Raw genomic sequence first — 72089 nt, 5'->3', positions numbered from 1 at the left:
ATATCACAAAAAATTCTGGAAAACAGTCAACCAAATTCTTCACCCCAGAAACCTCTTTACAGCTAATCTCTGCCCTAATAACTCACCCAAGAAACTGCTTCCATCTTCAATACCTACTTTATCAATACCATATGCAAAATTATACCTACTTCCAACCCTACCAATCCCTTACTTCCCTTTACACACCTACTACATAACTCCCCATTCTCACTAAATCTCATCCTTACTAGCTACATTAGAAAGCTTCTTTCCAAACTTAAACCATGTTCCCTAACAGCTGACAACCTGCCTTCGCTTTTAAATAGCTGCCAACTCCATAGCATACCTTGTTTCCTTCCTCATTAACTACTCTATCCGTAAATCCTCTGCCCCAACTATCTGGAAGAAATTTCACACCATACCTATCCACAAAGGTGGTAACTCTGTAGAACCCTCAAATTACCACTTTATTGCCATAATCTCTTCCCTTTCCAAAATCCTTGAGCACTGTGTCCATAAACAAATCCTGTCATACCTCATACTAGAAAACCTCATCATCTCCACCCAGCATGGCTTCCACGCCCACAACAGCACCACTACTGCTCTCATCTCCTTTACTAACTCCATCACCCTAGCCAAAGACAATAATAAATTAGTGTCCTGCCTCTTCTTAGATCCCTCCAAAGCCTTTGACACTGTCTCCCACTCCATCCTTGTTAATAAACTAACTAAACTAAACCTTTCCTCCACAACTATTTCCTGGGTTACCAGCTACCTCACTAACAAACAACAATCCGTCAAATGGCTTTCTGCTATATCTCCATTTCTTCACATAAAAATGAGCGGTTCCACTTCATATCATCGAATTATCATTTCATAGAATTTCAAATCATCGAGACCAAATCGTCAAAAACTAATTTCGTCGAAAACTCATATCAACGAATCTCAAATCATTGAAAACTATAAAGCAACTGGAAATAACATTCCAGACACTGTTTACTATGTTTATACAGGGGGGCAAGCCCCCCTGTACCCCCCATAATTAAATATATCAACTACAAGGTCACACTACAGTGGGGTTAGGAAATTACCTTTTTCCCCCACTGTAGTGCAACCTTGGAGTTGGTATATTTATTAATGGGGGTGTGGGGGGTGGAGGCCCCCACATGGGGGTGCATAAATGTAGTAAAAACTTTGTGGAATGTTATTTCTAGTTGCTTTATAGTTTTCAATGATTTGAGATTCGATTATATGAGTTTTCGATGAAATGAGTTTTTGACGATTTGGTCTCGGTGATTTGAAATTCAATGAAATGATAATTCGATGATATGAAGTGGAACCAAATGAGCATATCACAAGGCTCTATCCTAGGCTCCCTTCTTTTTAACATTTTCACTAACCAACTTTGCATATCCTGTCACCCACAACATTCTAAATAAGCCCTCCTCTTGCCCTAGCATATCCTCTCTTGTCTCCCTCTATAACCCACCATGCTCCCTCAGAAGCTCAGACCAAACCCGCTTACAGATATATAAACTGAAATAATCACTAGGACAAAACCTATATTCCTATCTTCCTGCTCTCTCATGGAATAAGCTTCCACTGGCCCTTAGACACATCACCCATGCACAAGAATTCAAGACATCTCTCAGACATTATCTGCATTGCACCAGAAGATGTTATTGTAACCATCCCACCTAAAATCCTCCCCTTACTCATTCATGCCTTCCTCCCTCCCATCCCTGTCTTCCTTCCTCACTATTACCCCTTCCCTCACTTTCCTCTCTATTACATTCTTACCCACAATTATTGCTACTACTCCTTTCTACACCTCTTCAAATTCCTTTTTCATCCTCTGCCTTTCTTCTGTATTTCACTTCTTACTACTACTTGACAAACTAACTTCTAGTCTCTCTTGCTCACTGCCATTAACAAGTTCTACTGCATCTCTGCCACCTTGGTCTGACCTAAATGCTCCTCTATACCTACTTCTAACTTGTAACCCCATTTTCAACTGATATTTCCTAAAATACAATTGGTCATCAATTAAACTTTGTGTATTTACATTTTATTGTATCTATATTTAAATTTGTTTGCCTGTACTTTGAATATTCTACCCACACAACCTGTCCTAGGAAGTTCATTTTAGTATAATTTGTTTTGTGAACCCATGTATTTCTTTATTCCGTACCGTGAATATTTGACTTGTATTACTTGTCCTCCATATCTAATTCTGTAGTGTGAGTATTTGAATTGTATTATTTGTCTTCCATATTTATTTTTTGTATAATCTTTACTCTGGAACTTTTCTCATCAGGCTTCAAGTGAAAAAGAGCACAAACTCAGATGGACTACCCTGGTCAACAAATGTCAAATAAATAAATAAATTATATCCATTCCATATATTTATAACACTATGAAAATTCTGAGAAGGGAGAGCGTGAACCGCAGTTAGACAGTGTAATATGACATGTGAGAGCTTGATAACTACACAGTTATCAGTGTCCAGCAATTGCCTATTGGCTTTGTGCCTAACTGCTGCTAAAAGAGCTATTTTTATAATATAGCATGAACATTATAATTTCTTTCTCCTTAGACGACAAAATCTGGGATGCTGGTAAATTGATAAACTGCTTTGATTGTACATGACTTATGTTATTGTGATTTCACATGCTGTGTAACTTATCAAATAAGAAAATAAAAGACAGCCTGCTTGATTTCTACCTGGGCGGCCAGCCACTTGTATTTAATATCATAAAGTGAAAAAGTGACTACAAGAAGGAAAATGTCCTGATATCCATTGCAGTTAAATACTCGTGCATTATAGATACTATAGTCATTGAAAAGTAACTTTAATCTCATTAAAGCTTCAACAATTAGTATCATATTTACACAAACAGTAAATCAGTTATTTAATAAAAGGAACATTTTATTTTCAAATAAATCAATGTCAAAAAAGTTGTGCATGGCAAATGGATTATAGTTAAAAGCATGCTGTTCACATTTTCTAGGTTTCATTTATGGAACATGATGCAGTGCAAGGGGATCTGCAATGTTGATGATCAGAAAAAGCAGAAAAAACAATATTAGCAGAGAGCAGTATTCTTCCATCCAAATTACATTACTTGTCAATCAAATTCATGATTATGCACATTTGGTGGAATATCAGTTTGTGGTAGTATCTGCTTGGATTTCAAAAAGGATTCTTACTAATTCATAGTCTAACTAACTTCTCACTCATACTCAATATGCGCAATACTGGTGTCTTTTCTAGAAATAAAAACAGCACTCATATTGGAGATCAGTAGATTGATTTCTTTGTATTTCAGGAGACTAATGAGGGTTTTTACAGTCTGGGTAAAGAGGGTGGGAGTTAACAGATGAAGGAATAGAGATGATTAAAAAACAAGCCGTCCAATATTTGATTTTAACATAATAAAAATCTGTAATAGAAGAGTTACAAGGGTCAAACAGCTACTGAAAATGCCAGTAGAACAAGCAATCTCACTAAACTGAAATAAACTGATTTAATTATATATGATTTAGCTTATATATTCTTAGCTTAAGTCTATACAGCAGCTCATTAGTGTTCATATTACTTAGTCAGGAAGCTGCTCTGGGCGATTTAACCAAAGCCTCCAGTTGCTAAAAATTGGTGGTATGAGATTTTGCTGATTTTCTGACAAGACAAGTTCACAGTGTTTTTCAAAAGATGATGCAAATCCAACTTAATGGGTGATACATATGACTTCGATCAACATAATATTTTTTGGAGAACAGCAAGACAAGTAATTTTTGTTTTTTTTTTTGTCTTTTTACATACATTTGTACCCATGGTAACAGGAAGTAAAAGTGCAATGTTAGTGTTATTGCATTATGTCATAAGTCATTAAATAATCATTCTGGAGCAGACATAAAGTACATGATGTAAAAGTTGATCTCCTAGAGTCAGCTGTATTGGCTGTCGCTAATAAGTAATGCTAGGCTATTTCTAAATGAGAGTTAGCTAATTAGGTGTGTTTCAATTTCTGAGTACACATTTGAAACTAAACAATCTCAAAATCATTATTTGGTGGTTAAGTATGCTAGGAGAAAATACATTTTATCAATTGCTTATTTTGATATTTAGTTTTTTCTCACTTCTGCTCCAATGCTTAGTAGTAATTGGCCTTATTTTACTCAATTGGCATGAAGTATAATATACTTTTAAACCAGTATCAGGTATTTATCAAGAACATGATATAAATTACCATTCACAATATGGTTAATAAATGTAAGCGTTTCTGAAACAAGTAAGATGAACTGTGATAAGAAGAACAGAGGCATTACCAACAACGACTTAAAGAGTTGCAGTTTTCTTTTTGTGATTCTAGTATGAGTTTTAAGCAGCTTTACAGCCTCAGAACTTTTAATCAATAATTATTTAGGGAAATCTAAATGTATATATGGTCAGAATAGAAAAAAAGAACAACTGTGCCTTTCTACTGTTCCATAAGCACTCAAACTTACTTGAAAATTATATTAATGTGACCTAGACAATGCTCGAAGGAAGGTGAGTGAGCATGATGTAAATGTATCTCTTTGGAATCAACATGCATCTGTTTAAAATGGGGAGTCCACCTCTACAGCTGGGGAATCTACTTCAGTCACCAAAGGAGTCCCTTAGGGACTGGTCCTGGTGCTCATCTTTGGCATCTACTTGTCTGAAGTCAAGGCCAATTAAGGGTCTCTGGCTTACCAGATGTGTAGACAATTGCAAATTAGGAGCAGTCAATACCTACTTATTTCTGGAAAACGCACTACCTGTTTACCACCATTAGTCTTTTACACCAAAGTATCTTGTGGAAGAGATCGCCTGATCTTCTTTCCAGCTACTGGAATAATAAACAGGCTGCCACATGGGAAATAAATAAATAAACAAAGTTTGCAAGATAGGGATTTCTTTATTGAACAAACACCATTCACAGTTTACTGATTGTATTAAATAATTTGTTAGGAACAGAACACTTCATTATGGACCTGATTATGAATCCTCATGGATTAGGCCCAAGTAATCGAATGGCCTATTTGTCAAATACTGTTCATTAACTGCAAATCTCAGTCATTCAGTAGAACCAGTGCATGCTGAATTTATTGAACTGGAGATCATGTAAGTATGAACAAGAGGAGACCATTGGAATTATATTGTATCAGCTGTTTCCACTTATGGGGTGAACAACCCCCAACATGAGGTATAGAGGACTTGCACACTTGTAATTCGCTTATCTCTGTTTTTTTTTTCCTTTTTCATTTTGACATATTTTTTGGCTGGCCCTTGTGGTCAATCTATTGGGGGTTGCTTCAGTGTGCATGATTGTTTCCTGGTGATGCAATCACTAGAGTTTTAATCAAAGTGGTATTTTGGTAATTGGGAAGTTGGGAAGTGATGTTATAGCTACCAGCTTTAAGTTAAGTGATAGGTCATCCTGTGTACCTCTGATTCACAAGGATCCATTTCAGATGATATTTGGAAAAACAATGAAAAGCAAGTCAAAGGTAGCTAGAAATTGAAAGTAATATGGCATACATGCTCCTGGGTAAAAAAACAGTAGTGTTATCTGCTATGTGTACATGACTTACAGTTGCTTTTACAAAATGGTGTAGGAGCTGCAGAGATGTTTTGAAATATGATGTGGGTAGGAAAAAGTAAAACAGACTCACAATGCCAGTTAACAGGAAACATGCACCTCGTGGAGTAGAACAGGAACTGAAGTTTGCGGTGGAAATATCCTTGTTTCTATGTTTATAGTATAGTTATATACTAGGCTTAAACCAGCAGGGCCTTTGTAAGCCTAGCCATGCATTCCAATTCAATTGTGTCCCTATTTATCACAGGTGTTTATTAGGAGGGGGCATGTTAGTTATGAATTTTCTAGCGATTATGTGGGGGGATAAATAGGATGAAAAGAAAACAAAAATTGTGTTTGTTTACTCGCCAACTTTGTATAAATTTTGAGTATTCTGCAATATGGAGCTTCTACAATAGGGAGCTTCATTAACTGAACTTTGGAAAAGTTACTGTGTTTTATTTTATGTTATTCCTCAATTTGTATTTTTCTTATAAATAAACCTCCATTTATAAAATTAAAATATGGTCCGCAACATTGTTCTTATGACTGCCAGTACTGTTCAGTGTTATAGTGTACATCAAATACAATGCACAGAAAAAACATGCATTAACTTTAGTAAACAATTTGTTAAAGAGCAGCATATTATTAAGATTTATAAGTACCATTTGTTTAATGATACCAGCATCACTTAGATACCAACAGTGTTAGATAATAGAAGAGTATTTGAAACATATGTATGTTGTCAAGTTACACTTAGCTTTAAGTATCTACAGAGTCTCTAATTTCTGGCGAAAATGGTCCATACATTTTTCAAGCAAGAACAGAGAAAGCATCCTTGGTAGTATTTAACACACGGAGTTGTGAATGGAGTCCATATTCTCACAAACTGCAGTGACACTGCTTTGCCAGAATTGTATCTAAAGTGCTTTAATTACAATAATTTTCTGTTTTCTGTGAAATCCAGTAGAACACAACTCTTTATGCATCCTTTTACCTGCTTTAACTTCTTTTCCAGCAGTATTCTTATATTTCCTTCAAAATGAGGTGAATACCTACATTTTCAGCTGGTTCTACACTTCTCCAAATTACCTGTTTCTTCCTTTTTTAATTTCTCCAAATATGTTGGGTTTCTAATAGTCAAAGTATGATTAAAGTTCATAAAATTAGTATTGCTTTACTCTTTGATGTCAGCCAAAAGTGCTCTTTGTAGCACCCCCAATATGCCTAGTAATGGAGTTACATGTATTGGTAGCATATTTAAATAAGATTGTAGACTCCTTTTTATAAGACCCATTGCTCCTACTACTATTGGAGCTATATGGGTATCTTTCTTCCACATTGCTCTAATGTCTGCTTGCAAATCCTGATATTTTATGACTTTGTGTCTCTCTGTACACAGGACATTGTAGTCACTGGGTGTGGCAATTTCAATGACTGATGCTACTTTTGTCTCCTTTTCCTGGACCACTATATCTGGTTTTCTAGCTTCTATCTTTTGAAATGTTGGTAATGGGGGATCCCATGTGATGTAGACTTCATCATTTTCTATGATGCTTATTGGCTCATATTTCCAGTGTTTTTCAGCCACTTCGATACAATAGTGTTTGCACAATCCCCAGTGTAACAGCCTTGCCATATTATTATGCCTTTGAGTATACAGCCCTTCTGCCATTAGTATGTCCTAACCAGCAACAAGGTGTGCAACTGTTTCCAATTATTTTTTATCAAACATACATTTGTCTGTTTCTTCCACATGTTCAATGGCCTTTGTAAACCAACATGTACGTAGCCCACTATCTTGTGCCACCAATATTAACCTTTCATCTCTTGGTTTAAATTCACCTCTTCTTAACCATTCCTGCATTCGTTCCTGATCAACATGAGGTTCTTCCAGACATTTTCTATACTTGCAACTATATTTATGTTTTTTCCACATTTCTTGCCTTCTCATCTGGTCCTATACCTTATATTCTTTCTTTAGTTTTTTTTGGCACATTCAGTTGCTGCTGGATTTTTATCTACTTGTGGTTTAATTTTCATTCCTGCTTGACGCCAATATGCTTCTGCTAGTGTAAGCAGGGAAGTTATCTTAGATTTATTCTCCTCATGTTTCAAAACTTTTGCTACGTTTGGGTCTTGTGAGGTCAGCAGATATGTCTGGAGTCCCAAGATTGCAGATCTATACATGTAATCAATTTCTAGGAGGCCCATACCTCCTTCAGAACAGGGAATATATAATCTTGGTATGCACTGATTTTTATAAATCATTTGGTGAGCAGGAAGCATCCTTCTTGTTTTCTTATCTAAACTTTCATAGCTTGTTGTCTTAGGCTATTGTATAAACTGAAACATTTACTCTGTGTAATTATCTCTTGGCTAGTGGGGGCTGGTTCTTTTGTGTTCTTGTAAAAAAAAAAAAGTTGTTGTTCTGGTCTTTGGTGCAGGCTGGAGAAGTTGTTTGACCGCAACTGAGCTACAAAATATAAGTATCTTTTGATTATTTTAACAGATTACTGTTTTTATAATTTAATATATATAAAGCACTTTGTCGATTCAGAATCTTCAGAAATCTTTTTCTGTTTAAAAACTTTCATAGCTTGTTGTCTTAGGCTATTGTATAAACTGAAACATTTACTCTGTGTAATTATCTCTTGGCTAGTGGGGGCTGGTTCTTTTGTGTTCTTGTAAAAAAAAAAAAAGTTGTTGTTCTGGTCTTTGGTGCAGGCTGGAGAAGTTGTTTGACCGCAACTGAGCTACAAAATATAAGTATCTTTTGATTATTTTAACAGATGACTGTTTTTATAATTTAATATATATAAAGCACTTTGTCTATTCAGAATCTTCAGAAATCTTTTTCTGTTTAAAAACTTTCATAGCTTGTTGTCTTAGGCTATTTTGTCCCACCCTCCCTCCCTGTTGGTGTCTTGCTCTTATACTTGGTGGCTTTGCAGTTGCCCCTACTGTGACACACCTCCCAGTCTAGTGTCATTAGCTCATTCTTCTTAATACAGAGAGAACATTTGATAAGGCCTTCTGTTCCTCCTTTTTACCTTTTCAAAAAGTAAAACAAAACTTTTTTTTTTCTTTTTCGCCTGAACCTTCTTGTGTTCTGACTGTCCTTCTCAAACATATTGGAAATATACAGTATATTTCAGAGCATTTGTTATAACTGTATTTGCTATAACTGATTTAAGTATTTTTTTCTGGCTTTTTGAATATTTACTGCTTAGCGACTGCATCTTAGCCTGTTTATACAGCTCTGCATTCTATTTAAACTGTTTTTGTGTTGATTAACTGTTTTGCACTCTTAAAAATTTATTTGTTGCTTAATTTTACCTGTAGGCTAACACACTCAAGTGTGCTAGCCACTTAAAAGCATTTATAGCATTTACTGTCTGTTTTTTTTTTCCTTGTCTCTGTAAAAAAAAAAAAAAAAAAATCTCTTGTTTTCCCACCTTACTGAACTAGAGTAGTCCAGTTTCAGAGTTGCTGATCCCTGGGCTTTGTTTTTAGTTCCTGTTACTGATCCATTGCCTTATTAGGAAGGAGGGAAGTTTCTTTGCTTACCAGTGGGAGTGGGAAGCACTGAGCAGCCTTTTTGTCCGAATTGGTGACGTTTCAGCCAGAAACTAGTAGTCTATTGGTCGTTTTGGGCCAATTCCTAGCTCCTTTCAGCCCCCTGCTATAAAACACGCTAAACATGTGTTTTCCAGCTTGTACCAACTCTGCACAGATCCTCGTGGTGGCCTGCAGAGTGATCCAAGCAGCAGAGAGCTAAAAGAGTGACTTTCTACCAGATATAAGTATTTTTTGTGGCTTTCCCACTGTTATTAAGCTAGCGACTGCATTTCGCCTGTTTTACTGCTACTTTAAGTGATTTCTGCATTTTACACTGTTTATTGCACTTTAAGTTACTAATTGTTGCAAATTGTTTCTGTAGGCTACACACTAAAGTACGCTAGTCGATTTACAGCATTTATAGCATTTACTGTCTGTTTTTTTCCTTATCTCTGTAATAAAACAAAAAAATCTCTTGTTTTCCCACTTAACTGAACTAGAGTAGTCCAGTTTCAGAGTTGCTGATCCCTGGGCTTTGTTTTTAGTTCCTGTTACTGATCCATTGCCTTATTAGGAAGGAGGGAAGTTTCTTTGCTTACCAGTGGGAGTGGGAAGCACTGAGCAGCCTTTTTGTCCGAATTGGTGAAGTTTCAGCCAGAAACTAGTAGTCTATTGGTCGTTTTGGGCCAATTCCTAGCTCCTTTCAGCCCCCTGCTATAAAACACGCTAAACACGTGTTTTCCAGCTTGTACCAACTCTGCACAGATCCTCGTGGTGGCCTGCAGAGTGATCCAAGCAGCAGAGAGCTAAAAGAGTGACTTTCTACCAGATATAAGTATTTTTGTGGCTTTCCCACTGTTATTAAGCTAGTGACTGCATTTCGCCTGTTTTACTGCTACTTTAAGTGATTTCTGCATTTTACACTGTTTATTGCACTTTAAGTTACTAATTGTTGCAAATTGTTTCTGTAGGCTACACACTAAAGTGCGCTAGCCGATTTACAGCATTTATAGCATTTACTGTCTGTTTTTTCCTTATCTCTGTAATAAAACAAAAAAATCTCTTGTTTTCCCACTTAACTGAACTAGAGTAGTCCAGTTTCAGAGTTGCTGATCCCTGGGCTTTGTTTTTAGTTCCTGTTACTGATCCATTGCCTTATTAGGAAGGAGGGAAGTTTCTTTGCTTACCAGTGGGAGTGGGAAGCACTGAGCAGCCTTTTTGTCCGATTTGGTGAAGTTTCAGCCAGAAACTAGTAGTCTATTGGTCGTTTTGGGCCAATTCCTAGCTCCTTTCAGCCCCCTGCTATAAAACACGCTAAACACGTGTTTTCCAGCTTGTACCAACTCTGCACAGATCCTCGTGGTGGCCTGCAGAGTGATCCAAGCAGCAGAGAGCTAAAAGAGTGACTTTCTACCAGATATAAGTATTTTTGTGGCTTTCCCAATGTTATTAAGCTAGCGACTGCATTTCGCCTGTTTTACTGCTACTTTAAGTGATTTCTGCATTTTACACTGTTTATTGCACTTTAAGTTACTAATTGTTGCAAATTGTTTCTGTAGGCTACACACTAAAGTGCGCTAGCCGATTTACAGCATTTATAGCATTTACTGTCTGTTTTTTTCCTTATCTCTGTAATAAAACAAAAAAATCTCTTGTTTCCCACTTAACTGAACTAGAGTAGTCCAGTTTCAGAGTTGCTGATCCCTGGGCTTTGTTTTTAGTTCCTGTTACTGATCCATTGCCTTATTAGGAAGGAGGGAAGTTTCTTTGCTTACCAGTGGGAGTGGGAAGCACTGAGCGGCCTTTTTGTCCGATTTGGTGAAGTTTCAGCCAGAAACTAGTAGTCCATTGGTCGTTTTGGGCCAATTCCTAGCCCCCTTCAGCCCCCTGCTATAAAACACGCTAAACTGTACTGCTGATCTAACCAGCATATCCTATAACTGAAAAGTTCATCTCTACTTGATTCCCAAGTAGACTATTCTCTATCTGTAAAGCCTAGCACTTACTCCTACAGTACTTGCACCTTGATAAAGCACTCTTATTATAGATAGTACCCCACCAGCCTAAAACCCACTTCCCGAGTCCTTTGAAAGTTCTTTATCTACTACTTCTAGTATGTAGAGGATCAGTTGCTAGTGTCCTCTCCAGCTCAACTGGTGAACCTGGGAATATTGAGGCAATGTTACAATTGCCTCATGTACACAGACAATCCTCTCCTTCTCCCACAAAACACAAATACATGCGAGAGATGCAACTATACGGCCAAACTGGAGGCTGAGCTCTCTCAACATAGGACTGGCAAGACCAGACAGGAGGAGAAGGCAACCACACACAATACATACCCAGTCACACATGGTACCATCACAACTTCAAATCATACACATACTCACACAAAGACATACTCGGAGGCTCTGATCAAAAATTTACCAAAACAGCAGAGGCCACCAAAGCAGACACCCAAACAACTACCACCTCACGACCCAACACATGCAACACATAGACCACACAGTCAGAGTGTCAAACAGTCACAGCCCTTGAGGCCAAACAAAATGCCAGACACACTTGTCATTGGTGATTCCATAGTCAGACACACTGACGTCCCGCTCACCAGACTGAGTAAGGAGAAGGTCACAGTAAGCTGCCTGTCGGGCGCTAGAATCCGCCACATAACGCAAGCACTCAGGTCTCTCAACAGCAGGTACAAGTACGACTCAGTCATTGTCCACGCTGGTGTCAACGACCTGAGACGCACCTCCTTGGACTACATGAAAAGGGACGCCGAGGAGCTCTCTGATTATGTAGCCCAGGCAGGTATGACCCTGACCTTGAGCAGTATCCTACCTTCACCTAGAATGATGCCACAATACAGTGATAAGATGATCAGCTTTAATAATTGGCTTAAATTCTGGTGTCATTCAAAGGGGATCCAATGTCTGTCTGCCTGGGATGACATGCTGGACAAGCCACGCTGCTTCGCAAGGGACGGCTTGCACCTGTCACCCCTGGGCTTCCGGATATTGGCAAAGGCTCTTGCCACCCCCATAGTGCCTTTTTAGGCAAGGCTCAAATTCTAAACCTACCACCCTAGAACACCAAAAAGGAAAAACTAAGGGTAATGCTGCTCAATGCCAGAAGTCTCAATCTCAAGATGCACGCACTCGAGGCCCTTCTCAATATGGAGAACATCGATGTCTGTGCTGTGACAGAAACCTGGTTCAAGGCTCCTGAGAGCACCCCAGCACTAACAGGTTTCACCTCATATCATACGTTCCGGCCCCAAAATCCGGACAACACCAAGAAAGGAGGGGGGGTGTCCATATTCATAAAGGACACCCACACCTCAAGGTTGGTGGCAACGCACGATGCATCGGAGACCATCCAGGTGCAGTTAACCATAGGCAAGACTGCTCTGCAATTTGTAGCAGGTTACAGGCCACCCTCTCAAACTCAGGAACCTCACATGGCCTTCCTGAAAACATTGGAGGGGATAAATGTATCTCCAAACACCATCATACTAGGTGACTTCAACTACCCTAATATAGACTGGGAACACTACTCAAGCCCGAACACTCTAACCCAAAGATTCCTGGAGTTCATAAACTCAAATGCCATGGAACAACTAGTCACCATCCCCACAAGAGGTGAAAACATACTTGATCTCATCATCACGAACATGGGATCAAAATGTTCAACACCGAAGTATACCCTCACTGGTGAGATCAGATCATAAACTAATCTCGCTGGAGGTCCTCATCCCCCCACCTGAAACAAAAAAGACCACAGTGAAAAACTTCACAAAAGCCGATTTCACACTTCTAAAACTAGTGTGGTCTCCTTTAAGGCCCCTGAGCCAGTGGTAAACATTACTCAAACCGCTGAATCACTTACAAATGCCTTCTACCAGCACCTACAGGACTGCATGGATCAGGCAATCCCAAACAAAACTAAGACTCTCTGTACCAAAGGCAAGCGTCCAGTCTGGTGGACCCCAGCCATAAACAAGCTCTACAACAAAAGGAGGAAGCTACTACAAGATAGAGCAAAATCCTTGAAAGGTAAGACACCTTTGATCATTATAAGTAAAAACTAAGAGCTCTCATAAAATCATCCAAGGCAAATTTTGAGAGAAAAATCGCCAAGGACTCTAAAGACAATCATAAGGCCTTCTTTAGCTATGTTAGAAACCTAGGAGGAAACTCCCAGATATGCTCAGAATTAGTTCAAAATGATGTGAAAATTACTGAACCTACACACATTGCTAACATACTGGCTGACAGGTTCAGTGCAAACTCCCCAAAAGGAGAGATATCTATTCCAGAGGATTGTAGCCCCCAAACATCTCCAACGCCCAGGTGAGAACTGCCCTCACTAAGGCAAAAACACAGCATCCATGGGACCGGATGGTGTCCCCGGCTGTGTGCTTCATGAACTCAACGAGGAATTAAACCCACAGTTAGGACAGCTGTTTAATCTTAGCCTCACCTCAGGATACATACCCAAGGAGTGGCGCCGGCGACTGTGGTCCCACTTCATAAGGGCGGTGCCTCCACAGACCCTGGAAATTACCGCCCCATTAGCTTGACAAGCCTTATCTGCAAAGCCATGGAGAGGATCATAATGGAACTCATAAATAAAGACATAGGGAACTTGCAGACTTTGGATCCAACCCAGTTTGGCTTTGTCAAAGGCAGATCCTGCCTCTTAAACTTGGTTGACTTTTTCGAGACAGTCACCAAGGCCATTGATGAGGAAAGGCAGTCCATACAGCCTACCTCGACCTGGCAAAGGCCTTCGACACAATACCCCACTCAGGTATCATCGAAAAACTCATCAGCTTGAATGTAAACCCATACATCACAAGATGGGTTGCAAACTGGCTAAGCGACAGAACCCACAGGGTCAGAGTTGCTGGAGCCATGTCAGACTCAAAGCCTGTCACAAGTGGTGTCCCACAGGGCTCAGTCCTGGGTCCACTCTTGTTCGGCATCTACTTTTCTGAAGTACAAGCAAACACAGGAGGGTTATGGCTGACAAAGTTTGCAGATGACTGCAAACTGGGCCATAGTCGAAAACACATCTGACACAGATATCCTCCAGAAGGGCCTCACAGAAACGGATAACTGGTGCCAGAGCCATGGCCTGAAGTTAAACGCCAAAAATGCATAGTCATACCCTTCGGGAAAAACAAGGTTACCCCTAGCTGCCATATAGGTGACAATCCACTGAGCACAGAAAAGTCATCAGGGATCTGGGGACCCAAGTTGACAGTAGTCTTCGCTTGACACTCATGTTGCTAAAGTAGTTAGGAAAACCTTCTATATCGCCCACCTGATCATGAAGGGATTCACATCTAGATCAAGGGAGGTCATCGTCCCCTGTACTCATCACTCATTAGACCTATGATTGAGTACAATGCCCGTTCGAATGTATCTGACCAGACACCTGATGCAGCTTGAAAGGCCCCAAAAGTTCCTCACCAAAAGGATAAAGGGTCTCAAAAATATGTCTTATGCTGCCCGACTGAAAGAACTCCAGCTTTATTCAGTCTCATACCGCTTGCTCAGAGGTGACCTGTGCCTGACATATAAGGCCATGTCAAACCCAGATTTGATGAATATGCTTCACCTCAAAAATCTACATCCCCCAGCACCACAAGGGCGCCAGACTTAAACCTTGACACGGTTATAAATAGAACGTGCTGGAGGGACAGATTCATCACCCAGAGACTCCCTATGCTGTGGAACAAAATCCCGGTACATGTGAGGCAGAGCACCTCGCTGGCCTTGTTCAAGAGGAATCTTGACCAATGGATGGGAGATCGCAGATATACCCCAGGGATTACTTCAGTGTCACTGCTTGACAGAGGCACAGAAAAATGATAGGCATAGTTTTTATTCAAACCAAAGGGGTGGTGAAAGCCACATAACTATGGGCTAGGCTTATAAATGCCCTTGGGCAGATAGCCTAGTATGAACCTATGAACCTATGAACCTATGTCTTGGGGTCAGTGAATCACTCCAAAACTATAAGGACAGGAAGAGCAAATTAGTTTATAGCTTGGATTTTGTCCCTAGATGTCAATGCTATTTTCAGGATTAATTTCAGTCTTCTAAAGTACTCCTTACTAAGTTTTATTCACATTTGTTCATGATTTATTGTTGATCCTTCATAAATTACCAAATATTTATACACTCCCTCTTGCTCAGGTTCTTTTATATCACATTATTGTCCCAAACTGATGTTTTCTTGGTGCTGCAGTTTTCCTGCTTTAAAGGTTGCTTTTGCACATTTATCAAGACCAAATGACATTCTTATATCATCTGAAAAAGTTTTGACAACTTGCAGTTGTACTTTCAGTTCCTCATCTAATGAGCTATGCAGTTTGAAGTTGTCGACAAAGAGAAGATGAGAAGTCTTTGCACTTTGTTGTTTTCTAGGAGCCAAATTATAGCCATGGCCTAAGCTGTTAAGTAGACAGCTTAATGAATTAAGGGCAAAACAGAATAGCAGCGGTGATAGAGAGTCACCCTGGAATATCCCCCTTTGGATTTATATCCCTGAAATAATAAGTTGTCCTTTTGCATGGCTTAATTGCAAAGTGGTCTACCACTGTTTCATGGTCACTATAATGTAATCAGTCAGTGTAGAGTATATCTTATAAAATTTTAAGCACTCTTTTATCCATGAATGTGGGATACTATCAAATGTTTTTTTTGTAGTCAATCCAGGACATACTTAAATTCTTCCCCTTTTTACAGTTCTCCACTATGACTTTATTTAACAAGTGATCATTTGTTCTGTACGACTTTCTTTTATTGCCTTTTTGTTCTGTTGCCATAATTTGGTTTTCTTCTAAATGACTATAATATAAACTCTGTCTGCATCAATTTCAGTGTATAGTTTATACGTTGTCAGAAGGCAAGTTATTGGTCTATAATTTGCATATAAACCCTTAAGTAGGAGCATTGTTTTTCCTGTTGTTAGCCAGGTTGGTGCCTGGTTGGGATGCACATATAAATAGTTGTACTTGCAGCTAAATCTTCGTGCAAAGATGTTAATACTTTTAACCAGAAGTTAGGTACTGCATCTGGGCCTGGGGTTTTCCAATTAGAAGCTTTTCTTAACTTTGTTTCAATCTCTCTGACTGTTACTTCATCATATTTCATATCCTGTACCTTTAAACTTCATATTCTTTCTTTTACTTCTTCCATCTATTCAGCATCTTTATTATGTTCCACAGGATCTTCAAAGATACTTCTTCAAAATGTATCTGTTTCTTTTTTTTGGTGGTCTTTCAATTCCTTTTACATTATTTCCCAGCTCTCTATAAAACATTTTGGATCAGCAATAAATTGCTTATTTTGTACTTTACCTTTATATTTGTCTCTGCATCTTCTATGTTTTTCTGTCTATGCTGCGATTTTTAGTTTGTTATTTGCGATATTGCTTGATAGATCGCGTTCGTTTTTAATACTGCACATTACCTTTATCATGTCTATGTTTCTAAGTAATTTTGTTGATCTGTTCCCTATTCTATACTCTTCTAAAACTGATACTTCTTGTCTTAATTGCTTTATAGTATTCCCTAGTTGATATGTCCATGATGGTATTCAGTTTCTCCCCTTCCTTTCCCTCACTACCCCGTGTTCTTGTGGTAGAATTTTATCAGTTATTAAATTAGCTGCACAGTAATATATCCTGTTTACTTATATTGCGTGGGACTCTATAGATAGTCCTAATTATTGTGTTCATTTGTTTTACCAAACTTCTGACTTTTTGGATTTTATTGACCTTCTGCAGTCTATTAATTTCATTGATCTTAATATGTCTGTATATCTCTATTAAATCAAGGAACTCTTCTCTTAGCTCATTTTCTTCTAAATAGAGGACACATTTTTTTGTTTTCCATTTCCTGTGGGCATTCTATAGAAAGTTCTATAGCATCTTCCTATGATCCATTGCTCTGTCATATGGGAACTCAATGGCCTATCACTCCTCAACATTAACTGCGTCATTGTCCACAGTTTACTTTTCCTTCCCTTTGCTGTCCAGCTTCAAGTGAACATTTAAACTGGCTTCTGGTGGAAGGCTCCAAAATATCTTCATATGGCACCTGAACAATTGCTTTCCATTCTGCTGGTTTCTCCTTAATTTGGATGTCCATCGCTCTATCCTGTTGTAGTGCTTTCTGAATTAGACTTTCTATACTGAATCCTTCACTTCACATGTGCTCTATAACCTCTATTTCTATTTCTATGACTTCCTCCATTACTAATCTCCTTTTCTACTTTTCCTCTTTGTCTTCTTGTTTTTTTGTATTGTAAAGTGTTCCATGTCTGGATTCCTTTGTCTGTATGTCTCTTCAAATATCTTTGGTGCTGTTCTTTTTGTATTGATTAATTTTGTTTTCTCCTTTGCATAGATATTGCACCATATTAAATCTCTTTTTCTTTCCCATGTCCATAGTTTTTCTTCAGATGTCTCCTGATCTTCCTGTTTCTCCTTACTCTGGGGACTCGTTCCATCATGCTGTGATGTAATATGTGTTAGACCTTCTACACCCAATCCTTCACTTCTCAGGCATTCTATATCTTCAACTTCTATTTTTTTAACTTCTACTTTACTAATCTTCTTTTCTACATTCCGTCTTTGTGATATTATTTTTTTTATTGTGAAATGTTCCATATCTAGATGCTTTTGCCTATATTTCTCTTTGAATATATTTGGGGCTATCTTCTTTATATTGATTAATTTGTCTTTCACCTTTGCATAAATATTGCACCATATCAAATCTATCTTTCTTTCCCATATCCATATTTCTTTTTTATACTCTCCAAAATTCTAGAAAAAAACATCCACTCCCAGCTCATGCCCTACCTAACCCAGCACAAACTCCTCTCTCCCACCCAGCACGGCTTCCGGCCTGGCCACAGCACCATGACAGCCCTCCTCTCCTTCCTTGAAACAGTCAACCTAGCATGTGATAGTGGCAAATATGTATCTTCCCTATTTCTTGACCTCCCAAAAGCATTCGACACAATCTCCCATCCTCTACTCCTGTCCCAGCTCTCTCACTTGCACCTGTCTCCCTCAACCTTAGCCTGGTTCTCCAGCTACCTTTCCATGTGCCAACAGGCTGTGCAATGGAAAGAATCAACCTCCCCTTTCTTACCTACACCCACAGGAGTCCCTCAAGGATCAGTACTGGGCCCACTCCTCTTTAAGATATTCATCAATAACTTCCACCACTCCATCCCAAATGCCTCAGTCATCCAATACGCTGATGACTTCACCATCATCTGTTCTGCCTCCTGCCCCCCCAGACTTCTTCTCAACACTCAAATTGCCTTCTCCAAAACCGAATCATGGATGCAATCCCATCACCTAGCCCTAAATGCAACCAAAACAAAACTAATGATTTTCACTCCTACCAAAACCTCGCAATTCAAGCAAGACCAATTTTTCATCAAACGCCACAATAACACTCCTCTAGAAATCATTCCCAGTACCAAGCTACTTGGCATTACCATTGATGATAACCTAAAATTCAAGTCCCACATCCTCTCAGCAATCAAAAAAACCCACCAGAAAATCGGTCTCCTCTACAGACATAACTGCTACCTTACTCCCTCCTCTCGGCAAACTCTCGCATCTACCTTCCTTCTCTCCCTCTCTTGTATGGTGCTCCCCTATTCTCCAATCTACAACTCGGCCTCCACTCCAAACTCGAATCTTGTTACAACAAAATCTGCAAATTTACTACCAACTCCAGGAACTCTTCCCATCACTGCCACTCCCTACACACCCTTAACTGGCTAGATCTTCACAGCCACCTAAAATACATACAACTTACAACAGCCCACAAACTCATCTTCAAACCAAGAGAATGCCCCTCTCTTGCCAAATCTCTTAACACCCTACACACCTAGCTGCACCCTGAGATCGAAAGGCCAAAACCTCCTACATGTACACAAACCCCTACACCCACCTGGCAAACTATTACTGTCTCACACCATAGCCAAACAGTGGAACACTCTCCCCCCACCACTATGTAAAATACCAAACCACAACAACTTCAAATCCATGCTTCTCTCCCATCTGGCCTCCAAATGGGAATGTCCTTCATATGCTCCCACCTAAAAATCACCCACACCACTAACTCCAGACCTAAATCATCGTTACTTTGCCAAACTTAACACAATATCATAGATCTTTCTCTGTACATCTCTTTACACTTTTTGCATGCGAGCCTCTGGCCTATCTTACTCATATTCCCAACTGACATCCTCTCCATTGCAAAACAGTGTATATACTATTGTAAAACGGTTATTCCTGTACTAATTATGACATATATAACTCACATCATCTACCAGTAATATGTCAACTTCTATAATCCAGTCTTTTACAAGTTTACAAGTTTGTAAGTTTTTGCAAATTTCTGTACTTTTTTATATTTTGTAATGTTAAAAATGTCTGCATTTTATACTAAGTACCAGAGCTTTTTGTATGTTTGTAATTTTTCAAATCTCTGTACTTTATATTGTAATGTTGCAAATTTCTGCATTTTATACTATGTACCGGAGCTTTTCTCCTCGGGTCTCCACTGAAAATGGGCCACAAGCCCAGCTGGACTAACCAGGTTAACAAACAATAATAAATAAATAAATAAATAAATAAATAATACTTTTCAAAAATCTCTAGTTTTTGTTGTTTATATTTTCACACTTCCTCAGATGCTTTTTTTCCAAACAGATCAGAGTTTCTTGGTCTATATGATGTTTTTCTCAAATCTGTTGTACTAATGAAAACAATTTTTATTTCAGACTGCTGACAGTTTTTCTTGTAGAAGTATTTCTCTTTCCTCTAATTTCTCCCTTAATCTTTTTATATATATTCTGTCTGGAAATTCTGGGCTTTTTTGCATAATAGTAGCAATACATATTTTCTTTCTTATCCTCAATAGTCCGCTCTATCATCTTTATGGCTCATCTTTGGCCTATCAGCTTTTGTGATTTTTTTGTGGACTGCTACTTTCTTCTACAGTGGGGAGGGGGGGCATCCTCCCCCTGTGCCTGGCCCCATTGTAGGAATGTTTCCATATTTGGACAATTCTACACCGTTATTTTTTTCTATTCTTGGCACCAGTGCGCCTACCAGGATTGGGTGCTTTTTCATCCTGGGTCTTGTCCACCTAGCTATCTTTTTCAATTTTTGACCTACTTCTGTCCATGATATATGTTATATAAAATACAGTTTATATATTAGTGTCATCTTGGTGAGATTTTGGGAAAAACAAGGTCCACTTCATGAAGGTACTCACCAAGACTTGAGGATGAATTCAATTTCAGCAGTACTACTATCCTTTGCTTGCTGACTTATCATCTCTCCATTCTGACCCCCATCACCTCTCCATTTGGACCCGTCTCTGTTTACGTAGGTTAGGTAATGATCCCTGAGAGAGTCTGGAAGGGTGCAGACTAACTTAAATTTTTCATGATTAGTTGAGGGTATGCAATCTAGTATGGATGTTTTTTGGATATGTTATCAAATCGGGTTGGTTGTTGGATCAGTTGAGTAAAATAATAGAGGCTAATATTATGGGGGTGTTACAGCTAGGTATGTTAGAGGTCTAATCTATGTTAAGATCACCAAGCAGGGTGGTTTCTTGGATAAAAGTAGATGATAAATATTTCTTAGATTTGGCATTTTTTTTGGGGGGGTGGATGTAGGCAGCTACAGTGATTATGGAGTTCTGATTGCTTAGGTAGAGTTTGGTTATTAATACTTCTTCAGTGTTGTATTATGGAATAGATGGTAGGTGGGTATGGATTTGTAACATGGCTTGAAAGATGATGACCATGTCCCCAGCCCATTTACCTATTTGGTCTTTCCTAATTATGGTATAACAAGAAGAAATAATTTTTTTCATATTTAATTTCAGGACTTAACCAAGTTTCAGTAGCAATTAGGATGTAAGGCTGACAGAAATCAATCCATGAATGAAAGCAGGATATCTTTTTGCAGATGCTTTGGCATTGAAATTATATATTTTTAGACTGGAGGAAGAAACTGAGGTGTGTTGCACTTCAGAGATATGTTGAGTATTTATGCAAGGAAGTTGGGTGGGTTGGGCATTGGGTTTGTTTAGGTGCAGCTAGTGCTGGGCCAGAGTCAAGGTGTACAGCTACACTCTCTATTATGCTTTTGAATTGTGTGGTGGAGTTTTTGAGGTTATGGAGAAGTAGTTGTGATGCTTTTTTCCCCACTGGAGTATGGGGTTTTGTATTTGGAGTAGGATTTTGTTTATGCTGAGAAGGGATGGCCAGATTAGGGAGTTGTATCTGTGGACAGGGGGTAAGTAGGTTTTTGTGCAGGATTTGGTTTGAGTGTTCCTAAGAAGATGTATTTGCATAATGGAAGATGTGAAATGTTTGTATAGAAGAGTATAGAAAGGAAATGGAAGGAAGAAAAACTACAAAAAGTATACTGGGATACACTTACTGACTATGCCAGAATTTTTCATAGCATTGATGAACAAATGACTGTGATAAAAAATAGAAAATTAAAGAAACTCATGAGGGATGAGAAGGAGTACAGTACTAATACAGCATACCCCCCCCCACCAGCCCAATCTCAAGAATGATATCCAAGTAGGACCAATAACTACCCCAGGATGGATGCAAATGCCCCCACTGTTAACATTATTCATGAGCCACAGAGGATAATTTTTTAGACGAGGAAGATTATCCCCCATTGAGGTGCTCCAAATGCCTCATGAACTGACAAGGCATGAACAACAACCAGGGGCATCAACAGTGTAAACAACAGGGGGTCATGGAGAGGGAAGAGATAGAGGATGAACTCATAATGGACTCAAACAGTGGCCTGTTAGACGGAAACACATTTTTTCTACCACCTGTGTCTATTGAATTAAACAGCACTAAGGACTTTAAAGTGTATAACTTTTCTGATTTAATATTGAATGTTACTGCTAGTGACCTGCTTGCAAAAGGTTTTACCTTTATTATTTACCTTTATTCCAAGTAAATCTGTGAATTTAGTGCAGACATTAATTGACCTCAAACAATATGTGAGGTAGTTTAACTTCAATGTCATTTTTCATAATGTTGAGCAGGTTTGTGACCCCTTTAGGGTCTCTAGTACTTTTAACCCCCTGTTCACCCGGCTTTAGAGATTTCTGAAAAGGTTTATAAATTGGATATAAGAATTCTATGTACAAACAATAATACTAGGAGACAAAAGTGCAATCTGAGTAATGATGAAATAGATGAATTAGAATTTCTTAAGCATTCTGTGGGGACTAGAATTGTGAAACCCGATAAAGGGGGTGGTGTAGTCATCATAAATAAGGACGATTACATCAAGAAAATGAGGTTGATCCTGAATACCTCCACCTATAACAGGAGTTCATTAAATAAAATGAATGGCACTTATAGAAAAATAAATGGATTTATTCAAGACCTCTTTATCGACAGTTTAATAACCATCGATAAACTACACTTTTTGTCAGCAGAATTCCCCATAACCCCAGTTATTTTTGGGCTACCTAAATTACATAAGAGCATATATCAGCCCCAATGCGATCTACAGTGGATGCCAGGGATTCAGTAACCCACCCACTGGCAAAATTCCTAGAGATGCAATTAAAGATAAATTTAATGGGAGAACCCCATTTATGTGTCAATTCCTGGGATTTTTTAAGAAAATGAATAATATAATATATGATAATGAATTTTTACTAATAGTTGATGTGGTTGATTTGTATACAGTTATACCCCATGAAATAGGGGAACAATGGTTCTGTGATTACCTATATCTGAAGATGAATTACCTATATCTGTAGAATAATTGTGTGACTACAGAATCATACACCAATGCACTGTATGAACACGTACACAAATGCATGGATCTCACCATACCCAATAGAACCAAGACACTCTCCTCCAAAAAAAAGGAAGTCAATCTGGTGGTCCCCTGCCATAAACAAACTCTACAACAGAAGGAAGAAACTGATGTGGTATAAGGTGAAGTCCCAAGACTGGAAAAACTCCCTTATTTGCCTCAACAAAAAGTTGAGATCTCTCATCAAATCCTCTAAAGCTAGGTATGAAAACAGAATTGCAGCAGATAGTAAAGACAACCACAAGGCCTTCTATAGTTATGTAAAGAACCTCCACGGCAATACCCAGATTTGCTCTGAGCTACTGCATATACCAAGCCAACAGATATTGCCAGTATACTGGTCAACAGATTCAGTGCAAACTTTACCCCCCCCCCTCCTAAAAGGACCAATCACAATACCAGTAGATTGCCAGGCACCCAGTATTACTGTTGCATAGCTTAAAACAGCACTGTCCAAGGCCAAGAATACAGCTTCTATGGGACCTGACAATATCCCTGGTTGTGTTTTACATGAACTACAGAGTGAACTGGCACCTCACCTGTGTGCTCTGTTCAGTCACAGCCTCACCTCAGACTTTGTCCCTGCCAAATGGTGCACTGCTACAGTTATCCCTCTCCACAAAGGAGGACTCACTACAGACCCTGGGAACTATCGCCCAATTAGCCTGACGAGTGCACCTCTGCAATACCAGGCTACAACTCTTACCACACTTTTCGGCCACCAAACCAGGACCGAAACACTAAAGGTGGAGGAGTGTCAATATTCACCAAGGATATTCACACCATCAGGCTAGTTGGCCAACACAATGTGTCTGAAATTCTCCAAGTGCAACTAACACTAGGTAAGACTGCAATCAAAATTGTAGCTTGCTACAGATCCCCCACCATACCCCAAGATTCTCACTACACCTTTCTAAACATGCTGGAAAATATTAAGATAGAACCAAACACCCTAATACTGGGTAATTTTAACTACCCTGCCATTAACTGGGAAAACTACTCATGTCCCAACACCTTTGCGCAATGGTTCTTGGAATTCATAAATTCCAACGCCCTGGATCAACTAATCCATAGTCCCACCAGGGGCTCCAATATCCTAGACCTGGTCATTACCAACATGGGAAATCAATGCTCCATACCTATGGTCACCCCCTCGTTAGTCAGGTCTGACCATAAGCTAATCACCCTTAACATCCACATCCCACCCCACCCCCAGTAAAGAAACCACCATAAAAACTTCTCCAAAGCCAACTTCATGCTACTCAAGTCAGAAGTGACAAACTTCATGACACCCATGCAGACGGGAACTGAAAGTTCACCTGCTGAATCCTACACTAAGGCACTGTACGAGCACATCCACTCATGCATGAATCGTGCCATCCCAAATAGAACCAAAATGCTCTCATCCAAAAAAAGGAAGCCAATCTGGTGGTCCCCTGCCATAAACAAACTTTACAACAAGAGGAAGAAACTTTTGCAGAAAAGAGGAAAATCCCAGGATGCAAAAAACTCCCTTACTAGCCTCAGTAAGAAACTGAGATGCCTCATAAAATCCTCCAAAGCTAGTTACGAAAATAAAATTGCCAAAGATTCCAAAGACAACCACAAAGCATTCTATAACTATGTCAAGAATCTAAATGGCAATGCTCAGATCTGCTCTGAGCTAAAACAGAATGGCATTAAATATACTGATCTGAAGGATATTGCCAATATCCTGGCAGATCGATTCAGTGCTAACTTCACCCCCCTCTCACCCCCTAAATGGCCCATCTCAATAACGGAATATTGCCAAATTCCAGTAATAACGGCCACACAGGTACAAAACGCACTCTCTAAAGCCAAGAATACAGCATCCATGGGACCAGATGACATCCCGGGCTGTGTACTACATGAACTACAATATGAACTGGCACCTCACCTAAGTGTCATGTTTAATCATAGCCTCACCTCAGGTTTCGTGCCCACTGAGTGGCACAGAGCTACAGTTATCCCAATCCACAAGGGGGGATCCACCTTGGATCCCTGAAACTACTGTCCCATCAGTCTGACAAGCCTTATCTGCAAGGCCATGGAGCGTATTATCATGGAACTTATAAACAAAGAAATTGGCAACCTTCAAAGACTGGACCCCACCCAGTTTGGATTTGTGAAGGGCCGATCTTGACTCCTGAACCTGATTGACTTCTTTGAATCAGTCTCCAGAGCCATGGACAAGGGTAAGGTGGTCCACACAGCCTATCTAGACCTTGCCAAGGCCTTTGACACCATCCCCCACTCTGGAATCATAGATAAACTTACTAAGTTGGGCATTAATCCCTATGTCACCCAATGGGTTGCTAAATGGCTTACTGATAGAACCCACACTGTAAAAGTAGCTGACTCCAAATCCAGCTCCAGACAAGTGACAAGTGGAGTACCTCAGGGTTCAGTCCTGGGGCCAGTCTTGTTTGGCATCTACTTCTCTGAAGTACAGGTCAACACTAAGGGACTCTGGCTAACAAAGTTTGCAGATGACTGCAAACTGGGAGCCATTATTGAATCCCCAAATGATGTGGATACTCTACAAAAGGGCCTTACAGAAACAGATGCTTGGTGCCAGAGCCATGAGCTCAAGCTCAATGCCAAGAAATGTATTGTTATCCCCTTTGGGAAAAAACATGTATCCATGAATTACCATATAGGTGGCAGTACACTAAACACAGAAAGTGTGATAAGAGACTTAGGGACACAGGTGGACAGTGGTCTCACCTTCGATAACCACATCGCCACAACAGTCAGGAAATCCTTCTATGTGGCACACCTCATCACGAAGGGCTTTTCATCCAGAAAAAGGAGGTCATTGTCCCACTGTACTCATCTCTCATTAGACCCATTATAGAATACAACGCCCCATTTGGTATGTACCTCTCAAGACATCTGCAACAACTGGAAAGGCCTCAGAAATACCTCACTAAAAGAATCACAGGCCTAAAGCAGATGCCCTACGCTGACCGCCTTAAAAAACTCCAGCTATACTCTGTCGCATATCGTCTACTCAGAGGCGATCTCTGCTTAACATACAAGGCCATGTCAAACCCAGAGCTGTTGGACATGCTACACTTAAAGACATCCCAATCCCTCAGAGCTACACGCTCCAGGGATCTAAACCTTGTCATCACAATAAACAAAACATGCTGGAGGGATAGGTTCCTGACCCAGAGACTCCCCAGACTCTGGAATAGATTGCCCATGCATGTCAAGCAGAGTGCATCTTTGGATCTCTTCAAGAGGAACCTTGACGATTGGATGGGAGAAAGGAAATTCACCCCAGGGATCACGTCAGTCACCCTGCTAGACAGGTGTCCAGGAAAGTAAATAATGTGGGAAGAAATAGCCAGGGAATTGTTATGGCTAGGCTTGTATAGGCCCTAGGGCTGATAGCCTAGTACCAACCTATGAACCTATGAACCTATGATATGCAAAGCTATGGAATGCATCATCATGGACCTAACAAACAAGGATATAGGGAATCTCCAAACTCTGTATCCCACACAGTTTGGTTGTGTGAAGGGTAGATCATGCCTGCTCAACTTGGTTGACTTCTTTGAGTCAGTCACCAGAGCTGTGGATGAAGGCAAGGTGGTTCATATAGCCTACTTTGATCTGGCCAAGGCTTTTTATACTATTCCCCACTCAGGAATCATAGAAAAACTGACTAAGCTTGGCATCAACCCCTATATCACTAGGTGGGTTGCAAAGTGGCTCACAGATAAAACCCACAGTGTGAAAGTAGCAGACTCCAAGTCAGACTGCCGATTAGTCATGAGTGGAGTCCCACAGGGTTCGGTCTTGGGTCTTCTCCTGTTTGGTATCTACTTCTCTGAAGTCCAGGCCAACACAAAGAGACTCTGGCTGACAAAGTTTGCAGATGATTGCATGTTGGGAGCTATTACTAACTCCCCAAGTGCTGTTGACATCCTACAGAAAGGCCTCATTGTAACCAACGACTGGTGTCAGAACCATGGCCTTAAGCTCAATGCCAAAAAATGTGTCATCATCCCCTTTGGGAAAAAAACAGTTCCCATGAATTACCACATTGATGGTAGTCCACTGAACACAAAATACGTTATAAGAGATCTGGGTACACAGGTTGACAGCAACCTCTCTTTTGATCACCGCATTGCCATTGTGGTCAGAAAGTCCTTTTATTTGGCACATCTCATTACTAAGGGTTTTGCATCCAGGAAGAAAGAGGTCATTGTCTCCCTCTACTCTTTCGTCATTGGGCCAATCATCGAGTACAATGCCCCATTTGCCATGTACCTCATTAGGCACCTTTAACAACTGGGGAGGCCGCAAAAGTACCTCACAGAGAGTATCCTAGGCCTTAAACACTTGTCCTATATGGACAGACTCAAAAAACTCCAACTATTCTCTGTCTCTTAGCGCCTACTTAGAGGCGATCTCTGCTTGACTTACAAAGCCATGTCTGACCCAGCTCTGTTAGAAATGCTACATCTAAAGAAATCCCAATCCCTTTGCACCACACACTCCAGAGACCTCAACGTCATTACCACAATTAACAGAACATGCTGGAGGGACAGGTTCATAACCCAGAGACTGCCCATGCTGTGGAACAGACTTCCCATACATATCAAGCAGAGCACCTCGCTGACCTTCTTCAAGAGAAATCTTGTTGAGTGGATGGGAAGCAGAAAATTCACCCCAGGGATAACACCAGTGGCTCTACTCAACAGAGACACTGGAAACTAAGGTCGTGTGGCACTATGCAAGGGTAATCCTATGGCTAGGCTTGTAAAGGCCCCATGTATATTAGCCTAGTACACACCTATGAACCTATGAACAAAAAATTAGTATGTATAAACAACTCCTGGATATGGTACTTAAAAGTAATTTTATTATTTTTGAGAAGGAATACTATCTGCAGACCCAATGGGTGGTAATGGGTTCTAGTTGTAGGGGTCTTTACGCTAATATAGTGATGCTCGAATTGGAAAGGCGATTTTTAAAGGATTCACCATTCTTTCCTTTTTGCCATACATATACCCATTTCCTTGATGATATATGTATCTTGTAGAAGGGACCAAGGGATCAGCTTGAATCATTCTTGCACTATATTAATAACACAACCTCATTCTTGAAGCTTACAGACACTATTAGTGATACTGAAATTCCATACTTGGGCATTTTACTGAAGAAAGACAATATAAATTACAGCTTCTTAGCAGAAATTTATCATAAAAAAAAACATATTCCAATAGCTTCCTTCACTATAGTAGTAGTCATCCCTTCTCACAAAAATGGGCCGTGGTTAAAGGCCAATTTGTCAGGGCAGCCTGTATGCTGACCTTGTGGGAGTCATTTGAGAATGAATGTTTGAAAGTGAAGGACCTGTTTTCTAAGAGAGGGTGCCCTAATAATCTAATAGATGAACTGATGGGGGAAGTTATGGATAAGAGGCGTAATGGGCACTTTCTACCGATCTTAAATCCTACCTCTAATCAAAATATAACTAGATCTACTGTTACAGGTACTACCATTGCTGGTTCTGTACAGTGCTCAACAGCTATAAGTGGATTGGATTTGAATACCCCAACACAGTTGCCACAACAGAACTTCCATTCCAGTTTCCCCACTACATTTTCAAATGATGCATTCATATTAAGAACATCTTGCAAAAAAAACTGGAAGTTATTAAGTAGTGACAGGGATCTTAGGGAGCTTGTGAAGGATAGACCCACATGTGTATTTAGAAGATGCTCTAATTTAAAAAACCTCCAAGCATCATCACCTTCCAGTTATTGGGGGATACATGTATAAATGTGGTAGCTGTAAATTTTGCCCATATATTTTTAAAGGAAATACATTTATAACCAATAATATGAAGGTGAAGATACCCAGCAAATGCTGTTCTAACAGTGAGAAATTAGTTTATTGTGCTTTATGTTCTAACTGTTTATGTTTTATGTGGGGAAGACAGAATATAAACTCAAAAATGGGATTGGGGAACATCTGAGAAATATTAGAGATTGTTGTGAAGTTAATGCACTAGCAAAACATGTTGTATCTGTATCAGAAAGAGGTGGTGCATGGCCCTATTTTTTGGAAAAATTGGAATTAATATGGCAAATGTATCGAATTCCATATATTGGCCAGGTTTAAATGAAAGTCTCTCTATCTCTAGTCTTTTAAAGCTGAAAGCTCTCAAAAGATAGTTTTTTATAGTAATTGTGTTTGCATTTCTTAAAATGTTCTAATTATTTCATATTTTATATTGTTTTTATGCCTTTTGTGTATAATTGTTTTTTTTATTTATATATTCTTAAATTCTTGATACTAATATAGTGTTATATGCATATTCATATATTTATATTAGGGGTGTGTTTATACATTTGCGCTCCAAGACAGGATATGATGCCATCTTTTACTTACATAAATTTGGTGTAGGATGAATCTATACTGTTTCTGATGAAGTTCCTTATAAATTAACTGTTTGGGAAGAAAGTGCTTATTCCTCTAAATAAACTGTGTGGATTTACTACTTCCTGTCTGCGTTTCCTTCACCTTGGATTTTGTAGTTTCTTTTGTTCCAGTTTGGATGAGTCCCTACTTGATATGAGAAGGATGTCAGTTTGTCAATACTTCTACATGTGGTGTCCAAAAGTGTAGTAAGGGGAAGATTGAAAGAGTACTGAATGTAGTAGCATGTGAAATTGTTAAGGTAGGTGGTAGACACATCCCATGCTCATATTGACAGTAATGTTCAATACTGTTGTAGTGTTCTGTGCCACAACCTTTATAGCATTGGTATTGTAATGATCAGGTATTGTTGTTCAGTTACATGTATGTGCTCGTTTTATCAGAATATTTACCCAGTATGCATAGTCTATTTACTTAAAGATTGTGTATACAAATATCTACATATCAGGCACAACTATGGCATAATTTATGTCCTTTATATATATATAAATGTATATATATATATATATATATATAGAGAGAGAGAGAGAGAGGAGAGAGAGAGAGAAATAGAGAGAGAGAGATCTATATGTATTGGTCTTAGTGATTTGATCAAATGTTTAGTATGTCAAACCTATTTCCTACAGATATTTTATATCAAAATCCTATAATTTCATAAAATGTCGGTAGCTGGTTTGGGGACTCTTTGGCATGTGTTTCTGCATCTTAGCAAACACTAGTGGTCATAGTTAGTGGTAATGTAGTTGGAAAGGCATTAAGATAGAAGGATATGTTAGCTGTTTGGGTTTTACATTTAGAAAGTCCATAGGATACTAGGGTTTGCGTTATGTTTCATTTTCTGATGGATAAGAAGTGTAAAAGGGAAGTGCCTGTCATTATTTAAGGAGTTTTACAGTCAGTGATTTGGCAGAAAGTTACTAATTTGTTGAGGAATAGATCAGACATATGAAGCAAATATGGGGGATATTTTGTAAAATTCTGGACATTTGATTGGCATGAGTTTTGGCATAGTGAGGAGTGGGATTTTATACTTTCCCCACTTTAGTTAAATTACAGAGCTGGTATATAAAATTAGCAGGAAGTATCGCCTCCTCTTTTTTGTTCTTTGCTTTTAATATTTTGGATTTCAATTTTGTAGGTTTAATCTTTTGTCAGTAGATAGATAGATAGATAGATAGATAGATAGATAGATAGATAGATAGATAGATAGATAAAGAGTTAGATGGTTAGGTAGGTAGATGCACACACGCACACACACACACACACACACACACACACACACACACACACACACACACACACACATATATCTCTGCATAATTTTATGATTAACTGGATAATGAATTTCAACAGGACCTTGAGTTATTCTTTTCTTTATACAGCTGAATTACAACGGTCCATTTATATTGTAATTGATTAATAACAAACAATACCTCAATGACCTGTTGCTTAAAAGTACAGTTACTGATGTTACAAAAAACTCAGTTTATATTCACATAGATAGATTGCAAATGCTCTTTTCCTAATCTGAACGGAACTAAAATCTTTGCGAAGTCAGTTGTTTGGTAACTTGCAACACTGACATACAAGGTCAGGTTGCAGTGCAGATTGTCTGGTTGCATTGATATCCTCTGTTCCTGCTACTTTGCACAGATGAACGCTTTACTGAATTTATTATACTTGGCAAATGCCACTGCATTTTTTTTTTACAAGTTCCTTTTGTTCCTATCTAGTGAAACATACAAACTCCCGTGAAGAATAATGGTGACTTGATCTAGAGAGACCTTGACTAAGTCCAAGAAACGTTTCAGAATGCAGCTCTTCTGAAATACTGTAGACTATTCATTGCCTCGGGATATGCTGATCTGCAATAGCAGAAACTATAATCTATCTTACTCGAAAGGCATAGTGTTTAGTTTTTGTATCACTATAACTCCATGCATACAAATGCTAACACTACTGTTTTTTCTGTAAAGAATCTTACAGGAAGCTTACATATAGGAAAACAATATTTACTAATGAGACAAATAAGAAACTGCTCCCTGCTATGGTCCTGGTAAATATATTCTGAGATTAAGCAGTCAAATCATCAACCTGATTATTAAGTACTAACTAGTCCTAAACCACAGTGATAATTGTAGATCTACAGTCCTTCATAAAATATATTGGTCACTTTTGGAGGTACCTTTGTCTTACAATTAACTACTATTGTACTGTTCATGTTAACGTTGTGAGTGGGTTTAAAACATGAGATTATAATGTGTCATGTACAACAGGAAAACATTGTGGTGTTTTGTTTCTTTGTTTATGTACAATAGTGACAGGTTGCCTATTAGCATCACTTTGTTCTGCACTCCTGTGGCAGGGTTCATGTATGTGTTTCTTTTCAGTTTTACTGTACCTGTGGCTTATGCATCTCTGCACTTTGACATATTCCACATAAGGGACATTCAGGTGTTGTAGACAGTGCCATGTACTCAAATAATTTGTTCCAGATGAGTCTGTCTCTGACCCTGCTGACCTGCATGACCAACATATGTGTACACATTGGAAATATCCTCTAATTACTAGTAAATATCACATTCGGAGCAGTCAAATTACTTCTGCATTATGTACACTGCCATACTTATGTGTACAGTATCTGCAGAAGTAAGATCATGACATTTGAAAAAGCACACCACAATGATGCATGATATAGTCAAGAGTGCACGCAAAACTCATGGTCACCTGTGTCTACACTATGTTAATTATGTGTAGCACACATCCATCTTGACACATTTGCAAGTGACTCTGTTAATACATATCCCAGCCAACTCATATGCAGGCATACCTCTCAACTGCTCAGAGTTTTGCCTCATATCTGTGGTCTGTTCCTTATAAAATCTGTGGTTTTCTGGCAAATCATTGAAGATTGATGTCACAAAATAATTATGTCATATCTTTCAGAAATTGCATGCTAACACAAATCCTATTATTCTAGCAACTTTCAAAATTTATAAGAGCAATATATAAACTCTGTCCCCATTTTTGCGCCTTTGTCCCCCATTATTTTAGACTTTGTCCAAATTTCTCATGCAGAGAGGTTGAGAGGTATGTTAATGCAGGAATGTTGTGCCACAGTTACAAGCTCCTGAAAAGTATTGCTGTCTGTTTTCATGACTTCATATATTGGTACAGCAATAATATTTTAAGACTAGTTTTGCACCTGTAAATATGATAGAGTTGCCATTGAGTATTGTTATATTGTGTACAACAGGTTTTCATATCTGTTCCACACCTTTCTCAACCCTTCACCCAATAGTGACTTTATTATCATACAACAGAGATGCCAATATTTAGTTGGAAAAAGTCAAACCATTTCCAAGTTTCAGTATATGTTTTCTCACATATGTATAAATGGACATGTTTAGCATGTGTCTGTACTGTTGCCCTTACATGCCTTCCTTCAGTTCTGTACACAGGCATCATAATGAAAATTGTGTGCATATATGCCATACACAGGCAATTCATATAGCTATATCACTGGTTGTAGATATTGTCCACTATATGATGATATGTGTTTTCATAAATGCCTGACATCTGACTGCATAATTTTGCTACAGTAGGACATGCTGACTGTAGTAACTGCTTCCAACTACATACCATTTGATATTAGTGGGTATCTGCTACTTGTGAATATTAGTGGTGTACCAATGTTTGCAAGTGAGAATACTGTAATACTGTGATGGTACCACTGGTACATTGATCTGGGACACATGACCATGAAAGATGCATCACAGTATTGCTCATATATACCATAGTGTATGACTCTGCATGAAGCACATATCAAACAATAGGCACAGTATGCCTACACTGCTAAAATACTGTGTAGTAGCACATTATTGTAACATAACACCATTTTGCATGTTGTACATTTCACATGTGCTGAATGAGATTAGGAATAATAGTAACGCATACCTTTACTATGGTTTACATGCATCATGGTTGGTTAGTGGACAGGAAAGGACCAGGGGAATTATTATGTTTTGCAGCATTTTATTGCATTTGTGTGTGCTCATGCAGAGGTGCAACTGTGTCGTACCAGGTGTCTTGTGTTGCTTCCTTGTCTTAGCAATCACTTTTGCTGCCATAGATCTACATTTACAAATGTTGTCAACTGCTGTGCCATGAATGTGTCCATGTGTCAGTATCAGGTTCAGAATACACCATTTGTGTACATGGCCATTGCTGCCAACATATGGCATGTCGGTAGTTCAGCATGCACTTCACTGTGCTGTTATAACTTTCCTGGGAAGGAAGGGCTTCATATACCCTGCTATAAGCCATTACTGATCTATCATTCAGGTGCACTGAAACACAGTTTGCAAAACTAAGGCAATGATATTGTTCATATTGGTGCATTCAGTCACCTTTTTAGAAATAGTAGCACATGTAAGGGCTGAACTCTTGCTTTGGTTGTCATTGTCAGTGATATTCTCTGCCTCCAATGCTGTCTGCCTGTATACTGTATGCTTGTGTCACCCTATCCATATGTGGTGTGCTTCTATCACCTTGTGATGTCTGGCATTCTATATACTTTGTATCCCTGTTCTACTCAATTATGCTCTCCATTTTCCAACACTTTACCAATTCTTCTTTCCAACAAATATGCAAAAAATGCCCATGTTCATCTAATCATCCATCTGACTACCCCTTCCTTTCCTTTCTTTCATTTGTGTTATCCATTTTTACTTTTCCCATCTCCCCCATTCCTGGGGGGAGGGGTCCATTGTGTATCCTCCTGCCCAAACACACATCCCACTGCCTACATTACTTCCTGCCCTACCTAATTACTCTCCCATTTAGCAACACTCTATCAATCTTCTTTCCAACAAAAAGATGGGCCTATCCTCACAAACTATATATATATATATATATATATATATATATATATATATATATATATATATATATATATATATATATACCCATCCTTCTGACTACCCTACAAGGACAAAATGATTGACTTCAACAATTGGCTAAGCTTCTGGTGTCATTCTAAGGGGATCCAGTATCTGTCTGCCTGGGATGACATGATCGACAAGCCACGATGCTTTGCCAGAGATGGCCTGCACCTGTCGTCCCTGGGATTCCGGATACTGGCTAAGGCTCTAGCCACCCCTATAGTGCCTTTTTAGGCAAGGTTCAAATGACAAATTCACCACCCTAACAGGTACAGGGAAGAAGAATCTGAGGGTTTTGCTACTCAATGCTAGAAGTCTAAACCTCAAAATGCACTCTCTCGAGGCACTCCTTAAAATGGAGAACATCGACATCTGTGCAGTGACAAGAGACTTGGTTCAAGGCTCCAGAGAGCACCCCTGCATTACCAGGCTATAACTTATACCACACCTTTTGGCCACCTATCCGGGACCGAAACACTAAAGATGGAGGCATGTCCATATTCATTAAGGATATCCACACCTCCAGGCTAGTTGCTCAGCATAATGCATCCGAGATTATCCAAGTGCAACTAACTCTGGGCAAGACCGCAATCCAAATGTAGCTTGCTACAGATCCCCCACCATGCCCCAGGATTCCCACTCCTCATTTCTTTATACACTGGAAAATATTCAGGGTACAACCTAACACCCTAATAATGGGCGATTTCAACTACCCTACCATTAACTGGGAAAACTACTCATGTACCAACTCTTGTGCTCAACGTTTTCTGGAATTCATAAATTCCAATGCCATGGATCAGCTTATCCACACCCCCACCAGGGGCAGCAATATCCTAGACCTGGTTATTACCAACATGGGCAACCGGTGCTCCACACCAGAGGTCAATTCCTCGTTGGTCAGATCCGACCTTAAGCTAATCACCCTAGACATCCACATCCCTCCCCCACCACCCATTAGGGAAACCACAGTAAAAAATTTCTCCAAAGCCAACTTCACGCTTCTTAAGACAGAAGTGGCAAACTTCACGACACCCATGCTGACGGACAATAGAGGTATGACTGCTGAATCCTACACAAATGCACTTTATAAGCACTTACATGAGTGCATGGATTGTGCAATCCCTAACAGAACCAAGATGCTATCCTCCAAAAAAAGGAAGCCAATCTGGTGGTCCCAGACTCTACAACAGAAGAAAGAAACTGTTGCAAAAAAGAGTAAAATGCCATGATTGGAGAAACTCCCTGGTCAGCTTCAATAAGAAGCTGAGATCCCTCATAAAATCCTCCAAAGCTAGTTATGAAAACAAAATTGCCACTGACTCTAAAGACAACCACAAAGCATTCTATAGCTATGTCAAGAATCTCAATGGCAACACTCAGATCTGCTCTGAGTTACAGCACATTTGCACTAAATATACAGAACCAATGGATATTGCTAACATCCTGGCAGATAGGTTCAGTGCTAACTTTACCCCTTTGTCATCTCCTAAAGGGCCCATCTCTTTACCAGAAGAATGCAAAGTTCCTGTAATCATGGCTGCATAGGTAAAAAACACACTATCCAAAGTCAAGAACACAGCATCCATGGGACTTGACAACATCCCAGGCTGTGTTCTACATGAACTACAGAATGAACTGGCACCCCACCTAAGTACCATGTTCAATCATAGCCTCACCTCAGGCTATGTGCCCACTGAATGGTGCACAGCGACAGTTATCCCACTCCACAAAGGGGGAGCCACCACAGACCCTGGAAACTACTGCCCCATTAGCCTAACGAGCCTGGTCTGCAAGGCTATGGAGCGTATCATCATGGAACTTATAAACAATGACATTGGTAATCTCCAAACTCAGGACCCCACCCAGTTCGAATTTGTAAAAGGCAGATCATGTCTCCTAAACCTGATAGACTTCTTTGAAGCAGTCATCAAAGCCGTAGATGTGGGTAAGGTGGTTCACACAGCCTATCTAGATCTCGCCAAGGCTTTTGACACCATCCCCCACTCTGGAATTATAGATAAACTCACTAAACTAGGTATAAATCCCTATGGCACAAGATGGGTCACCAACTGGCTCACTGACAGAACCCACACTGTGAAAGTAGCAGACTCCAAATCCAGCTTCAGACCAGTGACAAGTGGAGTACCACAGGGTTCAGTCCTGGGTCCTCTCCTGTTTGGTATCTACTTCTCTGAAGAACAGGCCAAAACAGAAGGTCTTTGGCTAATGAAGTTCACAGATGACTGCAAACTAGGAGCCATAATCAAAACTCCAAAAGATGTGGACATCCTACAAAAGGGCCTTGCTGAGACAGATGCCTGGTGTCAAAGCCATGGCCTCAAGTTCAATGCCAAAACGTGCATTGTCATTCCTTTTGGTAAAAACTCAGTACCCATAAACTACCACATAGGTGGTAGTCCACTTAACACCGAAAGTGTGATAAGAGACCATGGGACACAGGTGGACAGTAGTCTCTCCTTTGATAATCACATTGCCACAGTAGTCAGGAAATCCTTCTATGTGGCACACCTCATCACAAAAGGTTTCTCATCCAGGAAAAAAGAGGTCTTTGTTCCCCTCTACTCATCACTCATTAGACATATTATAGAGTACAATGCCCCTTTTGGTATGTACCTCACAGGACATCTACAACAACTGGAAAGGCCACAGAAATACCTCACAAAGAGGATTACTGGCCTGAAAGAGATGCCCTATGCAGACCGTCTCAAAAATCTCCAGCTTTACTCCATCGCACATCGCCTACTCAGTGGCAATCTCTGCCTAACCTACAAATCTATGTCAAACTCAGAGCTGGTGGAAATGCTCCACTTAAAGAAAGTCCAATCCCTCCGAGCTACATGCTCTAGGGACATAAACCCTGTCACCACAATAAACAGAACATGCTGGAGGGATAGATTCCTGTCCCAGAGACTTCCCATACTCTGGAACAGACTACCTATCTATATCAAACAAAGTTCCTCATTAGCACTCTTCAAGAAAAATCTCGATGATTGGATGGGAGATACGAAATTCACCCCAGGGATGACTTCTGTGGCTCTGTTCGACAGGGGCACAGGAAAATAATTTTCTTGGGTGGCGAAAGCCAAGGTACCTTTGGCTTGGCTTATATAGGCCCTAGGGCCAATAGCCTAGTACCTACCTATGAACCTATGAACCTATGACCCTATGACCCTATGACCCTATCTCTTCTTCCATGTCTGTAATCCATCTTCACATTTACCATTTTCTTTATTTCCTATTTCCCCCATTTTAAGGGTCTGTACATTGCATGTGCTCCCACATATGTCACACTCACCACATTACTGTGAACCTCTCCTTTGTCTGTCTTTGTAAGTGCCTTGCCCTGCTCCCCTGTACTGCCTGCCTCTCTGTTGTATGCATATATCACACCGTCCCTTTGTGTTACACTTCTTTGTCCTTGTTCTGACTGTTACCCAATTATTTTATGAGTTCATACCCAACAAATCTATCCCTGAAAAAATCTCTGCCCCACTGGCCATCTCTCAGACCACTCTGTCCCTTCTTCCATGTGTGTTATCCCATCTTTGCACTAATTCTATTTTCCTACTATCTACTGCCCATTGAAATACCAGCCATATAACATGCTATGCCATTCAACTTCACCAAAAATGTTTTTTTTTGTCCTGAGATATTCATTGGATTCTGCAATATCCTGAAATTCCATAAGGCACTGTCACATAAACATCAATAACAAATGTTTTTCATCTGTGACTTTATAAATATATTGTATAATAATATTTACATACACTCTTTACTGGGTGATTCTGCTCTACTTGTTTAATTCACACACAGTTCTTCATCATAGGCTATACATAAATATTCACTATGTTATATGAGCATGACACATTCACTGTCAGTAATACACTTCTCTTTTAAATTGTTTATTTGAGAATACTTCTGTTATTTGCTGGCTGCCTTGTACTTGCAGTGTATATTGCACCTTTCTGGCATACCTTCCAGTCCTTGGTAGAGTAAGCTCAACTACATGCTAATTTTGTAGTGAAAATGCTTATCTCATCACACTCTGCAGTGGAGTGGCAATCTTTTGGAATCTGGCCAGTAGTGTCTGTAATTGTTGTGATCTTACCAGATCAATATTAATATCAAAACACACCAGAAGTCAGTGAATGATGTCCTCTGAGCTCAGCTATTAAAAACTACAACAAAAACTTAGTCGAGTTACAGTTTGTATTGTGTGATATCTTAAATCTCCTGTAATAGAGGTCCCTGGGATATATGTAAATGATACCTTAAGGAGTTCAAGTGTTTCAGCTATATGGCATCTAAATGTCCATGACTTTTTACTTTTTCTTTTTAAGTCTCTGTAGATGCATTCAGGTCAGTAAATTCAAACCTCACTAGCTATGGACATACATATTTTGGCCTTCTTCTGATCTCTTCAGCACAGCTATGCTTCAGGCTGTAGCCTATATCGTATAGGCAGGATATAACTCTCTGTATAAATGTTTTCTGTAATGAACTAACGGGGAAATAATAGTTTAAGGAGCTTTGATGGTATTTGTGGTGCATGTTTATCTTATGGACTGAAGTAGTTAGACAATTTTATTTATTTATTTGATATTTGTTAACAGGGTTAGTTCGATTGGGTTGAGACCCCTTTGCAGTGGAGACCCGAGGAGAAAAGCTCCACAACAGAACAAAAGATAGTAAACAACAGTAAATAACAATTATAAAATTGCTTAACAGGATTGTAAAAATAACATTTATAAAATTAATAACAGGATAAACAAGATTAAACTACTTGATAATTTTTTTGTGCAGGAGAGACAAGAGAATAATAAGAAAGATAACAAAATGTGCTGTGCATAATACATTTCTGCCAAAGGTATGACAAATGTAAAACTGCCTAGAGAAGGTGTATAATAATGCAGGAAGAAAATACTACGATAACAGCAGTAGTAAGCTGACAAGGAGGATAGGTACAATGAGAGTTTGGATGAAAAGTAGCTACAGGAAGAAAAAAGTCAGTGGTAGTAAGTAGGGGAAAAGGCAACCTATGTAGGAAGTATACAAAAGAGTAGGGTAGTAGAAGCAGATTAGACAACAGTCTGCATTATTATAGTCTAATTAGATTTTATAAATGTTGCAGTTAAGAGAGGGGGAGAAGTAGGCAGAATGCATAGCTAGCAGGAAAATAATTTGTTTATGCTGGGTCATTGTAAGGGCATGACCATGACTTGCGGTAGGTATTTTTTATTTATTTATTTTTTTTTTTTTCGGGTGGTATCTTTTATTTTTATTTTTATATCTTTTATGTTATTGGTTTATAGGTGACACTTATAAAAAGGGAAATGATTTACGGGTGCCACTAAGAGGAAAAGTGCTTTCTGGGTGTCAGACAGTATAAAATATTATATTGTGGCTGATTACCAGATCTTGATAGTTGAGATAGTAAAATGTTTTTTGGTTTCTAAAGCCTGATAGCTCAGTTTATTATCTTAATGCATTTATTTTTAAGTACTGCAGCATGTATTGCCTTTGAGAGTTGTAATTGGCTCTACTAAGACTATATATACAATGATGAACCACCAATATATGCACTATTAACTATGTAACAGACAGCAGAATTAGTCTTGCGAGTTTATTAATTTTATTTACACTTATTGTTGAAGTCTTTTAGGAGGGCATCTTTGAACTATAAAACAATACTGAGAAGAAAAAAAAGGAATTATGAAAATGTAACACTTAACCGTATAATGTAGGTAATATTTTTCTACATAATAAAATAACATTAAAATGTGGTATAATCCAATAACAGACACCAAGGTAACAGTAATGTTCCATTTGTTCTCATTCAAGTAACTGAAATGCAAAATAGTGAAATATTTCTTTCACTGAATAAAATTTTCTGAAAATGAATTTGCTAAATACAAAAATAGTTGTAAAGCCCTGCATCCCCATTTGGTTACTTTGCCCAGTCATCTACAAAAATTGTAGAATTCAAGGTTATAGTGTGTTACACAGGATTCTGGTGTGTGGTAATTGATTTTATTTTTCAATGGTGTGACACAAGATTCTAGTGTAAGGTGATTCATTTTATTTATCAGTGGTTTGCGACAGGATTCTGGTGTAAGGTAATTGACTTTATTTTTCAAAAGTGAGGTTGTCAGTAAGATTCACTGAGTAGAAAGTCATGTGATTCAGCTGAAATGTTAGTTTCTCCACTAACAGCTACACTAACCCATCCCTTTGACAGCACTTTTCTAATAAAACTTGCTGACACATTACAGTTGTTACCAATTACCACTGTAGCCACTCAGTTTCTCCTATAATGATATTCTTGGTTATGGCATGCAGCATCTGTCAACAATCATCTGCCATTTTGCATCACTGTTAATGAGCCGACCCCTGTATTCAGGGAACAGTGCTCAATTCCTTATTCCTCCATTTGCCTACTTTGTGACTTTTGAATAAGTCACTTAACCAGATTTAATCAGACAGTACTCTCAGGCTGACCCTAAAAAAAGGGACACCTGTGTTGAGGGGCTTTCCTCATCAAAAGATGAATTTAAGTAAAAAAAAAAATCTAGTTCTGAGATTTCTCCCTAACTCATTTTATTACCCTACTTCTAACAAATCAGATTTTCTTTGCTTTGCACCTTTACTAATTTCTTTGGCATCATCATTTGATGGTGATTTGTTTGCAGAACAGCTGGACTGACATATTAGTACAGTATGAATAGCGCACAGTACTGCAAGAGGCTACTTGTTGCTATTGTTTCATAATATATAACCATGAGGAAACAACTTTACTGATCTTATTAGGCCTGGTGTCTTATAGTATGCAAAATAAATAATAACTGCTTTTACCTTATGTTAATTACAATGTTGCAAATCTCACAAGAAAGAGATACTGAGAAATAAAGGGCTTGTATACAACTCCAAAACATAATTGGGTCTTATTATATTCATAGGTTCATAGGTGTGTACTAGGCTAATGGCCCTGGGACCTTTACAAGCATCATGCTGCAGGTCATTAGTTCCCAGTGCCTCTTTCAAGTAGATCCACTGGAGTGATCCCCAGGGTGAACTTTCTATTTTCCATCCACTCATCAAGATTTCTCTTGAAGAGGGCCAGTGAGGTGCTCTGCTTGATATGTATGGGAAGTATATTCCAGAGCATGGGCAGTCTCTGGGTTATGAACCTGTCCCTCAAGTATGTTCTGTTGATTGTGGTAATGAGGTTGAGGTCTCATCCCATTACTCTAAAATAACCAAATTGGGAACTAATGACACCACTAACTACCCTTCCTGTTTCTAAGAAAGGAGATTAAGGTACCTGATGATTAGAAGAAAGCAGACAGATTTTATTTCCGCTAACAAATAGGAAGCTGAACTATAATGGAGAGGTACTTCAGCTGTCTCATCTTAGTGGTAATATAGATGGTGAATCTTTTCTGAATCATATTACTGATGACTTTCCAGGGGAAAATGGGGAGAGATGACACAATGCGCCTCTGCCTGACAGCAAAAATGTCAGGTCAAAAAAATGTAAACCTTCTACAAATGAAAGAGGATGCAGCCTATGTAGAGGATTATAAACCAAATCAAGAATAAAAGGCTAGCACAGAGAGACCACGTTCCTGTTAAAACGTGTAGCAGAGGAATACAGTATTTTTGTGACTTTGTGAACAAGCAGTGTTGAGTTTTACAAGCCCTCACGTTCCTGTACACGAGGTTTTCATTTTTATGTAGAGGATTATGATTGTTTCTCGTATAATAACTAGGTTGTATATGTTTCAGACGTGTATCTTAAAACATTCACCTTGAGAGTGAGCCACAGTTGATGATGCTTGGCATCCATGTCGAGAACACATAGCAGGGAGTTATGGTTTGAGATTCAATCATAATTCTTCACAGAAAAGGGAATGTCATTAGATCCACGTACTATCTCTTAGAGAGTGCTATGTCATCAGCACCATGTACTACCACTTAGAGAGTGATACACCATCAGCTCCACGTACTACCACTTACAGAGTGCTACATCATCAGCTCCACGTACTACCACTTAGAGAGTGATACACTATCAGCTCCACGTACTACCACTTACAGAGTGCTACATCATCAGCTCCACGTACTACCACTTACAGAGTGCTACATCATCAGCTCCACGTACTACCACTTACAGAGTGCTACATCATCAGCTCCACCTACTACCACTTACAGAGTGCTACATCATCAGCTCCACATACTACCACTTACAGAGTGCTACATCATCAGCTCCACATACTACCACTTACAGAGTGCTACATCATCAGCTCCACGTACTACCACTTACAGAGTTCTACATCATCAGCTCCACGTACTACCACTTATAGAGTGCTACATCATCAGCTCCACGTACTACTGCTTACAGAGTGCTACAGTATCAGCTCCACGTACTACCACTTACAGAGTGCTACATCAACAGCTCCACGTACTACCACTTTCAGAGTGCTACATCGTCAGCTCCACATACTAACACTTACAGAGTGCTACATCATCAACTCCACATACTACCACTTACAGAGTGCTACATCATCAGCTCCACGTACTACCACTTACAGAGTGCTACATCATCAGCTCCACATACTACCATTTACAGAGTGCTACATCATCAGCTCCACGTACTACCACTTACAGAGTGCTACATCATCAGCTCCACATACTACCACTTATAGAGTGCTACATCATCAGCTCCACATACTACTGCTTACAGAGTGCTACATCATCAGCTCCATGTACTACCACTTACAGTGTGCTACATCATCAGTTCCATGTACTACCACTTACAGAGTGCTACATCATCAGCTCCATGTACTACCACTTATAGAGTGCTACATCATCAGCTCCACATACTACTGCTTACAGAGTGCTACATCATCAGCTCCATGTACTACCACCTACAGAGTGCTACATCATCAGCTCCACATACTACCTCTTACAGAGTGCTATGTCATCAGCACCATGTACTACCACTTAGAGAGTGATACACAATCAGCTCCAAATACTACCACTTACAGAGTGCTACATCATCAGCTCCACGTACTACCACTTACAGAGTGCTACATCATCAGCTCCACATACTACCACTTACAGAGTGCTACATCATCAGCTCCATGTACTACCACTTACAGAGTGGAACATCATCAGCTCCACATACTACCACTTATAGAGTGCTACATCATCAGCTCCACGTACTACTGCTTACAGAGTGCTACATCATCAGCTCCACGTACTACCACTTACAGAGTGCTACATCATCAGCTCCACGTACTACCACTTACAGAGTGCTACATCATCAGCTCCACGTACTAACACTTACAGAGTGCTACATCATCAGCTCCACATACTACCACTTACAGAGTGCTACATCATCAGCTCCACGTACTACCACTTACAGAGTGCTACATCATCAGCTACAAATACTACCACTTACAGAGTGCTACATCATCAGCTCCACGTACTACCACTTATAGAGTGCTACATCATCAGCTCCACACACTACCACTTATAGAGTGCTACATCATCAGCTCCACATACTACTGCTTACAGAGTGCTACATCATCAGCTCCATGTACTACCACTTACAGAGTGCTACATCATCAGTTCCATGTACTACCACTTACAGAGTGCTACATCATCAGCTCCATGTACTACCACTTATAGAGTGCTACATCATCAGCTCCACATACTACTGCTTACAGAGTGCTACATCATCAGCTCCATGTACTACCACTTACAGAGTGCTACATCATCAGCTCCACATACTACCTCTTACAGAGTGCTATGTCATCAGCACCATGTACTACCACTTAGAGAGTGATACACCATCAGCTCCAAATACTACCACTTACAGAGTGCTACATCATCAGCTCCACGTACTACCACTTACAGAGTGCTACATCATCAGCTCCACATACTACCACTTACAGAGTGCTACATCATCAGCTCCACGTACTACCACTTACAGAGTTCTACATCATCAGCTCCACGTACTACCACTTATAGAGTGCTACATCATCAACTCCACGTACTACTGCTTACAGAGTGCTACAGTATCAGCTCCATGTACTACCACTTACAGAGTGCTACATCAACAGCTCCACGTACTACCACTTTCAGAGTGCTACATCATCACCTCCACATACTAACACTTACAGAGTGCTACATCATCAGCTCCACATACTACCACTTACAGAGTGCTACATCATCAGCTCCACGTACTACCACTTACAGAGTGCTACATCATCAGCTCCACATACTACCACTTACAGAGTGCTACATCATCAGCTCCACGTACTACCACTTACAGAGTGCTACATCATCAGCTCCACATACTACCACTTATAGAGTGCTACATCATCAGCTCCACATACTACTGCTTACAGAGTGCTACATCATCAGCTCCATGTACTACCACTTACAGAGTGCTACATCATCAGTTCCATGTACTACCACTTACAGAGTGCTACATCATCAGCTCCATGTACTACCACTTATAGAGTGCTACATCATCAGCTCCACATACTACTGCTTACAGAGTGCTACATCATCAGCTCCATGTACTACCACTTACAGAGTGCTACATCATCAGCTCCACATACTACCTCTTACAGAGTGCTATGTCATCAGCACCATGTACTACCACTTAGAGAGTGATACACCATCAGCTCCAAATACTACCACTTACAGAGTGCTACATCATCAGCTCCACGTACTACCACTTACAGAGTGCTACATCATCAGCTCCACATACTACCACTTACAGAGTGCTACATCATCAGCTCCACGTACTACCAGTTACAGAGTGGAACATCATCAGCTCCACATACTACCACTTATAGAGTGCTACATCATCAGCTCCACGTACTACTGCTTACAGAGTGCTACATCATCAGCTCCACGTACTACCACTTACAGAGTGCTACATCATCAGCTCCACGTACTACCACTTACAGAGTGCTACATCATCAGCTCCACGTACTAACACTTACAGAGTGCTACATCATCAGCTCCACATACTACCACTTACAGAGTGCTACATCATCAGCTCCACGTACTACCACTTACAGAGTGCTACATCATCAGCTCCACATACTACCACTTACAGAGTGCTACATCATCAGCTCCACGTACTACCACTTATAGAGTGCTACATCATCAGCTCCACATACTACTGCTTACAAAGTGCTACATCATCAGCTCCATGTACTACCACTTACAGAGTGCTACATCATCAGTTCCATGTACTACCACTTACAGAGTGCTACATCATCAGCTCCATGTACTACCACTTATAGAGTGCTACATCATCAGCTCCACATACTACTGCTTACAGAGTGCTACATCATCAGCTCCATGTACTACCACTTACAGAGTGCTACATCATCAGCTCCACATACTACCTCTTAAGTATTTTGCTGGCTTTGTAAGCCAGTAAAACATTTTAGTGCTGTCAAACAGACAGCAGGCATAAAAAAAATGACCCTTTGTGGTCCTTATGCCTTTAAAATATATTAGACACTTCATGAAACATGCTTTTCAAGTATGAGACTGTGAATTCCCAACAGCTTTTTAAAGCTGTTTTACCGTCTGCCATCCATCACTGACCAATGTTAGTCCTTAGCTCGTCACCCATTCTTAACAGTGCTTAGATGTCCTTAACAAAATTTTGTTATGGACACCCAAACACTATTAAGACTGGTTATTACCTTGGGGAAGTGCTTAACAAGTACATCTTTTTCTTAGTTTTGGAGCATAATCCCTGTTCTCCATGCACTACATAAACTTTATAAAGGTATTTGATGAAATGACACTGTAAAGTCAGTGTCAGTAGACCAACAAAAACATGCTCACCTTAAATGTCAGTGTAATCTGTTCATTTTAAGTTATAGGTATGAGGTCATCTTAAAAGTGTACTGTACTAATGCAGAACAATCTATTTATTTTAAATAGTAAATTAAGCAAACACCCATTAACCACAATTTACCTTTTTACAACAAATTGTCAACATGCAACTCAGAAAAAATGTACTTTTTTTGACAAGGTTCAAATGACAAATTCACCACCGTAACAGGAATAGGCAAGAAAAAACTGAGGGTAATGCTACTCAATGCTAGAAGTCTAAATCTCAAAACGCACTCACTTGAGGCACTCATTAAAATGAAGAACATCAATATCTGTGCAGAGACCTAGTTCAAGGCTCCAGAGAGCACCCCTGCATTACCAGGCTATAACTCATACAACACTTTTCAGCCATCTAACCTGGACCGGAACACCAAAGGCAGAGGTGTGTCCATATTCATTAAGGATATCCACATTTCCAGGCTAGTTGCTCAGCATAATTCATCTGAGGTTATACAACTGCAACTAACTCTGGGCAAAACTGCAATCCAAATTGTAGCCTGCTACAGATCCCCCAACATGCCTCAGGATTCCCACTCCTCTTTTCTTGATATACTGGAAAATATTAGGGTTCAACCAAACACCCTAATATTGGCTGATTTCAACTACCCCACCATTAACTGGGAAAACTACTCATGTACCAACTCCTTCTCAAAGCACTTTCTGAAATTCATAAATTCCAATACCCTGGATCAACTTATCCACATCCCCACCAGGGGCAACAATATCCTAGACCTAGTCTTTACCAACATGAGTGACCGGTGTTCCACCTGAAGTCAACTCCTCGTTGGTCAGATCCGACCATAAGCTAATCACCCTAGATATCCACATCCTGCCCCCACCACCCATTAAGGAAACCATGGTAAAACATTTCTCCAAAGCCAACTTCATGCTTCTTAGGAAAGAAGTGATGAACTTCATGACACCCATGCAGATAGACAATACAGTTATGACTGCTGAATCCTACACAAATCCACTTTATAAGCACTTACACGGAGTGCATGGATCGTGCTATCTCAAACAGAACCAAGATGCTATCCTCCAAAAAAAAGGAAGCCAATCTGGTGGTCCCTGCCATAAACAACTCTACAACAGAAGGAAGAAACTGTTGCAAAAGAGAGAAAAATCTCATGAGTGGAGTAGCTCCCGGTCAGCCTCAGTAAAAAGCTGAGATCCCTTATACGATCCTCCACAGCTAGCTACGAAAACAAGATCACCACTGATTCTAAGGACAACCAAAAATCATTCTATAGCTATGTCAAGAATCTCAATGGCAACACCCAGATCTGCTCTGAGTTACAGCACAATGGCACAAAAATTACAGAACCAACTGATATTGCTAACATCCTGGCAGATAGGTTCAGTGCTAACTTTACCCCCCTCTCACCCCCTAAAGGGCCCATATCTATACAGGAAGAATGCAGAGTCCCTATAATCACAACTACACAGGTAAATGCAGCACTTTCTAAAGCCAAAAACACAGCATCCATGGGACTGGACAACATCCCAGGCTGCTTTTTACATGAACTTCAGAACAAATTGGTTCCCTACCAAAGCACCATGTTCAATCATAGTCTCACATCAGACTTTGTGCCTACTGAATGGTGCACAACAGTAGTTATCCCACTCCACAAAGGGGGAGCCACCACTGATCCTGGGAACTATCACCCTATTAGCCTGACAAGCCTGGTCTGCAAGGCCATGGAATGTATCATCATGGAATTCATAAACAAAGACATTGGTAACCTCCAAACTCTGGACCCCACCCAGTTCAGGTTTGTGAAAGGCAGATCATGCCTTTTGAACCTGGTAGACTTCTTTGAGGCAGTCACCAAAGCAGTAGATGAGGGTAAGGTGGTTCAAAGCCAAGGCTTTCGATACCATCCCCCATTCTGGAATTATAGCTAAACTCAGTAAACTAGGTATAAATCCCTATGTCACAAGATGGGTTGCCAGTTGGCTTACTGACAGAACCCACACTATAAAAGTTGCAGACTCCAAATCTGACAAGTTGAGTACCACAGGGTTCATCCTGGGACCTCTCCTGTTTGGTATCTACTTCCCTGAAGTACAGTCTAACACAGAAGGCCTCTGGCTAACAAAGTACACAGATGACTGCAAACTAGGAGCTACAGTCGAGTCCCCAAATGATGTGGACATCCTACAGAAGGGCCTCACTGAGACATATGCCTGGTGTCAGAGTCATGGCCTGAAGCTCAATGCCAAAACGTGCATTGTTATCCCCTTTGGTAAAAACTCTGTACTCATGGACTACCACATAGGCGGCAGTCTTTTTAACGCCGAATGTGTGATAAGAGACCTTGGGACCCAGGTGGACAGTAGTCTCTCCTTTGATAATCACATTGCCACAGTAGTCAGGAAATCCTTCCATGTGGCACACCTCATCACAAAAGGGTTCTCATCCAGGAAAAAAGAGGGCATTCTTCCCCTCTACTTGACACTCATTAGACCCCGTTATAGAGTACAACGCCCCTTTTGGAATGTACCTCACAAGACATCTGCAGCAGCTGGAAAGGCCACAGAAGTACCTCACAAAGAGGATTACTGGCCTCAAACAGATGCCCTACACTGACTGTCTCAAATAACTCCAGCTTTACTCTGTAGCATATTGCCTACTTTGAGGTGATCTCTGCCTAACATATAAAGCTATGTCAAACCCAGAGCTGTTGGACCTGCAACATCTAAAGAAATCCCAATCTCTCCAAGCTACACACTCTAGGGACCTAAACCTTCTCACCACAATAAACAGGACATGCTGAAGGGATAGATTCCTGCCCCAGAGACTTCCCATACTCTGGAACAAGCTACCCATCTATGCCAAGCAAAGTACCTCATTAACACTCTTTAAGAAAAATCTTGATGAGTAGATGGGAAATAGAAAAAACACCCTGGGGATCATTTCTGTCACTCTGCTCGACAGGGGCACAGGAAATTAACTTTTTGGGTTGGCATAAGCCAAGGAACTTTGTTGACTAGGCTTACTTAAGCCCTTGGGCCAATAGCCTAGTACCTACCTATGAACCTATGAATCTGGTATCTATGACTCCACTTTTATTGTACAATTCTTTCCTACAGTATCATTTCACAGAATTATTATACCACAATATTTTTAGACAAAATTGTACAATGACAGTTACAGATATTATGTGATGGGAATTCACAGATGGCAAGTTTAAAATGCGTTGCAAAACTTTTAAGATAAGTTAGTGTACTTGATTTTTAAGACAGATAATCTTGGGAAAAAGGAAACAATGTCCAACAAAGGAATGGATGGACTGTGAGACAGAAAATATGTGACAGTCAGGCATGACTGCCAAACAAGGTAGGAGAGTGGCACTGAATCAAGAGAAATGATGACAATGGGTGAGATACCCTGAGCCATGCAGAAAATAGGAAAAAAGGGATTGATGATGAGGAAGATGACTCAGCACCGATACAGGCAACACTGTACTAAATCGTAATTACAATTACAGTTACACATAATAGGAGAATACACTGGGAACACATGCAGCACTGTACTAAATCATAATTACAATTACAGTTACACATAAGAGAATAGACATGGAACACATGCAGCACTGTACTAAATCATAATTACAATTACAGTTACACATAATAAGAGACTAGACTGGGAACACATGCAGCACTGTACTAAATCATAATTACAAATACAGTTACACATAATAAGAGAATAGACTGGGAACACATGCAGCACTGTACTAAATCATAATTACAATTCCAGTTACAAATAAGAGAATAGACTGGGACACATGCAGCACTGTACTAAATCATAATTACTATTACAGTTACACATATTAAGAGAATAAACTGGGAAGTCATGCAGCACTGTACTAAATCATAATTACTATTACAGTTACACATATTAAGAGAATAGACAGGGAACACATGCAGCACTGTACTAAATCATAATTACAATTACAGTTACACATAATAAGTGAATAGACTGGGAACACATGCCGCACTGTACTAAATCATAATTATAATTACAGTTACACTTACGAGAATAGACAGGGAACACATGCAGCACTGTACTAAATCATAATTACAATTACAGTTACACATAATAAGTGAATAGACTGGGAACACATGCCGCACTGTACTAAATCATAATTACAATTACAGTTACACTTACGAGAATAGACAGGGAACACATGCAGCACTGTACTAAATCATAATTACAATTACAGTTACACATAATAAGTGAATAGACTGGGAACACATGCATCACTGTACTAAATCATAATTACAATTACAGTTACACATACGAAAATAGACTGGGAACACATGCAGCACTGTACTAAATCATAATTATAATTACAGTTACACATAATAAGAGAATAGACTGGGAACACATGCAGCAATGTACTAAATCATAATTATAATTACAGTTACCCATAATAAGAGAATAGGCTGGGAACACATGCAGCACTGTACTAAATCATAATTATAATTACAGTTACCCATAATAAGAGAATAGACTGGGAACACATGCAGCACTGTACTAAATCATAATTATAATTAGTTACCCATAATACGAGAATAGACTGGGAACACATGCAGCACTGTACTAAATCATAATTACAATTACAGTTACACATAAGAGAATAGACTGGAAACACATGCAGCACTGTACTAAATCATAATTATAATTACAGTTACCCATAATAAGAGAATAGACTGGGAACACATGCAGCACTGTACTAAATCATAATTATAATTACAGTTACCCATAATAAGAGAATAGACTGGGAACACATGCAGCACTGTACTAAATCATAATTATAATTACAGTTACCCATAATAAGAGAATAGACTGGGAACACATGCAGCACTGTACTAAATCATAATTACAATTACAGTTACACATAAGAGAATAGACTGAGAACACATGCAGCACTGTACTAAATCATAATTACAATTACAATTACACATTAGAGAATAGACTGGGAACACATGCAGCACTGTACTAAATCATAATTACAATTACAGTTACACATAAGGGAATAGACTGGGAACACATGCAGCACTGTACTAAATCATAATTACTATTACAGTTACACATAAGAGAATAGACTGGGGACACATGCAGCACTGTACTAAATCATAATTACAATTACAGTTACACATAATAAGTGAATAGACTGGGGACACATGCAGCACTGTACTAAATCATAATTACAATTACAGTTACACAAAACAAGAGAATAGACTGGGGACACATGCAGCACTGTACTAAACCATAATTACAATTACAGTTACACATAATAAGTGAATAGACTGGGGACACATGCAGCACTGTACTAAATCATAATTACAATTACAATTACACATTAGAGAATAGACTGGGAACACATGCAGCACTGTACTAAATCATAATTACAATTACAGTTACACATAAGGGAATAGACTGGGAACACATGCAGCACTGTATTAAATCATAATTACTATTACAGTTACACATAAGAGAATAGACTGGGGACACATGCAGCACTGTACTAAATCATAATTACAATTACAGTTACACATAATAAGTGAATAGACTGGGGACACATGCAGCACTGTACTAAATCATAATTATAATTACAATTACACATAATAGAATAGACTGGGGAAACATGCAGCACTGTACTAAATCATAATTACAATTACAGTTACACATAAGAGAATAGACTGGGGACATCAAGTAGACGATATCTGGTTTTAAACAATGTGTTCACTGATAATTATATATTTTTCTAAATGGTTTCTACTGGAACATGATTTACTTTTTATTTTCTATCCTTACTAAGTAGTGCCTTTAGTATGACACATAAGCTGGAATGCGAATTCTTTGATAAAAAAAGAAAAGTACAGTGAAGCACTGGTGCAACACAAAACCTTCAAAAAAATAAAATCAGAAGCGTCAGTCAGTCCCAGGCAATCGCACACCACAGGCACAAAAATCAACCAAATGACCAATATAAAAGGTGTCAATCATGTTTTGAAATATTAAAGGACATTATCAGATCTTGCTGGCTTTTAATATAGGGCAAAAGTACTTAACTAATAGTATTAAAAAATGATTCATGCCTTTTATACTGGTCATTTGGTTGATTTTTGTGCCTGTGGTGGGAGATTGCCTGGGACTGCCTGATGCTTGTGATTTTATAATCGTGGATCAACACAGAAAAATACATTGACCACCACATGCAATCCTTTGTTGGATACTTAGTGCTGAGGGTTAAGGCTATAAACTATTATTGAACTGCTTCTTATAGTGCCGGGTTTGATTCTGTCAGTGGCAGTATACCTGCTGCATGACTTTGAGCAGGGCACTTAACTGGACAGTGATCTGGGTTCAATTATCCTTTGGATGCATGCTAAGTACCTTTCAAATTTTATGTAACATAACATTTTAGATTAATTGAAGAGATTACCATCTTCACTGGCACTTTCTAACTCAAGCTTATATTTGCAAAATGTCTCATGTGTCATTACTTTATTGGTCACACATTATGCACTATTGTTGAAGGTTTGGGGGGTGATATGTTTCAGGGTTTGGGAGCAGTCATGGAATTTAATTTTAGGTGGGCTATGACTATACATTTTTTTCTTTCTTTAGTTATTACTGGACATCTTTAACAAATGTTATAAGAGTCCACTTTGCATGTTGACACTTTTTTTTAATTTAGTCTACTTCACTTTAACAATGGCATTTTACCATGGAATTTGGACCACAGAAATGCAACAATTCAGAATTATGTTAGTTCCCATGCTATAATGCTGTTTACAGAGAAAATGCAGTCATTTACTCTGAGATTGTTAATTAAAAGGCTAAGCAAGGTAATTTGAAATGATTTACATGGTGAACTGTACAATCCTGAGAGAATATGTTGTATGTTAGTTATCTATCAGTTGTAATGGTAATTTTAACTAACTCTTAAAGGTTTTACTAGTTACATGTGCAGATAATATGAAGAACAAGGTAATGTATATATGCATATATGCAGACCCTGCTAAAACAGCTGGAGTCTTGGTGGTTCCCAGACCTCATTTTTGTATCCAATGAATTGAGAATGTTACGATTTGCATGAGTTAACACTCATGCTAAAATTCAAATGTGTTTGGGCAACATGTAGCACACATACAGTGGGTCAGCTGTGAGGAGGGAGTGGAAGGGGATGGGAGTTCAGATTAGGATTTTAGGAAGTGATTTGGAGGAGAACTTAGGTATTTGGATGGGGAGGTGAGCTTTAGGTTTATGGAGCCATAGGGGAGATTACAGCTGGAGACTGATGTGTGAGGGAAGCTTTAGAGTTAGATAGTGATCAGGAAATTTATTGTTGGGGAACAGCAGAGCAGTTTTACATTTAAAGAGATGAAAGATTTAGGTTTAACGAGTGTTTGGGGAATTTAGGTTTAAGCAGGAACAAGGTAGATTTAGGCTTAGAAAGTGATTAGGGAATTTAGGGTTACAGTTAAGGAATGGAAGGGGATTTTTAATGTTAGGTTAGGGAGCAAGGATTCAGGCTATGGTTAAGGACTGGGTGAAAGATTTAGGGTTCCATTTAGGCCTTTGAGAAAACAATGCAGTTTACTAGGGTCAGGTGAATAAGGTAATTCAGTAGGTTTAAGTTAGTGGAAGTTACAGCACTTGCTGTTTAGACAAAGTGACAGTGAGCAAGTGTCTCAAGCCTGTACTATGCAAGTACTTGGAGCATGCCATAAATACATGTATTTTATTTATTTTTTACATACATTGATTTATCTTTTAAGGTGTAGGTGAATACAGTGCTTCTTGTGCAAATCCATTTTTACAATGGATTATCTATTTTCTCCTGCTCAAATGGTCTTATTCAATGCATGTCACTGTTCCATTATTCTGAGTTTATCATTCACTGTAAGATATTAGACAATTAGCCTTTATCTAGTCAGAATGTGGGACAGGTCACATTTATTTTAAAATAGTGAGTAACCTTTCCTTTAACTAAATGCTAATGAGAAGCAACAAAATTAAATTAACAGTATTTCTAAAGAATGTAAAAAGTATAAATAATCCATATGATACAAATATGAGAACGCTTCCAATATGAAAGTGTTTAACATTTGCACTGATAAACGTCACTTGATTAATGTATTTTTAAGCATTTGTAATTTTTTAGATATACTTATCCAGAAATATTATGTTTATTTACTGAGTCTTGTGATCATGTGTGTGTGCGTGCACGTGCGTGGGCATGCATGTGTTATCATGTGTCAGTTTTATTCTACCCTTAAATAAATTTTCCCACACTTGCAAAACCTTCTTACTAAGCATTTTTATATTTTTTGTAAGCTCCCACTGCACCTGCTATCTAGACACAACAGATGTAACACAGAACTCGATGTCCTTGCAGAGTTTATAAAAGGGCATCAAGAATAAAGTCAAACATTAGTAAGAAAGTAATGACTGTAAGAATAGAAATTAACAGAAGGAAAGGATAAAATGTGATGTAAAGACGTATTAGTTTGTATACAGATGGAAACAATTGTGAAAAAGTTTATTCCAAAGTCTTAGTTTGCTGTGAAAATGTGGAGATTGCTACTTTGGAATAAACCTGTGGGAAAATATTTAATTAAAAACAGGCAGGTTAAATAGGCAATTAAGTTCTTTCTTGCTTATGTTTCTTTAACTTTTTTAAATAAATAAAAATGTTCAAACATTGCATCTCTAGCTTTTAGTCTGTTTCTAATTAATAAATATACCTGGTAGCATATCTGCCACTCAATAATATTTCATTTGTTTTATTTTGTTTTTACCCAAGTATGTAATCTGGTCATCTGTGGACCCTTTTCAACCACGGCTCAAGTCAGAATAAATATAACATAAAAATGGACACTTTATTGTAGCTATCAAGTTCAATCAGCATGTTTTAATGTGGTGGGAAAAAATGGAGTACCCTAAGAAATCCCATTAAAATATAAATAGAGTGTACACAGAATCAGATGTTCCAGCATGTGTTTGAAAGGTGGAAGAAAAACTAGAGTGCTTTAAGAAAACCCATGAAAAGATAAGAGAGACAGAATATACAAAACAACCAAATGTTAGAACTGAACACCCAACTCTGGGTGTAGAAGATAAAGACCTTACTAATATACCAACATGTTATTTTTTTTGGGAGGGGGGTGCCTGCAATATGCACCATAATCTTCCTCATCAGAACAGGACCAATACATATTATTGAGATATTGTGTGTCATTTTGTATCAGAGGATTGAATTAAGGATTGCACTAGTATGTGGAAATTCTTTTTGTACAAAATTAGTAAGCTCTATAGTACAGACCACCAAATAGGGTCAATGCTGAAAAAGGGTTACGACTTTCTCTGTAAATAATACAGTAGCTATTGTCTGGGTCCTTGCTCAATTTCTGCTGCCATGTGTAAAGTGTACTTTATTGACATTTTATGGAGAACATCTACATCTGTGCAGTGACAAAGACCTAGTTCAAGGCTCCAGACAGTACCCCTGCATTACCAGGCTATAATTCATACCACACCTTTCGGTCACCTAACCTGGACCGAAACACTAAAGGCAGAGGTGTGTCCATATCCATTAAGGATATCCACACCTCCAGGCTAGTTGCTCAGCATAATGCATCCGAGATTATCCAAGTGCAACTAACTCTGGGCAAGACTGCAATCCAAATTGTAGCTTGCTACATATCCCACACCATGCCCCAGGATTCCCACTCCTCATTTCTTAATACACTGGAAAATATTAGGGTACAACCTAACACCCTAATAATGGGCAATTTCAACTACCCTACCATTATCTACGAAAACTACTCATGTACCAACTCTTGTGCTCAACGTTTATTGGAATTCATAAATTCCAATGCCATGAATCAACTTATCCACACCCCCACCAGGGGCAGCAATATCCTAGACCTGGTTATTACCAACATGGGCAACCACACCAGAGGTCAATTCCTCGTTGGTCAGATCCGACCATAAGCTAATCACCCTAGACATCCACATACCACCCCCACCCCCCATTAGGGAAACCACAGTAAAAAATTTCTCCAAAGCCAACTTCACGCTTCTTAAGACAGAAGTGGCAAACTTTACGACACCCATGCTGACGGACAATAGAGGTATGACTGCTGAATCCTACACAAATGCACTTTATAAGCACTTACATGAGTGCATGGATCGTGCAATCCCTAACAGAACCAAGATGCTATCCCCCAAAAAAAGGAAGCCAATCTGGTGGTCCCATGCCATAAACAAATTCTACAACAGAAGAAAGAAACTGTTGCAAAAAAGAGTAAAACCCATGATTGGAGAAACTCCCTGGTCACCTTCAGTAAGAAGCTGAGATCCCTCATAAAATCCCCCAAAGCTAGTTATGAAAACAAAATCGCCACTGACTCTAAAGACGGCCACAAAGCATTCTATAGCTATGTCAAGAATCTCAATGGCAACACTCAGATCTGCTCTGAGTTACAGCACAATGGCACTAAATATACAGAACCAACGGATATTGCCAACATCCTGGCAGATAGTTTCAGTGCTAACTTTACCCCTCTGTCATCCCCTAAAGGGCCCATCTCTATACCAGAAGAATGCAAAGTTCCTGTAATCACGGCTGCACAGGTAAATAAACACACTATCCAAAGCCAAGAACACAGCATCCATGAGACCTGACGACATCCCAGGCTGAGTTCTACATGAACTACAGAATGAACTGGCACCCCACCTAAGTACCATGTTCAATCATAGCCTCACCTCAGGCTATGTGCCCACTGAATGGTGCACAGTGACAGTTATCCCACTCCACAAAGGGGGAGCCACCACAGACCCCGGAAACTACCGCCCCATTAGCCTAATGAGCCTGGTCTGCAAGGCTATGGAGCGTATCATTATGGAACTTATAAACAATGACATTGGTAATCTCCAAACTCAGGACCCCACCCAGTTTGGGTTTGTAAAAGGCAGATCATGTCTCCTAAACCTGATAGACTTCTTTGAAGCAGTCACCAAAGCCGTAGATGAGGGTACGGTGGTTCACACAGCCTATCTAGATCTCACCAAGGCTTTTGACACCATCCCCCACTCTGGAATTATAGATAAACTCACTAAACTAGGTATAAATCCCTATGTCACAAAATGGGTTGCCAACTGGCTCACTGACGGAACCCACACTGTGAAAGTGGCAGACTCCAAATCTAGCTTCAGACCAGTGACAAGTGGAGTACCACAGGGTTCAGTCTTGGGTCCTCTCCTGTTTGGTATCTACTTCTTTCAAGTACAGGCCAACACAGAAGGCCTTTGGCTAATGAAGTTCGCAGATGACTGCAAACTAGGAGCCATAATCAAAACTCCAAAAGATGTGGACATCCTACAAAAGGGCCTTGCTGAGACAGATGCCTGGTGTCAAAGCCATGGCCTCAAGCTCAATGCCAAAAAGTGCATTGCCATTCCTTTTGGTAAAAACTCAGTACCCATGAGCTACCACATAGGTGGTAGTCTACTTAACACCAAAAGTGTGAAAAGAGACCTTGGGACACAGGTGGACAGTAGTCTCTCCTTTGATAATCACATCGCCACAGTAGTCAGGAAATCCTTCTATGTGGCACACCTCATCACAAAAGGTTTCTCATCCAGGAAAAATGAGGTCATTGTTCCCCTCTACTTGTCACTCATTAGACCCATTATAGAGTACAATGCCCCTTTTGGTATGTACCTCACAAGACATCTACAACAACTGGAAAGGCCACAGAAATACCTCACAAAGAGGATTACCAGCCTCAAAGAGATGCCCTATGCAGACCGTCTCAAAAAACTGCAGCTTTACTCCATTGCATATCGCCTACTCAGAGGCGATCTCTGCCTAACACACAAAGCTATGTCAAATGCAGAGCTTTTAGACATGCTCCACTTAAAGAAATCCCAATCCCTATGAGCTACACGCTCTAGGGACCTAAACCTCGTCACCACAATAAACAGAACATGCTGGCAGGATAGATTCCTGTCCCAGAGACTTTCCATACTCTGGAACAACCTACCTATCTATATCAAACAAAGCTCCTCATTAGTACTGTTCAAGAAAAATCTTGATGATTGGATGGGAGATAGGAAATTCACCCCTGGGATCACTTCTGTGGCTCTGCTCGACAGTGGCACATGAAAATAATTTTCTTGGGTGGCAAAAGCCATGGTACCTTTGGCTAGGCTTATATAGGCCCTAGGGCCAATAGCCTAGTACCTTCCTATGAACCTATGAATATATATATATATATATATATATATATATATATATATATATATATATGGCTTGACCATCATAGCCTTCAAATTTTCACTGTCAGACATTTTTTCTATTATCACTAACTTTGACTTACAATGGTAAATAAATTCTAGAGGTAATTTCCATATATTTTTTAACAAAAAAGCCAAAAGTACCTTATTAAAAATGTGAAAAAAAGTCAGTCCAGAAATAAAAACTGTTACCCAGGAAACTATAAATATATGGGCTACACAAGATGTCAGTAACCCATGAGATATGGGAGGGGCATGCTTTTTTAATATTAGATGTTAAGCTGTCAATCTCGCCTTCGTTCTTGCTGGTTGTGTTCGGAGCCGATCCTCTGCTCCGACTCGGCCATCTTCTATAGCTCGAGAGCTGTTTACTGGCTCGAGGCTACCCCTTATCCCAAGATGCCTAGCGCTAGCTACCCAGATCTCATTTGCCACTTCAGCTGCGAGGTTCCTGGATACTGACTCAGGCTCGTATAACTTAGTTTTATTAGCTTTCTTCTCTGATAATACTACCTTTTTCTTCTGTTATTTGTTAGCGATATATAGTACTTTTAGTTTAATTAGTTTAGAGTGTTGTAGTTTCCATTTCCCTTAGAACTCATTTAAATTTGAGAGTTCTCCCCACCACTCCCCCACCTCTTCCCCCTATTCGTAGGTTACCGTTTAAGTTTGAGGTTCCTACTTATAAAAAAAAAAAAAAAAAAAACTAGATATATTTCTTGTTAGTATTTTATTGTTGTTTGTGTAGTGTTAGTGCTAGTCTTCTTAGTTTAGACTTTTACAAAGATAGGCACTTTACCAGTATTTTATAGTTTAGAGTGCTTTTGTGTTTTTTGTACATTATGTCAAAAGATCCCAAGATTTTGGGATTCAAGAAGTGTGACTCATGCTGTCAGGAAAATGTCTCTGACAGATGGGCACACTTCTTGTGTCTACTGCTTAGGCGCAGTACACCTGCAGGACTCTTGTTCTCTATGCCATGCATTCAGCCCAAGAGTTCTGCAGAAGCACAGAAATAAACTTATATTGAGGGGCCTTCTTAAGCCTCAGGATTCACCAGCTAAGGCTCAGCCGGTGAAGTCTCCTAAACCAGCCAAATCATCGGCTCCCAGCTCGGAGCTGTCCTTGGTCCAAGACTTGTCTACTTCTTCGGTTCCAGCTGGAACCAAGGAGACTGCCTCCTCGTCGGCTCCACCAGTACCCTCGGAGCCGACAAGGACTCACAAGAGAATGAGGTCCCCTTCATTGAAGTCCATACACTCGGCTCCTTGGTCCCCCCTTTTACAAAGTGACCGTAGTCATAGATCTTCCAACTCTTCTCGGTCCTCTAGGCTCTCGGACCATGATGTGAAGAGAGTGGTCAGTAGGTTGTTGAAGTTGCAGGCACGGGCCAAAATGTTGTCCAGCCCTCCTCAACAGGTGTTGGCTCTGTCCGTTTCCATTGATATTCCTCCTTCGACTCCCTTGAGCTCGGAGTCGGAGTTTGTTGGGGTCCGAGTCATGGAACCATCGGCTCCGATAATGATTTTTCCTTCGGATCTGTCGTCGTCTCCGATCCCTTCTATGGTACCTTCCTTCGAGGGATCTGGGCACCAAAACTCCCTCGTCGGCTCTGAGGGGGGCGAGTGGCATCAGACCCTTGTCCAACCCCATTCTCCCTCTTGGAGCATCGGCGCAGGTGAGCTCACCTCCTACATCGGCCTCGGAGCCGTCTCCCTTGGTGCAGAGGAGGATTCCGGTTTCCTCCGAGCCAGAGCCTTCTTTGCATCATGGCAGGGATGCCTTCGATGTCATGAGGAGTGTGTTGGCCTCTGAGCCAGTCCCACCTTCAGCACCACCAGCTCCATCCCCTGTGGTGCCTGCGTCAACCTCTGTCACTCCTCCAGACCCCAAGCGTGGGGAACCAATGCTCCAGGTTAGCCCAATGGGTGTTTTCTCTTCTTTTGAGGCCTCCCCTGATCATTCAGAGGAGCCCCCCTGGAAGAAGAAGTGCAAGAGGAAGCACATTGACTCCCCCCGAGTCTGTCACTTCGGATATGGATTTGGATGAGTCGGAAGGATCCCTGAGATCTCCCTCTGAAGATGTTTCCTTTGCAGACAGCCTAGAAATCTTTAAGCAGAGGGGGTACTGGAATACCCTAGCCCCTACCAAGGATGAATCTGTATTCCTGGATGCGTTCGGTTCCCGACCCACCACCTCTTGGGTTTCTCCATCCCTTCGATCCACTAATTTCGGTGGTGGCTCGAAGGGCTTGGTCAGCTCCGGATACAGTGGAACCAACCCTGAGCAGACCGGGCAAGTTTATTACTGCTCCCCCTGACAAGCAGTTCCTCACTAAGGGTGTTCCCGTGGATGCCATGGTGGTAGCAGCAGCCACTAAAAAGGAGTTGGTGGAAACTTCTTCCTCTATCCATCCTCCTAACAAGGAGTCCAGGACTATGGACAGATACGGGAAGCGAATGTTTGCTTCAGCGACCTTTTCCATGAGGTCTCTGAATTACTTATGCCATTTCACCAGGCTTCAGAGGGATCTCCTGAAAGAGCTTGGAGATACCCTACAGGATCCATCAGCTCAAGGGGATCAGGATAAAGTGTCCTCTCAGCTGGCAACCCTTAACTCCTCCATGAGGCTCATTTCTTATGCAGTCGATGATGAGTGAGTAGAGCTGCAGGCACAGGTGTGGCACTTCGGAGACATGCATGGATGTGGCTGTGTAATTTCGCAGAACCCTTCAGAGCATCATTCACCAACACTCCCTTTGACAGTTCCTTTCTTTTTGGACCACAGGTGAAAGACACTCTTACTAGGTGTGATCAGGAAGGCAAGACTCTCTCTGCTGTAGGATTCCATTTTTCCACCCCCTCTACACCATACCCTAAGGGTCAGAAGAGTGGAAAGATGTGGTTTTGAAAATCCCAGGGATCTTTGCCTGACACACGTAGTGATTTTTCCTCCAGGGACAGAGGAGGAAATAACAATAGTAACAGACGCTGCCCTCATGGCAGAGGGGGTCCGCAGAACCAGGGTAGTAGAGAATCCTTCTCTGACAAGCCCTTCCAACATCCCTGAGGGATTGCCTGACTGTCCATCTCTGGAGACAGTTGGGGGAAGACTTTCATTGTACTCAAAAGCCTGGCTAAGCATAACACAAGACAAATGGGTAAATTCAATAATATCCGGAGGTTACAGAATTCCATTCACTCAGCCTCCTTTACTGTCATGCAAGTCCCTCCCAGATGTTCCACCCAATCTGAGGGATCAAGCAGTTATAGAAGTGTCAAAACTGCTAGAAAAAAGAGTCATCCAGGAAGTCCCAGGAGACCAACACGGATCTGGAACTTACTCAAGGTTCTTTTTGGTACCAAAACAGACAGGGGACTGGAGACCTATTTTAGATCTCAGCAGACTGAACAAGTCTGTTCAAAGAACAAAGTTTTGGATGGTCACACTACAGTCCATTCTACCCTTTTTGGGTCAGGACAATTGGATGTGCTGTATAGATCTCCAGGATGCATACTATCACATCAAAATGGACAGGTGCTCCAGGAGATTCCTTCGCTTCTGGCTGGGAGCCAGTCATTACCAGTTCAGAGCTCTGCCCTTTGGTCTCAACACAGCTCCCAGGGTGTTCACCAAATGTATGGCAGTGGTCATGGCTCACCTGAGATGTCAGAGATTCCAGGTGTTTCCATATCTAGATGACTGGCTCCTTACTGCTACTACCAGGCATCAGCTCCTTCAAGCCAGGGACTATACAATTTCAATTTGCTCCCAACTTGGCATCACCATAAATTTCAAAAAATCTGCCTTGTTGCCCTGTCAGTCTATTACTTATATAGGAGCAGACTTAAATACAAGAAGCATGTTCACAAAGCTACCTTCGGACAGGGTGTCCATAATTCGCCAGCAAGTTCAAGTCCTCATGCAATGCAAGAGGGTACAAGTCAGGTACATCATCCAGACTCTAGGTTCTATGGCAGCGGCAATTCTCCTGATACCCCTGGCCCACTTTCACATGAGAATCCTGCAGTGGCTTCTATTCACACAGTGGTCCTTCCAGCAGCTCCGCATTTCTCACATGATCATGATTACAGAAGCATGCAAAAGGCACCTTTCCTGATGGATGGTCTCCCCATTAGTGTCTCAGGCAGACCCTTCATTCAGCCCCTTCCAGTTGCCATAGTGACCACAGACGCCTCCCTGATAGGGTGGGGGGGGGCATTATCAGGGCAGGACAATCCAAGGCACTTGGCAGCCTCACGAGTACCATCTGCATATCAATGTCTTGGAAATGAGAGCTGTGCTCTTAGCGTTGCAAGCTCTTCAGGACTGTCTCCCTTCTGGGACCATAGTAATTCAAACGGACAACATGTCAGTGGTGTGGTACATCAACAAGCAGGGCGGGACCAGGTCCTACCCCCTATGTCGAAAAGCGCTCAGACTCTGGCAATGGGCAATTTCTTCCCAACGATTTCTGATTGTGAAGCACATCCCTGGGAGGTCCGACGTCATAGCGGATAGGCTCAGCCGAGCTATTCTCATGCCTCACAAGTGGTCTCTGAATCAAGTGATTGCAGATCTGATCTTCAGAAAATGGGGACAGCCTTGCTGTGACCTTTTTGCCACCCCCTTCAACAGCAAATGCAGCAACTACTTCTCCCTTCTTCTGCTTCCTGGTCACTCTCCCAGAGACGCTCTGGTCCACGATTGGCCTCAGGGACTTCTTTATGCATTCCCTCCATTTCCCCTGATACCGAAACTCATAAAGAAAGCAATGTCATTGGGTTGCAGAATGATCCTCATTGCCCCATACTGGCCTCGACAGATATGGTTCCCATTCCTGCACTGCTACCTTCTCGAGCAGCCTTGGACTCTGGACCCCATTCCAGACCTACTGATTCATCAATCAGGTGGGCTTCATCATTCACTTCAAACACTCCAGCTCACAGCTTGGTTGCTCCACTTCCAGCCTTAGCCAGGCTTCCCAGCATTTCCCCGGCCGTTCGCGATATTATTGTCTCCTCCCATAAGTCTGCCATTAGAAGGACCTATGCCAGCAAATGGAAACGTTTTTCTTGTTGGGAAGAGGCTAGGAACATAGACCCCTTCACAGCCCCTATCCATGAAATCTTGGAGTTCCTATCACAACTCTTTCATTCAGGGTCCCCCTCTGCTCCAATCAGGGTTCAATTAGCGGCCATATCAAATTTTCATGTAGGTTGTTCCAATGCAAACATTATGTCTCATAAGCTATGCAAAGCCTTTTTAAGGGGGGCGACTCTTCTTAGACCCCCAGTGAGAGATCCCCCTCCTTCTTGGGACCTTAATTTGGTACTAACATATTTGATTATGCCCCCTTTTGAACCAGCAGCGTCCTGCTCCATGAAGTTTCTATCTTGGAAAACTCTCTTTCTGGTAGCTATTACTTCAGCCAGACGTGTCTCTGAACTTCAGGCACTATGCGTCCATCCTCCATACTTAGTATTCCATAAGGACAGGGTTGCTCTGAGGACTAATCCCTCTTTCCTTCCGAAGGTCTGCTCAGAAAATAATTTGAACCAGTCTATAGACCTACCTGTGTTTTTTCCTAACCATACCAACAAGGCAGAATACAAGTTACATCAACTGGATGTCCATAGACAATTGTGTTTCTACCTGCATAGGACGAAGGAAATTAGGAAGTCGGACCAACTCTTCCTTTCCTATGCTCAGGGCAAACAAGGTCTCCCAGTTTCCAAAGTGATCTTATCCAGGTGGGTAGTCTCACATCATTACCTTTATCTATCAACTAAGGAACAAAGATTTGCCAGTCAAACCGAAAGGTCATTCTACCAGGGCCTTAGCCACCTCTGTAGCCTTCCAGTCTAGGTTGCCCATGGACTCTATCTGTGCTGCTGCTACGTGCGCAAATCTCCATACTTTTATTTCTCATTACAAGTTGGATTTGGTCTCCAGGAGTAGAGCTAACTTTAGTTCCACTGTTCTGAGGAGTCTGTTCCAATGAGCCACGCAGGATTGTAGGTGCTAGGAATGCTGTCCCAACCAGCAAGAATGAAGGCAAGATTGACAATAAAGAAGTTATGTACCTACCATAACATTCCATGTAAGTTGTCTTCATCTCGCCTTCCTTCTTGCGTCCCTCCCCTCCATTCCCCTGTCCTTTTGGACCGAGAGAAGTTCAGGTTTCACTGGCTGAGTGTTCTCTGGTTTGTTTCCTCTACTGACTTAGACAGTAGGACAGGTGTGCTTAACCCTTTGTTTGGAGGGGTTCTTTCTATAGCTATGTCTGGTGTTAGCTATTCCAAACGAGATCTGGGTAGCTAGCGCTAGGCATCTTGGGATAAGGGGTAGCCTCGAGCCAGTAAACAGCTCTCAAGCTATATAAGATGGCCGAGTGGGAGCCGAGGATCGGCTCTGAACCCAACCAGCAAGAAGGAAGGCGAGATGAAGACAACTAACATGGAATGTTATGGTAGGTACATAACTTCTTTTTTGAATAAATGCCCACAGCTCAGCCAAAATCAGATGTTTAACAAAACATGTATGGGCCACCACCAACAACTGAAGTCTAAAATTAAATGAATACAACTTTGGTCCAAAAGTGTTTTGTAAAAATGAGTAGGAAACATTAAGAAATGAATCTGTGAAATGGCACGTGACATTTTGAAGGTTCCATAAAAGTCTGTACTGACAATTTCATGATAAAGTTCCATGCAATTCAGTGTTTTAACCTGTTCTACAATCATTTGTTAAAGAAAAAGTACATTACCTATTTTAACAGTCAGTGGTATTGAGAAATTTTCATAACACTGCTGTAGTGGTATGTCTGCTTCAGGTCCCTAAATGTTATGTCACTCTGCATGCTTTGCAGCTTGTCACATGACTCTTTACATGTACCACACAGCCATGGTTGTGGAATATCCTGGAGTCGTGGAGGTGACAAACTTCAACACACCACTCCCTCACTCCCTTAAGATAGCTGCACATATCTCAGAGGAAGCACCATTCTAAGATGCTGCCTGTGTGTTGATTTAGATATTGATTGGATTGTCACAGATGAGATGACAGTGGAGAGAAAAGTGAATTACTGTCCTCCCCTGTGGAAGATGTGACTACACACTCGTGTATTAGCATTGCTGATAGTGTGCCTATATTGTTAGACTGCACTATGTGCATAGTACCATCACTGTCACTCACGGATGATATCAGGCAAGTCTTGACTTGTGTTTCTGGACACTACGTTAGTGGAACCTGTGAACAGAAACAGATAAAATACTTGGTGTAATGCCACAGCATGCATATCACTTCCACTGCCATGTGGAGCACTGACACACTTATTGACACATACACACACACACACACACACACACACACACACACACACACACACACACACACACACACACACACACACACACTGCAGCATGCCAGTTTCATACACAACCTATGGACTCATACATACCTTGTGATACAGGATGTCACTACTACAGCCTCAATGTACCTGTTTTATTTTAATTTCTCCAAATCTTGGGTTTCTAATACCATGACGGGAATGGACCCCATTCCAAAGTCAAAGTACAATTAAAGTTCATGAAAAAATGAGTAGTGTTTCATTCTTTAATGTCAGCCAGCAGTGCTCTTCACAGCACCCACAGTGTGCCCAGTAATGACTCCTTCTGCAATTCATATGGAGTTACAAATATTGGTAACATATCTAAATATGGTTGTAGACTCTTTTTTATAAGACCTATTGATCCTACTACTATCAGAACTATCTGGGTATCTTTTTTCTACATTGCTTTAGTTTCTGCTTGCAGATCCTGAAATGTTATAACTTTGTGTCTCTCTGTACGCAGGACACTGTAGTCACTGGGTGTGGTCATTTCAATGATCAATGCTACTTTTGTCTTCTTTTCATGGACCACTCTATCTGGTTTTCTAGCATCTATCTTTTGAAATCTTGGCAATGGATGATCCTATGTGATGTAGACTTCATTGTTTTCTTTGATGTTTTGTGGCTCATGTTTCCAGTGTTTTTCAGCCACTGCAATGCCATAAAGTTTGCACAACCCCCAGTGCAACAGTCTCGCCACATTATTATGCCTTTCAGTATATAGTCCTTCTGCCACTGGTATGTCACAACCAGCAATGAGGTGTGCAACTGTTTCTGTTTTACAAAACCAACATTTGTCTGTTTCTCTCACATGTTCAATGGACTTTGTAAACCAACATGTATGTAGCCCACTATCTTGGGCTGCCAATATTAACCTTTCATCTCTTGGTTTAAATTCGAGTCATCTTAACCACTCCTGCATTCATTCCTGATCAACATGAGGTTCTTCCAGAAGTTTTCTATACTTGCAACTATATTTATACATTTTCCACACTTCTTGCTTTCTCTTCTGGTCCTTCACCTTATATTCTTTCTTTTGTTTTTTGGCACATTTGGTTGCTGCCTGATTTTTATCTACTTCTGGTTTGATTTCCATGCCTGCTTGACACCAATACACTTCAGCAAACCTAAGCAGGGAAGTCCTCCTAGAGTTATTCTTCTCATGTTGCAAACTTTCACTGTATTTGGCTCTTGTGAAGTCAGCAGATATATGTAGAGTCCCACAATTGCAGATCTGTACATGTAATCAATTTCAAGGATGCCCACCCCTCCTTCAGAATGAGGAATATATAATCTTGGTATGCACTGATTTTTATAAATTATTTGGTGAGCATGAAGCATCCTTCTTGTTTTCCTGTCTAATCTAGCCCACATGTTTTGGGGCCAGTCACTCCAAAACTGTAAGTTAGGACAGGAAGATCAAATTGGTTTATAGCTTGGACTTTGTTCTAGATGTCAATGCTGTTTTCAAGATTAATTTAAGTCTTCTAAAATATTCCTTATCAAGTTTTAGTTGCATTTGTCATGTTTTATTGTTGATCCTTCATCAATTCCCAAATATTTATACACTTCCTCTCTCTAGTTCTATCACATACTTGTCCAAAACTGATGTTTTCTTGGTGCTGCAGTTTTCCTGCTTTAAAGGTTGCTTTTGCACATTTAAGAAGACCGTATGACATTCTTAATATCATTTGAAAAAGTTTTGACAACTTGCAGTTGTGCTTTCAGTTCCTCATTTGATGAGCTATAGAGTTTTAAATCATCGACAAAGAGAAGATGAGAAGTCTTTACACTTTGTTGTTTTCTAGGAGCCAAATTATAGCCATGGCCTAAGTTGTTAAGTAGACAGCTTAATGGATTAAGGGCAAGGCAGAATAGCAGTGGTGATAGAGAGTCACCATGGAATATCCCCCCCTTTGGATTTTTATCCCTGGAATAATAATTTGTCCTTTATCATGGCTTAACTGCAAAGTGGTTTGTCACTCTTTCGTGGTCACTGTGATGCAGTTTATCAGTGTAGGATGCATCTTATACATTTTTAAGTACTCTTTTATCCATTAATGTGGAATACTGTCAAATGTTTTTTGTAGTCAATCCATGCCATACTTATATTCTTCCCCTTTTTACAGTTCTCCACTATGACTCTATTTAACAACAAATGATCCTTTGTTCCATATGCTCTTTTATTCTATTGCCATGATTGAGTTTTCTTCTAAATGACTATAAACTCTATCGGCATTAATTCCAGTGTATAGTTTATACAGTCTTTGAAGGCAAGTTATTGGTCTATAATTTTTAGGGTAGCTGGAAGGTTCACTCTTAAGTAGGAGCATTGTTTTTCTGTTGTTAGCCAGGTTGGTGTCTGTTTCGGGTGCGCATATAAATAGCTCTTACTCATGGCTAAATCTTCATACAATGATGTTAATACGTTTAACCAGAAGTTAGGCACTGGATCTGGGCCCAGTGTTTTCCAATTAAAAGCTTTTCTTAACTTTGTTTCTGTCTCTCTGGCTGTTACTTTATCCCATTTCATATCCTGTACCTTTAAACGTCTTATTCTTTCTTTTTCTTCTATCCATTTGGCATCTTTGTTATGTTCCACAGGATCTTCATAAATACTTCTTCAAAATGTATCTATTTCTTCTTTTCTGGGTGGTCTTTCAATTCCTTTTACTTTATTTCCAAGTTCTCTATAAAACGTTTTGGGGTCATCATTGAATTGCTTATTTTGTACTTTTCCTTTGTATTTATCTGTGTATCTTCTAAGTTTTTCTGCTTGTGCTGATATTTTTGTTTGTTATTTGTGATAGTGCATGATGGACCCTGATCTGTTATAATATTGCATGTTGCTTTTATCTTTCTGAGTATTTTTGTCGACCTGCTCCCTCTTCTATATTCTTCTAACAGTGACACATTTTGTAGATTCATAGGTTCATAGGTTGGTACTAGGCTATCGGCCCTAGGGCCTATACAAGCCTAGCCATAATAATTCCCTGGATATTTCTTCCCACAATATTTACTTCCCTGGACCCCTGTCTAGCAGGGTGACTGATGTGATCCCTGAGGTGTATTTCCTATCTCCCACCAATCGTCAAGGTTCCCTTTGAAGAGGGCCAAGGAGGCGCTCTGCTTGACATGTATGAGCAGTCTATTTCAGAGTATGGGGAGTCTCTGGGTCAGGATCCCTCCCAGCATGTTTTGTTCATTGTAAGGACAAGGTTTAGATCCCTGGAGCATGTGACTCTGAGGGAATGGACGCAGCGAAATTGCAGCTCGATGAACTGCAACCTCGATGGGTGAATGCTTTATAGTTTTCTCTATTTGATACTTCCATGATGGTATTTGAGTTCTCCCCTTTCTCTCCCTCACAACTCTGTGTTCTTGTAGTAAAGCTTTATCAGTTATTAATTTAGTTGTACAGTAATACATCCTGTTTACTTCTGTTATATCACATGTATCTCTATAGGCAGTCCTAATTACTATGTTCATTTGTTTTATCAAACTTCTAACTTTTGGGGTTTTATTAATATTCTGTAGTCTATTTCTTTCATTGATCTGAATATGTCTATCTATCTCTATTAAGTCAAGCAACATTTCTCTTAGCTCATTTTCTTCTAAACTGAAGGCATATGTTTTGCTTTCCATTTCCTGTGGGCATTCTACATAAAGTTCTATTGCATCTTCCTGTGGCACATTCTCTTCAGTTTCATCCTGTGCCATCCGTTGCACTTGTAGTACAGATACGCAGATGTATTTGTATACAGCTGTTACATCAGTGAGGCAGTGTGCTGTGGTACTTGCATATGCACCTTCTATCTTGGTGCATTCCCTACAGACGCCTGTGTAGTCATTACCATCCCAGACCTCGCATGCAGACCACTGGGAGGCATAAGGATATTGCCATTTTCAACAGATAGGAATTCCTCTCTCTCTCCAAAAAACTCATCTATGCTGGTGATCCACACCTGTAGCAAGCTGTGACTGACAAAGTCCTGTGCCTTGCCCTTGGCATGAGTTATCATATCAGTCATCCTGAAATCCATCTGTACTACTGCCCTATTACAGTCATCTAAAGCATTAACATTTTGCACCAATTCTGTTACAGCTGCTCATGAAAAGTCTTGTCTAAAGGACACTTCTAGCATGTGTGCATAATTCGTACAGCAGCACCACCATCTCTGGTGCAGTGAACTTTTTTAGCCTTTGCAATTGCTTCACTTCAATGAAATCTGCACTAGTTACAGTGGTGATAAGATCTATTTACAAGGTTTGGGTCTATATCATATCAGCAAATAGCCACGTTGTCGAATGCATCATCGTATTACAGTAGGAATCGGGAAATCTGCCTTTTTCCCCACTGTAGTGTGATCTCTGAGTTGGTATATTTAATTGGGTCCCTATTATCATTACGTGAAATGGCAAAATACCAAAAGCATGGAACAGCGATTTTTTCCCCAGGGAAAAAAAATCACTGGGCCGTTTTTGGGACTTTGCCATTTCCTCCACTGTGGTGCGATGTCGGAGTTGATATATTTAAGTAGGGGGTGTGTGGGGGGCATCGGGGGGGTGTGGGGGGCAAAGCCTTCCACTTTATTTTGGGTTTTGATTTTTTTTTTTAATGGATCATCACTGATCCGTGTGTTTGACATTTTGGGTTTTCAAGGATTGTGGGTTGATTAGATAGCATTCACAATTCATTGCGCTCACTTATATAATATAGACCCATTTAATTAATGGGGGGTTTGTGGGGCACAGCCCCTCACATGGGGGAATTTGATGGCCTGCATTGTCGACAAGATGATGTTCAACAATGTGGCTATTCAATGATATGACACAGACCCACAAGGTTCTAATACTTGTGTACTTCACACTAAATTACCTGAGTCCTGTAACCTAAAGGAATTAAGTGTCTTTCCTGCTAGCTTCTCTACTTCACACAGCTACAGAGGGACTGCCAGGACTGCTAGGACTTCCTGAGAAGCTCTTGGATTAATCTAGCATACATTTTCCCATAAGTCTCCTTTCCTGAGAAATTTGCTTCCAAAACAAATTTTTTTTTTGACAGACAGTAAGAGGAACGTGATGCTGAATATGGTCATTTGTTTGCTTCACATCTCTGATGTTTATTTATTTTTTTTTTTTTTAAATCAGTCACCAGAGAGATATATAGGATATCGATAGCATCTCCTGTCATAACCAAATTATTATGTATTTGAGGCATGGATGTCAAGAACACATAATAAAGTTATGAGCAAAGACCCAGTCATAATTCTTTGTAGTACATGGATTACAAATGATACATCCGCTCCATGTGCTACTAGTTACAAAAGAAAAAAAGTAATAAGTGTTTTGCAAGCATTTAAAGAGTAAAGTAACATGCCTTAACAATCAGTGTCAGAAAGACAGTGTAACACATTGTCTTATGTTGAGGAAAGTCAGAGCCAAATTACTGGTACAGACAGCAGGCAGAAACAAATATGTTTTTAATTTTATCACAGTTTTTGTTGGCCAGTACTGACATGTTTAACTGCCTATCATGATACCCAATCTTTAACAACTGAAGCAGGAGTCCTTAACAACTGTAAAGATCGGGTCATGTGCGATAGAAGCACATAACTGATTTATCTTTTTCTTGATATTGGAGTGTAATCACCACACTCCATGCACTACAAAACAGTTAAGTGAAAGCTAAATAAATTACCATCACAAGAGATGAACTTTCATTTTAATGTAATTATGTTAAGAAAACATCTTGAATTGCAAATTATTCCAAGAGGTCCGTGGGCATTTAAATTCCAGCAACCCTGTTTGACTTCAGAGAAATAGATAAAAGATTTGAACACTACAAGGCAGCAACTCATTGTGTGACTGAATGGATCAGTATTGTGGCATACTGAAATGAAAAAAAAATTATATTGCATAGCCTATAAA

This window comes from Protopterus annectens, chromosome 6.part0, assembly GCF_019279795.1.
Source record: "Protopterus annectens isolate FY-2018-M chromosome 6.part0, PAN1.0, whole genome shotgun sequence".
Classification (NCBI taxonomy): Eukaryota; Metazoa; Chordata; order Ceratodontiformes; family Protopteridae; genus Protopterus; species Protopterus annectens.
Note: the sequence above shows the minus strand (reverse complement) of the source record.